The sequence below is a fragment of the Motacilla alba genome, chromosome 4 (assembly GCF_015832195.1).
Source record: "Motacilla alba alba isolate MOTALB_02 chromosome 4, Motacilla_alba_V1.0_pri, whole genome shotgun sequence".
Lineage (NCBI taxonomy): Eukaryota > Metazoa > Chordata > Aves > Passeriformes > Motacillidae > Motacilla > Motacilla alba.
The window spans coordinates 41,733,288-41,805,376 of NC_052019.1; the positions used below are offsets into that span (position 1 = coordinate 41,733,288).

Here is a 72,089-nt window from a genome sequence, read left to right on the forward strand (position 1 = left end):
ACAGGCTGGGAAAGCTGCTAACTGTATCCTAATTTCTAAGCTGCTAGTGTCTCCAGTAGAACTGAGACCAAAATTTCAAAGTTGACTTTTAGATCTCTGGGCTTTCAGATCTTTTTGCCTTGGAAGCCCCTCTTCTTATCCATCTGCCAACACATGGTACTGTGTTTTGATTATTTCTTTTTCTCTTTCACTCCCATTCCTGTGTCTGGAGTCTCCATGTATTGCAAAACTCTCCAAAGTTTTTTATTTTTAATTCCTGTTCAGAATACTGTTCTAAATTTCCCACAGAAGTGCCTTTCTACTCTACAGAGCAAATTTCAAATGGAGGCAATATGTGTAACTTTTGGATGTTTTCTTACTGCCAGCACTCTCAGCTTTACCATGGAAGTTACACAACCCAAAAATTCAACCTTTCATCCCAGGTACTTAGAAATACCAAATGCAGGTGCTAAGGACCAAATCAGTAGAACCCTCACCCTGATCCCAGCTATAACATGTTAATATGGATTGACTCCATTGTTATCTGGATTGTACAGATTTTCTCTATTAGCCTAAGTGAGACAGTATATTCACAGGAATTTTCTGTTCATATATTCATTCCCATTTCCATTCTTGGTCAGATGAAATGATAGCTCTGAAATCAGCCTGTCACTTATATAATTTGAAAACCTACTTACTATAGAGCTTGAAACCATACTCCACCTACATACACACACTCCTAGTCGAATTAACCTTCAAGTCAATGAATATTTAATTTTTACATTATTTTCAGCATCTCATCTCCCCACAGTAAGTGTTTACTGGATAACAACAAAGTTGATATGGTGCTAAATTCTTCAAGGCACAAGAGATACAGTAAAAAGGGCTACAGACCAACTAACTACTCCTGAATACAGAAAGCCTAAATCCAAAGATAAAAAGATTTTGTTAGGTGTTGAAATGTAGGCAGAAGGTAAGGACATAGAAACTCAGGAAAGATATAAAACATTCTTTCCTACCTTGACAACAGCCCTAAAAGTGGGCTTTTAAGGAAATTAAAGCACTGGAGGCCACAATGATACATTATAAACAGATCAATAGCCAAAATGCCACATGTATCTTCTTTCCAACATATTCAATAGCTAAACACTGACCTTTATCAAGAGGTACAAAGAAGCGAGAAATAATCTGATTCATTTTGTCTAATGCTATAAACCTAAGAACAACAAAAACAAAAGCCAAGCCAAGAGATACTACTTAGGTTTTAAATAAGCTGAAGACTTTCTTTAAAAACAGACAAATGAAACAAAGCAAAATCAAACCCAACCCAACCAAAACCAAACAAAAGAAAACAATGAACCTAAAAAATATCAGTGTTAAAATTCCTGTTCCAGCAATCTCAAAGCATTTTATAGAAACCTATTGGTCAGACAAAAAATTCACTTGCACAGTGAATCCACTTCCTCACATCCAGGTTCAAATTTTCGTAAGAGCGTATTGTATTCCTTAGACTTAGTTCATGTTCCTATGAACTTCTATGAAGTTCAATTTATTTATTTGTGTCAGGCAGAGGAGTGGTTTGATGGTGTGTCATTTCTCTGCTGACTGCCCTACTCATCTCTTGGCTACATGGCTTTGGGGCTCTCCCCTCTTCCTCCATGGCCTCCAAATGGAGTTCTGCACAAAATTTTAAAAACTAAGATTTTTTCCATTATCAAATTGATATTTTTTAAATGATCCAACTGCAGCTGTAAGTTATAGCAAGCTCCTAGATTAGATAAAAACTGGTGTTTCCACTAATTTGATGTGAAAATGTTTAAGGGAGAATAAAACCACCAATAACTATAACAGGGAGCAAGAGGATGTACCTGCATTGCTGGAATTAGTTGTGTCATGTTAATTTCCCTATTGAAAGTATTCGTTGTGTTTCTTTCAAATATTCATTGTGTATTCTTTAAAATATGAACTGCAGTATGCAAATAAGAAGAAAAAAAGGAGTACCTCAGTTTCCATCTGATACCAACAGCTGACTTACAAACTCATGAATCCCTAAGAAAAGCAAGTCTTGCAAATAACTGGTGTATTTAGAGGATTTCTAAAAGGATTTAGAAAAAAAGATTTTATTTAGGCATATTCCAGCTAGGGTTTGTGTTTATTTTTATGTCTGCTTAGGGAGAAGAGTTATTTATACTTTTTTTTGAATCTATTATTTATGTATTAGCTCTCTGTGACATGAATAGCATTTCAGGGAAGGGCTGATCCTGGGTCTAAAGAAGATATGCAAAGCTAAATATCCATTTGTGCAGAAATCTGATTGTTGGGATTTACAGTCAGAGCATCTTTTCTTACTAAATGTTTTTGGTGAGGCTGTAATTCCATGTTATTGCACAGGAGAGCAAGAGAAACGCTTTGAAGTACAGAAATCAACATAGAGCAACCATGAAAAGCAGGAGCAATTACACCAAAACTGGTGGTTGGATAGAGCCAGACCATTTTTCTGTGCCTTCACATGTAATCCAAGATTGAAATTCAGATCAATTATTTCAAGGTTTACAGAAACAAAGCAGAGGGCATGTGTTTTTTTAAAAAGACTACAGTTTGCTTTCTATTGAATGATTTTATTTTTCTCCAGAGATGTACACTGCCTACCCACGAGGCTATACTATATGTTGGAGAGGGTATTCCCTGATGTTACAGCTTACATAAAAGGAAAATGTTCTTGCCTTCCATTCTCCTTTTAGCTATCTAGGGCAGCCACATTTTGTATGGTACCAAGCAAGAATACTGAAAACATGATAGAAGCAGTGGCTTCTGACTTTCAAGAGAAAATTATTCCAGTCAGGAAAACCAGCTCCCAGATCTCTAAAAGATTGTAGTAAGAAAGTGCGACTCAACACAATCTCAAGACACAATATGTTTCTTTCAGTGGGAAAATGAAAAGCAATCATTTTTCATTGAATTCCCTAAATAATCCTGCTGATGGTATTTTTCAGGTTTTTTTTTCCTTTTTTTTAAGTGGTATTTCAGTTCGACATGCCAAAGGAGATGGGCTGCTGATTAAAGTTGTTTGATCATACACCAGCAGACTGAAGGCCTCCTACTGCCTGCTTAAACTGCTCCCTCACTTTCTCAAATGCATGTCTTCATTATTTTGACTTCATCTGTAGCTTTGTGTAATAAAAAACAAAGTCATTTGTCTGGTATGTATTTATATCACTCTGATACCAGTCCTCTGTTTTCATAAATGGGTGTTCGGTGTGTCATTTCCGTGTACGTTACCCTACTGCACATTCCCAAGTTACCCCAAAATAATTATGATGACATGCTCATCTTAATATAGAGCTGAAACTGCATTCCTAATGTGGAGCTGCATTTCAATATATTTTCTGTGGAACAACCTTCTTTGAGAACAGTAATACAGCAAAGTATTTGTCTGGTACTTTATTAATGCTACGTACAATGTCTGTCCACAAGAAAAATTCATGTCAGAATAATTAACAATATGTGTCGCGACTCATTAGAATCACCACACGAAACTATTGCTGCTGGCAACACAAGTGACACACACAAGTCAGCCAGTGGCAAAGACATGTCACTCCTTCTAATCACAGGAGGGAGGGACATGATATCTCTTCTGATCAAAAAGTACTTTCTCCATTTAAATTTAGTACTCATGTCAATTAAACGGTTTTCCACTTTAAACTGTTTTAATCAGACAAAAAGACTTTGTACCATGTACATAAGGCAGTACCTATAACTGATGCTTAACAGAATGCAGAATACAGGAAGAAATTATCTTTGAAAACCAGAAAACTTTGTAATAAACTACATAATGAAATAGTATCATACATGTATGATACATAATAAAAGCAGCACGTGATACCTTTTTATTAAATGGTCAGGGTGTTACTGAAGGCAGACAAAAACTACCCCTTTCTTGAGGAGGAAAAGTAAGATAGAAATAAGAAGGTAAATGTAGCTTCCTCCAGAAATGTCATAATATTATGTGCAAGAAAGCATGATTATACCTTTTCTAAGTAGATTATGGTTTCTGTACATACACAGTTCTTGGGATTGTATGAACAGTCAGATCACATCTAACTGGTTATTTAGTCTCACATGCCTGCACGGTTGCAGGAGAGATTTTTGCATGCATAGTTCTGTTGCACAAATATTAGCCTGTGTTTCTTGCTGTAAAGGACTGAGGTCATGTCTACAACAGAAAGTTCTTCTGGCAGAACTCTGAGCTGATTACAACTTGTACACATTGCACTGGAAGGACAGAGGCATACTTGCTGAACTGCCTTTGCCAGTACCAAATATCCTCTATTTAAAAGTCCATTTTGGGAAAAACCATGAGGTATATACACTTTCTATTGACCCTAACCACTCTGCCAAGCCCAATTCCTCAGGGACATCCTGAAGCATGTTCTGAGATGTCAACAAGGAGTCCAGGTTCAAATTCTCCTAATTCCCTTTTTTCTAGCCCACCATGTTTTTCCCATTCTTGGACATTCACATTTCTGTTGTAGATTTTTATGATACCTTTTCATGTTTCTGTTCAGTCACTCAACCAGAAATAGGGCCTCAGAGACATAAATTGCATAGCAGAGCCTGCTCACAACAAAACCTCCCACAGGCTCTACTCCCAAGGTAGCCAGTGGAGCTGTGCTGGACACAAGGTGGAGCAGCTGATGATGGCAGTGCATGAAAAGGGCAAAATGTCTTAGACATTTGATGCTCAGCATGGTACAATAGAGCAGCAGGAAGCTAGTGTTAAAGAATGTGCCATGTTATTATACTGCACTACAAACCTGGGAAAATCATCAGTGATCCCAAATTTCATGAAGGTTGAAATGTCCTCTGGCACAGAGACACTGGTGACAGCAGGAGCTCATTCATTTTGCAGCCCTCAGCCCAGATGTTGATTCACTTGGGGCAAGAAAGGCCAGGAAGTGAATATAATCCTCCTACAGCACTACTACACGGGCTCAATCTGCTCTGGCATAGCACAGTATCCTCACAGCCATATGGAGGCACAGCCTCCCTCTTCTTTCATACTGAAACTTTGGCTCCCTCTGTCCAAGAACTGTTACCAGAGGCTGAGATCAGGGTGGATAAGCCCAGCATGGGAACAGATCGTCAGTCAGGTGTGCCAGGACTGTGGCAGGAGGAACAACAGGGAGACTTGAAATAATTTTGGAAGAGGCAAAAGTGTGCTGCACAATCCAGCCCAGCTCACCACATTGTGCCTCTGAGCACATAGGGACAGAAGAACAGTTATGTTGGCCCAGATAAAAACTCTAATTAGACTCATACTTTTCTGACAGTGGTCAGCAACAGATGCTGAGAGAAGAGTAAAAAAAGGAGAGCAGGCAAGTGCTGGCACTTCTTCTGAACATCCTCCCAGCCTCAGGACTTCCTAAGTCAGAGGTTTTCACATTGTATTTCGTTGTCTTTGATTAATTGCTTTTCCAGTAATTTGTGCTGTTGTTTTTGAAACCCTGTAAAATTTTACTATCCACAACAAGTTTTTGGGAAGTTTCCAAGGAATTAAATTAATGAGTTTGCTTTGAAGAGTTAAATAATTCAATCTGATGCTCATTTTATGTTATACTGGAGGAAACAGCAAGAAATTGCTCAGTATTTCTTGTTTTGTGACCATATGGGTCCTCATTGTCTTACAATCATGGAATCATAGAATTGTTTAGGTTGTAAAAGACCTCTAAGATCATCGAGGCCAACCATTAATCCAGGACCACCATATTCACTTGTCCCCAAGTGCCCCATCCACAGGCCTTTTGAACACTTCCAGATGATGACTCCACCACTTCCTTGTGCAGTTGTTTGCATAACTGGCTTGGCTTTGGATTTTTCATAATTCTCTGTTATGAACAGAGTAGAGAGGAAGATAAGAGCCTGTAAATATGTATTTTGTCCCACAGGCCACTGTATGTTACTTCTAGTTATTTGTCTTATTCATGAAAGGCCTGTTACACACTTCCTAGACCTCCTAAGCTTTCATCATTCTTCTAATATTTGTCTTGTACTTTCTGCTTTTTTTCAGCCATGTTGTGCATTAACCCTTTGTGCTTTTTCTTGGACTCAAGAACTTTCAGACATCATTTTATGCCACCCCACTTCCTACTAATTACACTTGAGAAGCACAGGGGATGTAAGCTATCCTGCTTCATTCTGATTTTATAATCAAGGTCTATTAGTAGGGGACTCTGATTTTGAAAAATGCAAATATGCACATTGAATAAAATATCAAGTGAGGAAAAATAAAATTATCTTGGTAAAAATTTGAAAAGGGTTATATTTGCTTTGAGGCTGTTCCATAATTTGAGACATCACAAACATGAAAACACTCATGAGAGTCTCTGGAGAGGTGTTGGTGAGAAGGGAAAGGACTGTCAGAGTGGCACCAGCTACTGAAGGGAAGTAGGTGGAGATGAGCACTGGCTGCTAACTGTTGTTAGTCTGCACTGGCTGCTAACTGTTGTTAGTCTGCCCATCACTTGAATGTGTGTTCTTGCCACGGATTCTGTGCACCAACCCAGACAGCTATGATTTGAAGTCCTCCTGGTTATCTGAAGGGTCCCTTTTCCTCTCCTGAATGAGTTCATCATTACTGGGTGCTCCCAGCATCCTTCTTTTCAGTCTGAAATGGTGTCCTCTCTCACTTTTGGCAGTGGCAATCCAAACAAGGCTGGAACTTTTTTGGTAACCAGAACAGATAGGTTTTGGAGAGAAGCACTAGATTATCCTTCATTTTTCTTCATTTAATGTCTTTGGCTGAAAGTGTTGTTGTTTCTTGTCATTGTTGAATGAAGAATTTTGTCATTTGCACGGGTAGTTTTGCTTTGGAGACAGAAAGCTGGTTTAATCAACAAGAACTTTGGACAAAAACTTTACAGTGCAAGCTAAGTTTGAGAAATTGCTATAAAAATTACTGAAAAAAATCAAAGTCCAAAAGTAAAAGCAGAAAAAGGAATTGTTTACTGTGCTGCTGATCATGACTGATCCTCTAATGCTGTGTTTTGCATTTGAAAGACATTTTTGTTATAAAGACACGAATAATACAAATGTTTAGTTTTTAGAAAACTAGAAATAATAGAAAAACAATCACATCACACTGGTCTTCCACGCTTTGAAACTATGCCAGAAATACTAAACAATTAGGAAATCAACATTTTATTTGTTTTACATGATACTGCCCACAACAAAACGTGCCAGTTTGGGAATGTAGTTCAGAAAGTCACTTGAGGGAGGAATCTTGCCAATGATAGTTGTATCAACAAACAGAAACAATAATACATATGCTTGTACATAATTAGGATAATTTGCTTTATTTCTTAAAACACTGCTTCATTCTTATGGATTAACTGACAGGGCAAATATCCATTACATATAATTATTACTCGATCCTTATTAATCTGAATGTATCTTCTCAGTCTTCACCAAATATGTACATGTCTATCATAACCTCACTGAAGGAGCTGCTAAATTGAGCCTTTGATAATCTCAAAATAATGTTATTTTCAACTTCCATTCTATAGCTCCTCCATTCAGTTTTCTGGTGTACTCTATCACCATCTTCCCTCTTGGTAAAGCAACTGTCCTCTGCTTGACCTTCTGCTTCTATTTTGCTTCCTGCTTGCTGGTGCAGTGATTCACCACTCGGTCTAATCTCGGATTTACAACTATGTTGATAGCCCACAGTCAAGGAGATGATGCAGTAAAAAGGACTGCCAGGGGAAATTAAATAAACTTGGAATTTATCCATCTTTAGAAAGTGGTGCAAAGCCCCTTAATCTCTATCACCCCAAAGAGTTTTTATGGCAATAGTTCCTCCTTCTATGTGCCCTCCTACCTTTCTTTGAAAAAAACTAAAAAAAAAAACAACAAAAAAACAAAAAACAAAAAAAAACAAACAAAATAATGAGGTCAATAAACTTACCAGAACAAGGAGGATACCCCCTGACATGAAGTAGAAATGAACACTCCAAGAAATAAGGGAAACTCATTAAACCCATTAGGGACTTTTGCAATTAAGAATTTGTATTACACAAAAGGTGGCCCCACAATGTGATATAATGGGATGCAAAGAAAGGAGAGATAGAGAGAGAGAGATGCATGTACATGAGACCTTAAAACAGATCCAAGGCAACTGGCAGACAGGAGAAAAATTATCAAACCTCTCTGTAAATATTCTGGGCCTGCTAAAGGTATTAGTGCAAATCAGTCATATTCCCTTGAATTTAATGGCATATTATTGACAACAGCTTAGTGTGAGTCCATCTGCCCCTTTTGCTGTAATTGGATGGCTGAGAAAATAAGGAGTTGTTTACTGATAAAATTAAACAAGAGCCATATTTTCTAGGAAATGTTCTATGGGAAAACGCATGTGTTATTTCCCTGTGAGCCCTGTGTCCAATCTTTGTTTGGCCAGAAAGTGGCATCTCAGTCTTTATTTCTGCCAGTGCTTGATGATCTTGTGATATTTTACCACAGGAAAAAGAAAGACAAATTAGTGCCCTTTTGGAATTTCTGGTATGCACATACACACAAATCACTTTTGACAAAATTATGTACAGTCTGCTTTTGGAACATCTCTAGGCTTTGCTAATAAGCCTTTGACTTCAAAGGAACCTGCACAGAATTTTCTTTCCTACGACACACTTACGCTTTATATTTCTCTTGTTGTTAAGATGTGGCAAGAAGGTACAGCATCCACCAGAACTTTGTTTTGTTCCTCCCCCTTCTGGAATTCATATTTGGAACTTTATTAAGAAGAGGGACTTGGTTTTACTTGTAGCTTTCTAATTTTGACTGACTGGGCTGCCTTAATGATCCTCGGCACCTGTGTGTGTCTCCTGTTATGCTTCAGTGCACTTCAGTGATAGAAGTGCACATTAAAACTCAGTTATTCTGAGTTCCTGCGTCTTCTCTGAACACGAAATATTACCTGTATTTATGCTCTCCCCCCTCCCACAGAGAGATAAAGAGGCTTAATCTTCTCCTGGGCTCTGCATGATCTTCTTTTATCTCCTTAGCTGTGTTCCATATAATGAAAGCGACATCACAGGGTGGCTTTTTGCCTCTTCCCAAATTACTTTCAAATTAATTAATGTCCTAAGTTTAGAATGTTTAGAAGGATTTTAATTTTTACTTGACAATTTTAGATTGCATACACACTTTTTTATCTTTTTCTTGGGATGTGTATTTTTAGATCCCTGACCTTTTGGATGTATGATTCATGCTGATTTAATTTTTTCCAGCTGGTCCATTTTCACTTAAATTGATACAGGTGTTCTGAAACAGATACTTTTGCCATTAAACCAGTCATTACACACCTGGGCTCCCAATTTTTTATTGAAAATAAATTGATTTTCTTCTCAATTCTCTATATTTTTCCCCAAAATGTCTGTAGAAACCTTTCAGGACAAAAACCCAGTATAAAAAAAAGCCCAAGTACCTCTACACTAATACCACCTATCACAGGTGAAGCAATTCCAAATCAGATAATGCTATTTAATTTATCATGCAACTTTTAAGAATCAAGCACATAGTCTATTTATTAATGCAAGTAACTAAGATTTAAAATTGTGTCCATACATCAGACTTCAATGAGCTCTGCCAAAAGTGATTCTATGTTTCCTTGGGTTGTATTCTACACACATGGCTCTTAGATACACTCTCAAAAACAACAAGCATATCCATCAGTAGCTGAGCACTCAAAAAGTAAATATCACAGCATGTGATTTGTCCATTCAGGTGCTGATCTGAGCTTTCATTAGGTTCCTTTCATATCTAGAGCTGGGGAGCAAAGAGCATTTCCATGCTTTTACTACTGAGCATGTATTCTTTCTGCACTCTTATTTTGTCATGAGAAAAAAGTCCATCTCCAGCCCTGGTCCCCTCCCTGAAATTCTCCTCTTCCCCTCCAAAACCCACAAAAGCACATAGGCTTACTCACAGTTTATGAATTTGACTCACCTTTAACCTCTGGTGGAGCGATTCCATATTACTCAGAAATCCACCTCTTTACTCTTGTATTTTCTCGAGTAAAAGGAGAATCATAAATGATACCCTGGATTAAAAAAAAAAAAAAAATAGAACTGCAGCAGGGCTCTAAAAATAAGGGCCTTGAGAAAAAAAATATGGGGTCTCGGTTCAAGTACAAAGACAAGATCAAACTTCCCAATCATATTACATGCAAAATGTTAGGAGGAGACGAAAGCAGCTGAGGAAGATTTTCAACTTTGACACTCAGTGCCTTTTTAGTGTAATCTGTAGCAAGCAGCAAAATCTATAAAGAAGATTCAAGTGAAATACCAGACATAAAAAGGCACGGGTAATGTTGATATAAACAGATCTTGGAAACTGGCACTTAAATGTGCTTTAAACATTTCTGTTTGCAATTCTATTTACAGTATTCTATATACTAGATTTTTTTTTCTTTTATGATGTTCTCTCAAATGAGTGCAATGTTCTTAAAGGTTTTGTGCTTCTCATAAACTGTTCATGTCTGACATGCTTATATTTGTCTATTACTTATTCTATGTGAACCATAAACCCAACAAGAAGATTAAAGTACAGACACCCATTGCAGTCATGACATAAATTGTGTATCTTTCTTGAGGACAATGGTATTAAAGACTTTTACTGCAAAGAGCTGCAGATGTTGAGCTCATGGGGCTGAGCCTAAATATACAAAGAAGTGTTGACAATATTTTCTAGAAAATACTTTTAAGAATGTCTAAGGAGATGGCTAAACAGATCAAAAGTAACCAGTAACCTCAGTACAGAGAAAACAGAGATGCATTCTTCTGGGGAGCAGAATCTGCCCCCTCTTATTTGACTGACCACTCACATGCTATAAAGAGTGAGCATTCAATATGAATCTTTTGCTAACCATCTACAATCTGATTTTTTCTGATTAAAAAAATCACATACTTTCAAATAATGCCCACACATGTAGAAAACAGAGTTGGTTTGTACATATTATTTATCCCAAAAAAAAAAGAACTACAATTGAAAAAATTTGTCAGGCCACATTGCTCTGCCATCTTCGTTCATGTCAGTGTTCATTTCTTCCACAGATTTTCTGCTCACATTCATGGGGTAACCTTCAAAGTGAACAGATACTAGAAATCACCCTATTTTTTTAGCAGAACAAAAGATTTAGTGGAACAAAAGGGGTAATCTTTTGCTGTAGTAATAATACTTGCTTCTGTCTTCAACTTTGAGCTCAGACTACTCTGCATCACAAACAGGCTTAATGCAATTAATGCTATCATATTCATGCAAAATCAAAACGGGTACTATAATGCAATAATGAAGATTAGAAGGGACTCCCAGAAGCTATGTAGTCCAAACAGCTGCTCAAAAAAGGATCCAGCATCCAAGTTAGGCCAGGCTGATGTTAGATCAGATTGAAATAGAAAATGGACCACAATCACAATCATCCTTTGATACTTTAAAGTTATATCAACTACTAAACAGTCTTCCAAATACCTTTTAAAGCACACGAGAGTTTACTTGAACGATTCTTTCAGCTAGCTTTTATCACCTTTGTTAAGATCGATTAACCACCGTCCCTTCTCATAGAGGAGAGATTATATTTAATATTAGTCCCCCAACTGTTAACACTTAAAAACCCCAAAGTTTGACTGCTGAATGCGTTCAAGAGGGCTTTCAGTATGGACAAGGCCAAGCAGCTTAACAAAAGCATTGACTAATACAAGACAAGGCTTAAAAGCTTTGTGTAAACACAAGGGCAATGTCTAGGACTCTTAGCACTGAGCTTCCAGGCTCAGTTTCTTGAAAAATCCTAGACTTGCCAGAATTTCAGGAGTAAAATGAAACTGAAATCTGGGAGCAGGATGAAAATAAAAACAAATGGAGATATTCCCTGTGAAAATGCAGCATCACAATAGTAATAGCAGCCCGATACTGGTGTCAACTGGAACTGTATTTCATGTATAGCTCATAAGAAAGATGGAACTCTAGAAATTAGGGAATTACAGTAAAACACATAAGCTAATAAAGAAGTGGTGATATCATTAGCATAAATGACCCAGGATGATTGCTGGTGAAACAGCTAACATGAAAAACTTTCTAATACAGCATTTTAAAGATGATAATACAGAAACCACTTTATATTTGCACTGATATTCTCAGTTTATATGTATTTTATTAACTGAGAGAATTGAAGCTTTGTGAATCGTAAGAGAGATTATTCTGATTTCATCAATCAGAATATTTGCCATAAAATCTTAGCTGGAGACTGAATTCTGCTGTGCCAGATCACTCCCAATTAATTCCTCAGTAGCCCAACAACTAAAGATTCTAATTAACAGATTAGGCCACAAAGGGATTCCTGCCTTATCAGCCATTTATGCAATTCTTTACTGCACATCGAGGATAAGGGCTCTGCAGGTTTGCTGCAGGTCCTCAGCACAGGTGGACAGGAGGAGGCGACACAGTTTGACACTAAGTGCATTTTCCTCCCTGCAGTGCCTCCGAAGTAGAGTGATAACTCTTGGGAGAATTCCAGTGCAGGAGGTGGGCTTTCCTGAAGCAGCTGGAAGGCAGCAATAGTTTTCCCTAGCTGCTCTCAGGCTGGGGCAGCAACACCTTAATGATGGCTATTGCTTAATTGCAAATTGCAAATTGATGAACAGCAGTCTGGGCATCTGGTGTTAGTGAGTGATAGCATTTAGCTCTTAGAAGAGGAGGTAGGATAGGATGACAAGCTTCTCCATCACCTGAAGCTTCAAAGGTTGCTTCACCAGAATGAACAAGACAGCAAAGGTGAGTCATGCATTTTTAACTCTTTAGTGTTCAGAGTAGATAAAATGTTTGCATGTTTACAATGAGCAAAAAGAACCACCAACCAAACAAAAAACCCACAAAAAACCAAACCACCAAAAAAAAAAAATGTAAAACAAACCAAAACAAACCCCACAAACTAAAAGTACAAGAGTTTCCAGCGGCTGAAAATAAAATATCAGCATTTCTCACAAGCGTGGTTTAGTGACTCACAGCTGGGCAGGGATCAGAAATGCTCAGTTAAGGATCTCATTGCCATTACAGCTTTGTCTCACTGCATTCCATGTGAGAAGGTTTAGATGCTATAATTCTTGGATTAAAGCAAAATGTGTAAGGAGAGATCACAACAGAGGAAGATAAATATGGAATTGTCTATATTTGGAGTGCGTAGAGGAATTTATGTCTGGAAAAAAACTCATTTCTGTTTCTCATGCTCATTTATGTGTCTTCCATTTAAATTCTGTTTGGGGTCACATTGAAATAAATAGCTGTTGGCTTTTTTTTTCTTTTTTTTTTTTTTTTTTTTTCTTTATAGCAAAAACTTCAAAACTATTTGAAAAAGGAAGATATTGATTTTAGTGTCCTGAGTCTTTAGTCCTATTTGGGAACTTTTCTTTCTCTTTGCAACTACTTTGCTGTACAGCTGCTGAAATTCAACTATGCATTTTTAACTTTGAAATAGTAAAATGAACTTCCAGAGGCAGCAGAGAATCAATGGGAAATGTGCTTAAATCACAGTGTATTTAATAATAATTTTAAGGGCTAAACTTTCCCTAGTTTTCTGTGGGTAGTCAGCAAGAAGTGTTTCCATTTTCTTAAATTTCCACAGCGACTTGCTCCCTTCCTAGTCTAAGTGGACTCGGTGTGTACAGCAACATCCAAAAGATTGGTGTGGAGTTGCAGGCCAAGAGTCACTCCACACACAGATCAATAGCACAAGAATCCACTGAGGCCTATTAAATATAAATAGAAAGCTGTTACTCATAACTCAGGAACCTTCTCAGCAACACACAGCTACAGGGTGAGAAAACTGTCCACAGAAATACCACTATAGGCTTACTATGTTCTGACGTGGGATATTAAAGTAGACAGACCTTTGATAAAGAAATGGATAATCATAACATTTTCTTACCTCAACTGTAATAAATGACATGGACTGTGGTGAAAAGTGTCCAACTAGTGAAATACCAGTAAGGTAACAGTCAGCAGTGAAAATGTACTTGCTGAACATTCCTTTAATTACATGTTATTTGAGAAATTTATTAAATAACTCTTCCATTTTGTTTTATGTGCTAACCAGCTCCGAAATGTTTGGTCTTATAAGACAGTATTTTCTAAATCTCTCCAAAAACTTACTTAGAGGCTTCCTCTAGTTACCGGGATCTCTGCTGTCTGGGGGTAACTTGGGAGACACTCTGTTGCCATGGGTAATGAAACTGGAATGTTTGCTTAGCCCCTGGCTATGTTTTTATAGCAATTGTGTAAACCTAAGTGGTCCCTTTCATGTGCAGGACCAAGATTTTACAATTTAGTTCCTTTCTCAATCTGATTACCATCTCTAACCTAGAAAAGTATTATACTTTGTTCAAAGACTTTATCCCAGATTCTGACAGAATGTTTACCTAGGCATTTACTAAAAAAAATTAAGGACAGCCGGGTCCACATAATTTAGTCTTGATTATCCTCAGCCTAAGACAGCACTTGCATCTGCCAAAACCTGCAGCCTTTGAACTGCATGTATATTCCACCAGTCCTCCTTAACAGGCTGTACATTTCATCATTACCTCCTTATAACTTGGAGACCAAGACCAGTGAACATCCCAAGAACCTTTAGCACATCATTGTATCTTCTAACTCCATGAAAAGACAGGAGAAAGAACCTGATATCTGAAACTTGGTTTCTAAATATACATCTCTACGCTTCAAAACTATAGTCTACCTTGGCAAATCTTACTAAGTGAGAGATGCTAAGTAATAAAGAGTGTAGGAGAAAAACTAAATTAAAAGGGACTTAAGTACTAAATCTGACAAACTTGGATGATTTTCCAGGGAACATGTTATGTTTTTTATCCCATGTGAAAGGAAGCCAAAGTTAATTATAGAACATAGCACTGGGCAAGCAAATAAATCAAGCTTTGCACTGCTGAATTCTCACATCTGCAAATTAACAGCTATGGGTCTGTTAGTGTAGACTCTTCTGTTACAACAAAATTATATCAAATGTAATAGTTGTTGATCTTAGGATAAGAAGATGTAATAAAAAAAAGTCCATTTCACAAGAATTCATAGCCAAGGGACTAAATCACCACCCACAGAAGCGTGTATTAGAATGAGAGCATTAGCTCAATCTGTAATACTGCAAATGCCCACAGTATCTGTGCAAAACCAGTGCATACAGCATGATACAGCAGCACAGCAGTGCTGCAAGTATAATTTCTACCACAGAGGCTGGAGTATGCATGTATCCTGTATCTTATATCTGTAAATATAATGGGCATTTGGTAACCTATAGACATAGGAATCTTCCAAAAAAATGTACAACTATACACATGATTATGTATGTGTATGTGTTTATGAGACAGCGAAAGAAAGGCAGAGGGAAAAACATGCAAATAACCTTCTGAAGAGAAACTTCTCCATAAGGTAACACTAAAATTTCCATGAACAGAAGCTATGACAAAAGCCTATAGACCCAATGCACACCTAAGAACCTGTAGCATAGAAGTGGTTTGGTCACTTCCACATGTGCAAGCCAGGCTGATTGAACATTCACTTTGAAAGATTAGTTTCAACAATCAGAGTGATCAGTAGCTTGTATGGTTCATCCACTTGGAAAAATGGATGTCACACCAAAATTTTTTTCTCCCAGCCAGCAGTAATCATGTTCAGGCAGAAATGAAAAAAAAAAACCACTACAACAACAAAGAAACATCCAATCTCTGTGAAGAGTGTTTCTGAGGCTAAGTACTGTACTAGACAGTCTATATTTAATGTTCATCACAGGACTCGGGTGCAAGTTTCATTTTCCCTTATTTAAAAGGCAGGTACTAATTTACTTTCTGCTACATAACTTGGGGGTTTGTAAAAATCACTCAATAATGGCAACACTTTGAACAAGTGAAATCCTCTATAATGACACCAGCACTATTAGTATGGGGAGAGAAAGGCATCACCAGAAAATAAAATCAGGACCAGCTTTTCTTTCCCCACTTTGAAGATTGGGAGCTCACATCTAATTTGCACTCTGTTTTTTTGTTTAGCTTTGTTTCTCTCTTCTTGGCTGTTATCTCTTCAGAGTAAGTAGGGTGGCATCATAACTTTCAGGGACGATTCTCATTACAATGCATTGCAGGATTACTCCAGCTTTATTCACACTAATGCATTTAGCCCGAGTTCAAAAAAACAAAACACAACCACCCCATTCTCCCACTTGCAATCGTACTCAGGAGCTTTACTCCATTGATTTGGAGCTTTAAGTACCTTTCTGGATTTTTCTTTTTCCTATGTATTTCATTTGACTACAGCACAGAGTAGCTTTCTCTAGACAGCCAGCTTCTCCTTTCGCAGAGGTCAGCTGTAAATACATATGTAGTGTTATCAACAGGATTTGTACAACACGCAGGGAAGTCTCTGCAGCCCAGATTCCATCAGAGTTGTTTACCCGTATTAGGTAAGATTAAAGCCAGCTACGATAGCATGCAGAGGAGGTGCTGAATTGCGCAAGGGCACCGCTTGACTCCTTTGTGGAGGCTCACTTACCACCTTTCTGTTTTCACTTAACAGCTTTGCTGTGCTAAATCCAGACCTGGCTAAAGCCATTCATTACACAGCACTGAGGCACAGATAAAAGACAGCAGCTCAATGCCAGAAGAGTGTTCTCACTGAGATAATGCAGCAGTAAAGAATTAGAAAAACCCTCAGCACTGCTCCTTCACAAATCATTACAGTCCTGCTGCTAATACGAGTGGTGCAGAATTAGGCCACCAGTGAACATATCGAGTGAATAGCACACTGTGAATATCCACCGAATATCCTGAGTGCATGGATTAGCATACAGGAAAGCCACTGCCTGCTTTGGCACTGACTCCAGTTTGCTTAAGCATGTCTAATGGACACTGTACTGCTCGAGATTTTTCCTTTTTTTTTTTTCTTCTTCTCCGATGAGCTGAACTGGATTGGATCAAAAAGACTAAAAAAACCAGGATTTTTATATAAGGGCATTCTTTCAGTAGCAGGTCACACAAATTAGAAAAAGAAGACTGGAGACTGGTTTTGGTATATGCCCACCAATTTCCAAGGATCCCTTTGTGATTTTATGGAGAAAATGAGAAACAAAACTAAGAAGGTAATCCTAGAGAAAATCCCACTAGATCAATACTAGGTACTCCTGTGCAGCACGCCATTAGCATCTGTCAGTGCAAACTATGCTTCTTATTAGCAGTGGCTGAGCTGCATGCAGAATTCATCTGTTTCCCTAGATGATCTGGGTAAACAGATGATACATTTAATGTGAATTATGAGGTAAATAGCTGTCTGCTTGAAAAAAAAAAAAAAACCAAAAACACAGAAGAAGGGAAAAAGAGGCAACAATCACATCTAACAAAAGCACTGCACAATCCATTTATTAATTTGCTGCAATGTAAATGGGTCCCACATCATTAGCAAGGAGAGTTTTAAGGAAACATTTCAACTTTGAAACACTGCATAAAGAGATCAGCATGTGATCAGTCTCTTATCTGGTTTCCATTATTCATCTACACATTAAAAAATGTTTTGATACAAGACAAAATGCAGTTCCCAGCTGTATTTTGTCATGAAATGGCTTTCATAGCCCACAGCTCTATTATCAGGAAAAGATTCTCAGCAGCTGGGTAAATACATTTTGCTTTGTTGATGCTGACTGTTAATTTTGCATCTAAAGCTTGCCAATATTATAGAACTATAAAGCTTCAGAAAATGCCATTGATGGGAAGTGCAGTCGATGTGCTATGGATAATTCATAGGCAATAGATGAAAAGGACCATGCTGGTTCCTCTCATGAAGTATTCCTGTTTTCAACATAGGCAGTCAGTGACCAAAAAGACAGGTAGGCCCTCAGGTGCTCAGGTAGATTTTGTAGTATAAACATGTGTGCACATTTGCAAGGGCTTCTTGTGAGGCTGCAAGCAATTTTTAAACACCTTGATTTAAATAGTAAATTTTAACTTCAGGAAAGGATGGCCTGGAGAAGTTGTGGATGACCCATGCCCAGAAGTGTTCAAGGCTGGGTGGGATGGGGCTTTGAGTTGCCGGTCTAGCGAGAGATGTCCTTGCCCACAGACAGGGCATTGGAATGAGATGATCTTTCAGGTCCCTTCCAATCCAAATCATCCTGGGATTCTGTGATTCAGCATCAGCCACTGTCCCTTTTAAGTTTCAAGCACTGGTGCTAAGAAAAAAATTAAATTGGTGATCAAATTTCATGTTACAAATGATCTTCCAGAAACAGTTTTAAAATAAAAATTTTCCAGTTTTAATCTTTTTCTGCAGCGCTTCAGTGGCTGGGTTTGTACTTAGAAATGTCTGCATGCACCTCAGACATTTAGAACATATCTCAATGGCACAAGTTATTGGTGGCAAGGGATACCAGCCCAATGGCTGAGTTTAGTTCAGGAATGGAAACAGCACAGCTGTTAGTGTGATCCTACAGTCCTGAAGCAGAACAGCTCTCCTTCCCATTTCCCCAAACAGCCTGGGTGGACCTATGTAACTGAAAACACAATTTCACACTATGTGTGCACAAAATGTACTTAGAGGAGGCACCATTACTGCAGAACAGTCAAAAATGCTCTGACACAAAAGCTCAGTTATCCCTTTTCACCCCTCTGCATTGTCTCCTCCTCACCATGTCCAGCCCAGCTGCTTTCTGCACTAGGATGATGCCTCTTTCTCTCTGACTCCCTCCTGCACTACTCAAGAATCCCTCTTGACACACAGACCCTCTCTCACCCTTCACATGTTTCTAGCATGCCCATTAGCTTTTGTTTAGGATTTGACAAAATAGGCCGAAGAGCCCTGGCACAGAGAACCAGTCTTAGGGTAGCTTTAGATAATCCACTAAACTGGCAACTAATCAATTTGAAAAGAAATAGGAAATGGAAAGAAAGATCACACAAAACCCAGATTTGGGTTGATGACATTTGCTGTTAAACTGAAGCCAAGTCATCTCAGCAGCTGCAAAATTTCAAATCAGTTTCAGGGGCTATAAACTTAGTCACAAGACGGAAGGAAGGAAACATGGAGAACAAGAGAAGATGAACTGTTAAGCTTCCTTTGCAAATACAGAGTTTGCTTTATTGTTCCAGATTACTAACTCGGATTATTTGTTTCCAAGTGCTGGGATTAATCAACGCTTTCCATTCGCAAGTCTGAAAGGAATGTTCTTTCCATAGCCCTTGCAGAGATGACGTAAGAGTACACAGAAATATTAATAATGGGAAAGTCAATATAATCCTTAATCCACAATAAAAATATCCTAATGTATCATGGTCTCCATAGGAATTGCACAAAATCTGGAGTTTGTATTTTGCAGGTTTCTCTGGTGTTACCAGTGTGGAGCTCAATCTGCAGCCCTGGCCCTGAGCAGTGGATATGTTGGATGGCCTAGAAAAGGGAAAGGGTATGTAAGTGTGCTCCCTTCCCACCACTTTCTTTAAAGGAGCAGCTGAGTACAGTGAATCTGAAGCTAAGAAAACCAGGGCTCCAATCTAGGAGATAATAGTGACCTACCCATTTATAAGCTAAAGAAAAAATAGAAAATACCCACCTAGATGCTACACTTGTCTATATTTTTGTTCAGGTGTGGGTCTCATGTTGTAGCTTTTTCTGCTATGTTATCTTAGAATCTTGCCTTGTCTCTAGTGTAAGCTGAAAAGAAAATGCTCTCCAACAGCTCTTTTACTAAAAAGAAAAGAGAACCACAAAGGGCAGCTGTTAGCAAATGCCTAAACCTTTTATCAAGCACTGAAATATCACTGATGTTCCTGAGATTCTTCTTCCTCTTCTGCATCACTGCCTCTAATGGGTACAAGTCATCATGTGATGTCTGAATTTTCTTCACTGGTTAAGAGTATAAGTTAGCGCAAAACAGGCATGATAGAAATCCTCCACAGTTACACTACCATAGAATTTTTGCATGCCTTTTTTGTCACTAGCACAGCTTCTGAGTCTTCTCTCTGCATATAAAAAATGGGAATAATAATTCTGTCTCAGCAGTCTAGCAGGGAAAGCTGGTAACTCCCTTCAAGACTAGGAAGTGCTCAGATACAGAAAGACAAATCAATACATTCAAAAGATATAAAAAGATAGTATCTTATATGGTCAGTTATAAATCTAAAAAGATTAAGTGATACATTCAGTGTGTTTCCAATGGGCCTTTATTTTGCTACACTGGAGTAAGGTAATCATTCATCTTTACTTACTGAAGCTACTTGCACTGTAAAGCTCTATCTTCATTAGGATAATGGTAGAAAAATCAGACCTGGCAGCTTTATTCTCCTTTAAATCTTCCTGTCATAGTGCAACTAGAATAGCACCAAAAATTAAAAGGAGACAAGGGAGGAATATAGATGTAAAGAGCAGAAGAAACCGTTTTTGTTGTCAATGAGAATTAGCCAGCCAATCTTTCTAGCCACAAAGCAATTTAACTTGGCCTTTTACTGCATCCATTTTGTCTGATTAATTTTTATGATGTCAGACTTCTCATCCCTTGGGGCTGGAAGTTTGCAGGACATTATGCAAGTCTTTAACCCGAGGTCCTGTCTCTGGCTCTCTGGTGATCCTTCAGGTGCCAGCAGCTTGGAGCCCTTACACTTGTGAAATGTGCAGGTGATAATCTGACAAGCGTGGTTCCTCTCTCTGTGAAATGTGCCATAGCATTAAAGTGAGTTACTGCTCAGCACTTAACAGCTGTTGGCTTCTCCTGACAGCATTAATACAACATTAGACACAGAGATATTTCAAGAGTGAGAGATGTTTTTAAGCAATTGCAGGTCTGCGAGGTTTCTCTCAAAGGTGTTTATTTAACTGGAGCTCACAGCTGCAAGACTTAAAAAGAATGTATCCATATACAAGCAACAGCAGTTGCTTGAGTCATTTGCACACAAAATGACTCCACTTGATGTGAAAAGGTTTGCATTTTCTGATTCCCCTTACAGGAAGTCTAATCTGCTGCCACCAACACAAACAAGCTTTGTCTGTTTGAAAAGTTCATTGCCTTGTTACTATGACCAAGCACAGCACCGAGACAGCTGTTTCATTCCTCTGTGTTCCAATGCTTTTCCTAAAATCACATCAAGTACTATTTACAAAAAAAAAGACAGCTTAAAAAAATAAAGCCTAAAATAACTTTAAAAAGTCAAGGATACATTTTTTTTCTTTTGCGATATCTACCTCCATCTGCTACTTCTAAGTCTAATGCTCAGGAATAAATTAACCAGTCCAGAACACATGTATTCATAAACTGCCATGTAAGTGATGTAGTTGTGAAATTATTCATCCTAGTTTATTCCTTTTTTTGCTCCATTTTTGCACTCTATTCCTTCAAAGCCTATGTTTTTGTATGTATTAATTTCATCCAATTCAACTTTCCTGGCTGAATGCCTGAGAACAACAATCTATTAAGTCAAGCTTGCATACCTTCTTACCCTGACAGCATCTTTTCTATCTACTTGCAAGTCAGGTCAAGATGTAAAGTGAGAGGTTGAATTTGATGACAACGGGGATTTCCATGTGATGCTCAAAGTTGATTATACTTCTGATTTTACTTCAAGACAAGCATAAGAAGAACAGTATATTTTGGCAGGACAGGCATAGCCCTGCAAAACATGGCACATTGTAATAGACTATTTCATATGAACTGGGAGAAAAATGTGAGAATAATAATTTGTAATGTTTGTACTTAAGAATGCCTGTGATGGTGACCTCTCAATAGAAGAGCTCTTTGTTGTTTAGAATTGAAGCTACTTGTTACTCTGCTAAAAAAATACATGTGCAAGGGCCAAGAGCCAGATGCACTTGCAGATGACATCTAATTCCCCTTGATGTCAAGAACAAGAATAGTCATTTATGAGCTGAGACCCTAGCAACCAACAGAAAAATCATTTTCTACAGGAATGTACACCAACTCAAGAGATTTTGTCATGGCATTAAATTTCCTTTCATGTGTAAGTTTTGACTTTGGGAATGAAAAACCTAAGCAAGTAGAACAACATTTCCCTCCAGTAAGGGGTTTTATAAATTTTGACTCGATCAATGTGTCATGTGTTCAGAAGGAATCCCAAAACCTGTCTTAAAAACTCTAGACATATTGATAAAATAAACCACTTAAGGAAGTTGTTTACATGCATATGAGCTAGCCATCCAAAACTCTCATCATACTTGACTGCTTTCTGAATATAACATCATTCCTGCAGATGGTAATCACACTGCATTCGTGATGCTTGTTTTAAAAAGTGCTTTTTTTAAGTCTCTGGGCATGGCAGAGACTCACACACATTTGTTCAGCAGAATAAAATGTTACCTCTAAGTTTATTTTATCCAAATTAATATAATTGCTGGGATCATTTACAGTCTTATTCTCAATGCTCCATGTCTACTCAAGAGAAGAAGTTTTACAGTTTACATTTGTGATGTATTAGTCAGTTACTAATTAAAAAGCAGATGTTAATGCTCATTTTCATACCATAAAATCTTCTGGTTTTTGTCTTCAATAAACCTCCATGTTTGGGGTTTTGGTTTTTTGGTCAGTCAAGGCTTGTGTTTTGTTTGTTTGTGGGTTTTTATTGTTTTTGTTGTTGTGTGGGTTTTCTTTTAAGTAAGTCTCTTATACCCAGAGCACTAGATTCATATTTAGGCTTAAGGCCCATGCACCTCAGTGGGTCTCACTGGGATTTTTGCCTCAGGTAAGACTAGAAGATGCAGACCTGATGTTCATGTGTTCTGACAAAAACATCTTCACACATTTTGAGTTCTTCAGTGCTGACAGTATTGATATTTTTTTCCTGCATCCAACCAACTCAGTGCATTGAATATTTAATAATACAGGTGACACGAGGACTTGTTGTCTGACTCATGTAAATAACACAATAATTTAAACCAATCTTCCTTCTCTACAGTGTATGCAATACTAAATGAATATAGTCTCTCTCAAAAAAAAAAAACAAACATAAACTTTGCCAGTAATATAAAAGAAACTAGAATAAACTGGACGTTTGGGAAAAGAAAGAAGCAATTGTTCAATTTTAGAATATTTTGCTGCCACCTTTTGGAATTTAATAAAATGTGCATCTCAGTTGTTTGTAACAGGGATATATAATTTAGCCCTCAACAGCAATCACTAACATTATTAGAGAAAGAATATATGCACTTCTTCTTTCTTCCTTTTAAAATTATTAACAAGTACATTGAGTTTCACCTTCACAGAGAGATGGAACAGCAGAGATTCAAATTTAAAGTTTTCACATGTGAAGAAAATATAGCAAAAAATTGTGTGTATCAAGCACAACTCTCAAAAAAATGTCATGATTAGTCAGCAGATCAAGCATTATTCAGCCGCAAATAAATATAGGTAAACAAAGAAAGCAGCAGCTTACAGATGATACCTAAATATCAATTAATCACTGGCAAATAATTTTTAGTTTTAATCCAAGATTACTTGTTAGAACTCAGGGCCTCTTTCCCTGCAGGTGCATTGTGGCCTTTGCATAACTGCATTGCTTTTAAAATCTAACTCTACATAAATAAACAAGAGGAAAACAAGTCCTAAGGCTCTGGGCTCTGTCCCACATATCCTCTCCCTGTTTCTGTCAGAGAGATTTTCTTCTGCACAACTTACAAAAATGCAATGCATTTTGGGGAATGTTAATATAAATAAATATAACACCAGTATACAGAACATGTCAGAAGTTCTTTGTTATCACTAAGACAACTGGAGCACTAGCCTTATTTAGAAAGGCAAGATCAGAAGCATTTAAACTGGAGGAAGAATAGAAATATCTGTGCCTGTAAATGGTCCTGAAGTGGACAGCTTTCCTTTGATGCACGGGATTGGTATTCCCAGAGCACCCTGGGATTCGGGTGTCTTCGTCCAACAACCCCACACAGGGGACAGATGACCTCTAGGACACCAGATGACCTCTAGGACACATCTAGGTCCCTCTGAAGGGACATGTGCTGCTTGGCGAAGTGTCAGGTCACTGTGGAGCTGGTGCTTGCCTGGTGGATCGCACAACCACTCTTTGGGGAAATAAAAATTGGAGTATTAGGAGGTGTAAGCACCAGGTGATTTACTTCTATGCCACATGCCTAAAATCTGATTTAAACTAACACACAGGGGCTATCAGATCTGTGTTCCAGAAAGCACTAAAGTGACTATGTTTCATACGGAAAGCACTCACATGCCAAGTAGGAAGGTTTTGGACAAGTACCTGACTGCAAGAGTGGGGCTGACGAACGTGTGTCAGCCCTGGTGCGAGTGTCATGGAAGTACGGATGCGCTCCTTGTGGGAACGGGGTTATTTGCAGGATAGGGACATCGATAATAAATCCTGGCAGGGCATGGGCATCGATAATAAATCCTGGCAGCGCGGCTGCGGCCCGGCTGAGGAAGCGGCGCTGCCGCGACGCGAGGCGATTCCCGACTAAGGAAGGCGATCGGCGGCGCGGCCGTTGCCGGGCGACCGGGCGGGACCTGCCGGGCCCGGCCCGAGACTCCCGGGGCTCCTTCCTGGGGCTCTCCGCCGGGCATTTTTCCCGAGGCTCTTTGCCAGGGCTCTCGGAGGACTCGGCGGCGGCCGCGGGCACTGCGAGGCGGCAGCGAGACACCTCCGCCATGGCGGGGGGAGGCACGGCCGACTGCGGGCTGCAGGTGAGCGGCGGCGGCCGGGGCAAGGCAGGGACCGGCAGGGCAGGAGCAGAAAGCCGACGCTGGGGAACGGGGCCTGCGAGCAGGTTTCTGCCATTGGGAATATCGTAATTCGCTGTTAGAGGCAGCATAGGCACAAAAATCCGCGTTGCTTTGGAAATGGACGCGGGCAAGCGGGCTTCGGCCCATGCCTAGGCTGGGAGCAGCCCGGCTGCCCCGTCCCGGACAGCCGGGCTGGAGGAACAGCCCCGGCACCGGCAGGTGCCTCGGGAGGCGCCCAAGGCCCGTGCCGAGCCACTGCTCCTCGTGGTTTGTGGGTCAGGGTCCGGAATCTGGAGATACTGGTGCATTTCTTTATGTGTTTACAATCTGTGATTAAGGCCAGTGCCCTTGAGAATCATGTGAATGTATCGTGTCCGTGATGTCCTGTGGCAGAGAGTCCAAAATATGTGAAGTTCTTCCATTGGTTTGGACCTGCCACCTGCTTCGGGCTCCTGTCATGCGGCACCTGCTCTGGTAGACCCCTCTTCTTGTGTTCTTCCCGATCAAAACGTACAAAAGAGGAGCAGTGTCACATGATAATGCATCATAAGTGCCCAAAAATGGAAAAGGGATTTGCAAGATATATTTCTTACAAAGAAGAAATATAAGTAAACACATGGAGATTTGGGGACTTTTTTTGGATGCAGGTATGTTAGGGGAATGGAGGTAGAATGGATGCACTATGCTTCAGCATAATTGTCAATTAAATGGGCTTATCTCTGTTGCTCAGTTTTACTTATGTGTGGGAGGAGAGAATTAGTGCTGAACTTGAGCAAGTGAATCCTCCCTTTTTTGTAAAAGTTATTTGTGAAACTGTTTCAGGATGAGCTACAGGAAGCAATTTCTGATCATGCAACAAGCAAGGAAAAAGATGAATATCCAGATGACTTTGAAAGTGATGAAGATGGCATATTAAATGGTAAAACAAAATTAAATATTTTTCCTTGTGTTCTTCCTTTTTTAACTCATTACTAGATGCTAGACAATCTTTATGTGTCAAAGTAATTTAGTGTTCCAGTATTTAATATTTTAACAACTTCTAAAGCACTGTCCTCCTCTGCCGAGTTGGCACCAGAATTCCCAATGAAATCAGCAGAGGTGCCATCGTGCTAGACCACACACAATCTCTACTGGTCCTTACCATTGTTGTCCCCAGTTCTCCTCCCTAGTCATCTTGTTTGCTTGACACCTGGATCAGACAGTAGTGCACAGTATTGTAAATGAAAGTGGACATGGACAGAGAGAAAGGCAGTGGTTTTTTCTTACTGGTTTCCCAGTCTGGACAATCAGTGAATAAGGGCTGCAGGACAGACTTCCCTGGCAGACTACATAAACCAGAAATAAGTTTGATCTGGCTGTTTTTCTTGGAGCAGGATGCATTTGATGTTTGGTAATGTTTATGCTTAGTCTAACAAGATTGGCCAAATGACTCTTCTTCTGGCTGGTATGGCACTAAATGTTAAGGAAAGTAGGAATATTAAGTACGGTCATGTATTTTTATAAGGACTTCCTCTGCGGCCTGTTTTTCATTCTCACCTGAAACATCTTTTAACAGTTTGTGGGATGCTTTGATTTCCCTTTGCGGACAAGAATTAGGAAAAAAAGATCTCCAGTAGTAAATGCATTACTCTACTATTATGATATTCTTTTGTCACCTTGCTCAAGCATTTGAGCTCCAAAACTAGGTCAATTAGCGTTTACAGGCTAGAGGAAGATAAATATTTTTGGTAAACATGTGAACCTTGGCATTGTGGAAGATATTTTCTTTGAGTATCTTCTAGTAGACTTTAAATGGGGCAGAAGTGAAGAGAAGGGAAGGGAGGATGGTTCTAATACCAAACATGTCCAGCTTTGTTGTTGATTACTTGCTTCTACTTTCTATAGATACCATTGAGACATTTTTTTTGCAGAAGGACTTTAAATTACATAGCAGAAAATAATTAATGAGTGAATACTTTTTCTTTGGATTGGGTCCTTGAAAATAGATAACAGGAAAGGAAGCAGAATAATGCTGTAGTTTGGTGGCTTTGCAGAGATCAAAGGCTCAGAAAGAGAAATGCTCAGAAACTTAAGTCAGGAGGGTGTTACATGAAAAACAGTGTTAAGTTATAGAAGATACAGGTTCTGTGTTGCATTTTTTTCCACTTGCATCAAATACAAGTCAGTAATGTGCTCTTTGCAGATCTTGGGAAAGAACGTGCTGAAAGTAATTCAGGTTCTACAAGCACGGAGAGATCTCTTGCTGGGAGTCCTCTCTTGAATGATGATGCTTTACAAAAAGCAGTAGATTTGGAAAATGAACCTGCTGATGACTTGAATTTATCCTTTCACGAAAAGAAACTTCGTCAAATAATGGTTTTAGAAGATGAGCACCTGCAGAATGACAGAAAAGATGGTGAAGAAGAATGTTTGGAAGGTCAAAATGAGGATAATGACAGAAAAAATAATGAAGAAGTACTGCGTGATAATAGTGAAAGCGATGACTTGCCTATTAATGAACTACAAGAAAAAAGAAATCAAGAGGAAAACCAACCAAAAGCAAAGCCTCAGATGCACAAAAAAGGAAATGCTTCAGCACCAGGTGAAAAAAAAAAGTATTTTAATGTTGCTGCTGCTTAGCCATTTTACAGTATTTTAAAGTGTTTTAATTTGGGTTATTTTCTGTGTTAACGATCATCTGCTTTGGCTCGCATCCAAAGCTTCTAAAGATACACAAACTCTGTATGCCAGGGGGTAAACTGAACAGTTTGGATCAAAAGCAGGAGGTTCCTGTTTGTCTTTTCCTTTCAGAAGATGAAAACCAGCTGTTTAGGTCCCTGAAGTCCCGCTCTCCATCAGTGCATGTGCATGGAAGAAGTGAGGGGGCTGCCAAGATGCCTCCTCAGTGTGTGCATGGCGCAGAAAGCTGTATTCACATAGTGTCCACTGACACAGTTTGGATGTACAGTCAAACACATAAACCCCCCCAAACTTGAATGCTTCAGTATAAGAACAGCTAATTCATTTTTAATATGCAATGCAGAATTTGGAATTCTGCTAATCAACTATATGTGTAAAAAGACTTAATATTTTTTATGGAATTCTTAATATGAGAGGAATTTGTCCTGTTTGATGTTGAGATAAGTTTATGGCTGGTTTTTACCTGTCATGGAAGATTACAACTTTGAAATTGATAGAGCATGATTAAAGGTATCAGCTTCATTTTTCCTTTCCACATGGTGGCACCAAAGTGCTTTCAAAGGTATTTGAATGTGCAGACACCTCTCCTTCCTGGCTGGTGTGCCTGTGTAGTTTTAGACTACAGACTTTAGACTTTAGAAAAGAAGTTGAACTACTCAATTTCTTCATGTGAATCAAAGTAGTACAGTGACACACTGCAATATTGGTTAAAATTCAGTAAATTCAGAATTCTTGTCTCCTTGAACATACCTTCATCACTGTAAATTTAGGGTAAATTTATTTGATTATGGGCATTGATGTTCCTTTCTTCAGGTAATTGGAGTTAATTTGTCATCCAAAAATTCTATTTTTCTAAATAATTCCGTCAGAAATTTGTGAACTATTTCTAATTTGGTTTACTCAGACATTCTTTGGCTTCTGTCTGAATTGTTTTACAAATTTAGATCTCTGCATTACTGGCAGTTGAAATCTGACGAAAATGTTTTTTAAGTCTTACTAATAACGTGTTTCATAAATAACAGCTTTTCCATTTAGGCATACATTCAAATTGAGGTGATGTTTTCTTTAAATCCCCACTGTGGAATTTTTCATTTATTCCCTCATGTGTCTCACACTCCTGAAGAACACTACACAATGAAAGCAGTATTTGTTACCCAGAGTGTTAACTGGCATGCTTAATCAGAAGTTTGCTAGATGTCAGAAGAGCTCTTTCTGTGACTGCAATGACTTTTGCTTTTGGTTTCTGCACTAGAGGCATGTAAGGCATATGGAAGGTTTTCCCTTTGTCTTGCTCTTCTGTTCTCTAACATTAGTTCAAGCTTCAGTTGCTACTCCAGTCTTACATGAAAATACAAGTGAATACTGCTCTTATTCGTATATAGTTCTGAGAAGGAGGCATACAGAAAATACATTATACTATATGGAATTTAGTAACAACTGTCATAGATTGATGATTTTTCTAGAAATACATTTTGCACAGAAAAAAACAATACCCAAAACCAATGAAGTTCTTGTTAATGTGTCCTCTCAATCTTTTTTCTCCCTTTAGATCAAGATCAGAAGACTGTCAGCACAAGTGACTTGAAATTGGAGGACAATGGTAGAAAATCCCCTTCTGTTGACAGTTCAGATGAAATGATGAAAATAACAGAAGAGCAAAAAATAGCCGATACAATACAGGAGTTGTCAGTGAATGATCAATCTGAGCATGAGGAGGCAAAAAACACGTCCAAGAACTCTGTCAAGGTATTGCTCATACACAGTTTACCGTTGTTTGGAACAATGTCCTAGAGACACAATGGAGAGTTTTGTAACATTGCTGTTGGTAATTTAAGTGTGTAGAACACTGTGTGTAAAGCTGGCAATTTATATCTGGTTTCTAGAGCTGAGGCTCTTATAAATTCTGTATAGCTTTATGGAAGATGTAAGGAATACCTTTTCCACAAATTATTTAAGTCAGATAAAGGTACTGAAATGTGTTTTCCACACTTAAGAAAGTACTCTTTTCAAAGTGAAAATGTCAAATGTCTGTTGTGAGGATAGCTGAGTAGCAGTGAGCAGTGTGTGTTGGCAGAGGATGGAGTCCATGTGTGACCTGAATAATGGATAGGATGCAAGGCACTCTATGCTTTATCCTAAAAAGAAAATACATAGCTACATGTAGTTATTAAAGCTAAGTATTCAAAATACTTAAAAGAGTATTTATAGAATAAACCAGTTGTGTTCTTTTTAAGTTTTAATTATTTCTAAACTATTGACTGTATTTTTACGTAATACAAATGAACATTCCTAGCTGCCATTCCAAAGTGATACAGGCATTCTGAATGCTTGCTTGCTTGCTTGCTTGCTTGGTTTTGGGGCTTTCTTTGTTTGGTTTTGTTTGTTTGTTTGTTTGTTTTCTCTCCTTACTTCCTTACCCTGTACTATAACCTCTCTTTAATAGGGTGTCTTTCTTGCCTGTTTTTATAATATCATGAGACCATGGAATATCTCGACTTGGAATAGACTCATAAGGGCTGAGTCCAATTCTCAGTGCCCTTGTTATCTTGTAAAAACCCATTTCATCTGGTCTGTTGTTTAAGAGACTGTATAACTTTACTTTTCCTCTGTGTTTCTTAGAAACTAAGTGAAACAAAGGAGAGAGTTCTACAAAACCCAAAGGCTTCTCTATCTGACAGGTAAGAGGAGAATGCCAGGCATTATTCTGAGCCATTTAAAATGCCTGTAAGCCCCCCGACAATGCTGCTCCCCTCTCATTTTCTGTCAGCATTGTCTTTGCTGCTGACAACCTCTGACCATCTGTGGAAAACAGTTTAGTGCATGTGGCATGTTGTTATGACCCTTCTTCAGGTTTATGTCAGATCAAACTCCCAGATCTTTTGCCAGTGTCTATGATGAGTGTGTTACTGGAGTCTTTACAGGCTCTAAGCTGTTTCTTAGATGAAAGTGTAAGTAATTTGTAAATTAACAAGAGGTAAGTTCTTTCTCCTTTTCCTTTCTCCAGTCCCCAGTCAAGTGCATATAAAAAAAAATCACAGTAACTTTTGGTATGCACTGAAATAAGAGGAACAGTACTCATACACAGCTCATACTACTGTATGACCTACAGTAAAAGGAAAGGTCATTAATGTGTTTGTGTCCTGGTATTTTCCTAGGTCTACAGCTTTTGTGCATTTAAAGAGAAAGGGGAAAGCTGTTCCATCAACTTCACCTGTTTCATCTCAGTATCTGGGATCATTGAAGGTGTTGGAGGATAAATGCATTCAGAAGAAAAGTCCAGAATTCAACGAAGTAGATAATATAAGGGCAGCTGTTTATCAGGTAGATTTTAAAAATGAACAAATCAACAAACAAAATTTTGCATATAAAGGTCCTGATACAGGGTTCGAGACCTCATATTTTCTTGAAATCAATATTTTTTACTGTATTCCTTTCATTGACTTACAGGTATAGTAATCCTTTTATTCTCTTGGCTATGCCTTTTCCTCATATTATGAACAAAAAACTTGATGAAAGGGACATAATGTTTTTATGTGGTTTATACTTTATTGTTTCAGACTATTTTCAGGCACATATTTTCCATTATTTCTACTTTATCATTAACATAAGTAAGTAAGTGTCTATTTACAGTTATTTGGTTTTTTCCCTCGTATGTTCTATTCAAATAGCGTTCAGGAAAATTGATAACAAATCCTATACTATTTCCACAAGAATAATATGTGTAAATTCCTTTTAGAATTTCACAACAATTATTTTCTGGGTTTAAACAAATTTTTGCTAATCTGTTTGAGAACAACTCTCATTAACAGGCACCGTTTATATTGCTATGTGTTTTTAATACTTGTTATGGTCCTAAAACAAATTTTAGACCCTCAAATCCATATTTGTATTATCTCCATAGTTTTTGGATGTAGAATAGTCTTCATTTAGGACACTATTATCTTTGAACTACATATGAAATATACAGTTAATTCTAGAAAATTTAAGCCTGCATCTGCAGATGGTTCATAACCTTTTATGGCTGCCTGAAGTCTCACTTTTCCCAGCAGGATTTTATTCTCTTTAATTGTATGTATTTTCAAGAGAGACAACAAATGTAAATAATATTCCTATATACCAAGTAATAAGAACCTTTATTGCATTCTTCTATTTCATTTTGATTAATGCTGACATTTTTGTTGGTGTTTCTAGGAAGATGCTTTTTTTTTTTTAGAACTTGTTGCTGTGATTTTAGAACCTTAAATTTTTTGATCACAAGGTTTGTGTGATGACATCTTAGTTTTCCACATGGGATGCTTATTTAACTAGAACGTGGAAAAACTGAGAGTAATCTTGGTGGTCATTATATTGGTGCTGTTCTTTACTTACACCTTAAAAGGACTTTAAAAATATTTTAATGATTCTTACAGAACTGGTTGGAAAGGAAAAAGCTCCTTCTAGTGGAATTAAAGAGAAGTGAAAAGGAAAAAGCTGAAATTCTAAGGAACAATACTGAAAAGGTTTGTTTACATTGTTGCTTAAAAAGAAGTTGACAAACTATCACTCTTTGAAGTGTTCTTCCTGCCTAAGTGCATCCCTCTGCTGTTGTGAGGTATCTAGTTTTCTCCAAATAGCACGAGGTGATGTGAAACAATAAATGGCGTGTCCTACTTGTTAGGGTTGTGGTAAACAGTGTCTGTCCAATGCTTCCCTACACATTTACACAAGGTGTGTTAGAAATGTGCTTCCCAGATTAATTTTCAAGTTAATTTACAAAGACCTTGGGATGCTCAATTCTTAATGTGCCAAGTTTTGTTTTCTGCATGAGAACATGCATTCACTCCCTGCCTCAAGAGATGCTTACCTAGAGAGGGCTCTGGCTTGAGTAGTATCATGCACATTCTTTGATTTGGCTTTTAACTATTTAATATGTTTCACTTCTAAGCACTTAACATGCATTTCATATCCTTCTACACATACTTTGTGGGAGCAGTTAGTCTCATTCAAGTAAACTAAAAATGGGCATAGAAAATAACCCTATATATGCTTAAAATTTAATTGTAATACTTGCAATGTTGTAAGCAAATCAATGTCTGATTCTTTATTGCTCCATTTAGCAATAAGTTTAAAGCTTACTATTTCACTTAGAATTTTATACTGAAATTGATTTAAATGTAGACTTTTATTTCCAATCTAGAAAGAAGCACTTAAAAGAGAAGAATCAATTGCATGTTACGAAGCCTGGAAAAAAAAGAAAGAGAAAGAAGCAAGGAAGTTAAGTGAAAAAAAAAAGCTTGAGGAATTTGAGGAAAAGAAACCAGCAGAACAGAATAAGGAAAAAACAGAAGCAGCACAAGCGGTGATGTGAAATATGTACCTAAGTGTGTATTTGAATGTGGTTCAGGAGATGGTGAAAATAATTTTGATTAATCCAGAAAGAGAGGAAAATGAACTTGAATCTTAAATCTAGACATGCTTAGTTTTTGAAGAAAGCTTGTATTAGGTTTTGTTCTGTAGAAATATGTAATGTTTACAATTGCAGACAAACAGGCTTCTATATTTGGAGTCTATTTGAGCATAAAATAAATTTCATACAAATACACTAGCAATTAACTATTGCCTACTGAAAAATAAGATTCTTTTTAGGTCTAGTGATACCCACTTCTGAGAAATTCTACAAGCAAATATTCTAAAATTAGAATGTGTAGAAATTACAAAAAATAATAATGCAGATTAGACTAGTGGAGTATTGACAGAAATGGATCTATGGTTATTTTTAGGCATTCAAAAAATGGAAAGAAAGAAAAATGGAATATTTAAGAGAGCAAAGCAGGAAGGAAAAACAGTCTGAAAGAATGAGGAAGAAGATAGAAGAGGATCTAGTTGCAGAGAAGAGGAGAGTCAGTGTATCAGCAGTTGAAAAATGGTACTTCTCCACTGTGTTTGCTATATCATAGCTTCCAAAATCCTCGCTTATAGATGTAATAGTCTTCTGTGAATGCTTGATGTGCTTGTAATTGGAAGACAATGGAATGCTTTGGATCAGACTCTTCATTCCCAATGGAGACAAAGTCTAACAGTGCAAAGCAGCTATGTAGCTCCCTTCACTTTATTAATTTAGTTGCTTTCCTCCCCAAGAGGATATTAACTAAGCCCAGGCAGAGATACTGCACATGATAAAATTCATTGTGTAGTAGTATTGTGTCTTACATGGTTATTTTCATGCTTCATTACTAAGCCATAGGAAGAAAGGTAAATCTTTGGAGTTTCATGGAATACAATATAAGCATGCAGATGTAGGAAGAAGGAAATGAGATGTATCTGCTGGAGATATTCTATATTAGTTTTACAAGCCAAGAGTTTTCACAGAAAATGCACAACTTAAAGTTACCCACAAAAGTTCAGAATGTTTTGTTTTTTTATAATACTAAATAAAGGAGAACAAAGTACAGAAAAGGTGATGGCATATTAGATAGAGATTCATTTATACCTTGGTGATGTGTAAAAATGGACATGGACGATTTTAAATACATATTCTTAATCTTCTATTTAAAGTGTATAATACATATTTTGACTCAATTTACTTAATTGGTCACAGATGCAGCTTTTGGTCTGTACATGATGACCTCTTGCTCTTCCTTCTCACTGTGCAGGAATGAAAAGAAGGAAAAATATATAAAAAAGAAGAAAGTAGAGAAGTTCCTAGAAAAAAGAAAGCGAGAAATGCAACAAGCAAAGAAGGAAGAAAAAAGCGAAAAGGCTATGGAGGAATATGAAAGATGGCTGGTATGTTTGTTGGGTTTGGCTTTTTTTTTGCCTTTTGTCAAAGGCAAAAGGTTTGATGTAGTGTGAGCACTTGAATATTGTAATACTCGTGGGGTATTGTGCTGTTATGAGAGAGGCCAGAGGGTGGCAACATTACATCGCTTGTCCCCCTTGAATTTGTTTGCAAAATGTTGCTTTAAAACAGTGCACTTGATACCTGGCATACATGGAAAATAAATTCTCCCTACCTACATGCCATCAAGTTTTCAATTTCCATCAGGCTTAATTTTTTGCCATTCCATATCAGGACCAACCACCTCTGAAGGGCCAATTAGCCAGAGCACAAAACATGTGAAGTCAAACAGCATTGCCAGCTGCAACAGTCAGTGTGTGGTCATTCAAGGAAGCGTTTTCAATGGAGACTTGGAGACCTTAAAATTTATAAAAGCACTTGTAATAAGGTTCAAGATGATTTCCATTTGCGAGAAAGGGTGGAACTCTGATGCTCCCAATGTGTCCCTGTTGTAAAGCAGTAAATTAATCCAGTGCTCTAGTCCCAACAATAAGGCAAGTTATTTTTCCTTGCTGCAGAAAGACAAACTAGAAGAGAGATCACTATTATTCTTAGCATGTTGTTTTCTTAAAGGTATGTGACTTGCCAGTTAAAGTAGAACCTGTTTTAATTCCCCACCCTGTGACACAGTCTTCCTTCATACTGACTGTCAAGATTTTTTTAGTTAGAAAGTGTTTCTTCTGTTGTCTCTCTTCCATGTGATTTCTGGAATGCCTTGTACATATGGTCTCTGTTGCCATTTTTAAGGATGGGATCTTGCAACCCAGCTGTATTATGGTCCTTACAGGAATTCTTCTTTAATGTCAATTGCTTTATTTTTTTTTAATTTTTTTTTTTTTTTAAGGAGGGAGAGGCAGATAGGTGATAACTGAGTCAGGCAGATGTACAGGTGTGGGACAGGTTTAGAGGAGATTTAGAGAGGACAATCATCCTTTACTTGGCTAACCCAGAAATACAGAAATACGCAATTGCACAAAACACAATGACCTGCATGTTTTCCCTTTTCTCTGTTTCCAAACTTTTTAAATCTTTGGTTTATATCTTTTAAGATGTTTGACCCGGTCCCCTGTTAAAATACCTCTCATTTCTGTAATCATTGATAAGAAGGTTCTTTTTTTTTCCAGTCCCCATTGTCAAGAGATTTTCAGGTCAGTTTAGCAAATTATTAATGTCTGAACTTAGGTTATTTCTTGCTTGGTCAATATTCCTGATTGCCAAGGTAGGGAATGCTTTGAGCAGTAACTAATGCACTGCCCTGGTATGCTCTGCTCACTGAGACTATCCTAATCAACTTAATTGTACCAAAGCAAGAATGCTACTTCTCATTGTACATTTGACTTCCTTCCTGTCCTGGACTCTGTATGAAGGTAAAAAAATTATCCCTTTTTTTTGGGAGTGAAAGATGCTGCCTAGCATCTCTCCCATTCAAATTGTGTGTGAATTCCTGAGGTAATCACTTCAGTGGGATATTAATGAAAATTTTAGTAGTTGGAGGAATGACCAGATCTAATTAGATATACATGTGCCTACATGAGAAATTAGCAAGTATAGGATGGGATAAGTACTGAACTGGTTGGCAGAGGTACCTCTAAAATGATCAGTGTCTGTGTGCAAGTGTTGACTGATATATCTCGTGCCCAGTCTTCACATTTTTACTTTCAGAATTTGGGCTGTCTTTTTTGCAGCTTACATTCCTTTATTTGAGAAAGCATATTGGGAAATGGCTCTGTCATAATTTTTGGCCACAATATTGCCTCACTTTGTACATTTACAGAACAAATACAGGCCATTCGTGAACTGCAGGAGAGAAACACTGTAAAGTTGTCATTGCATTACCAGGGGAACTCAGGTGACATCTGCCTGCAGGTAGATAGGCATCAGATCTGAGGGCAGAATTTGGAAACCCTTTAAAAGTATTCTGTCAACTAAAATATTTTTTCTAAGGGAAATAAAATAGGAGTGATATAGTGGGAAGTATTCTAATGTTTTCATTAACAGTCAGCAGAAAGAAATAGGTACATTCATCCTCAGCTTTCCTGAAGCAGGTGTTGACCATAATGCATGGATAAAACAGACATAAAAATCTCATTGTAGTTCTTCTAAAATAGAAGAAACATTCTGCTTTTATGTTAATGGCAATTCTGTTACTTCTGCTTTTAGAGGTCATTGTGGGAATGTTTGATAGCATAAGAGCATAGAGAAGATTATTTTTTAAGGCTGGAAATAAATGCCCTGGAAAAGTCTATTAACACTTGTAAAATACTGGCATAAAAAGGATAATCTTGAGATGAGATGCTTTAGTATTGCCTGGAAATTCAAGCTTCTATTTATTTTGTTTCTTCTTATCATTTGCTTCTTGCTACTCACCAAGAACTCCTCAAGCCAATCTATCCTGATAAATGATCATTTTTTATTTACTGCCTAATACCAGTGTCTGGCACTTGTCATTGACATGCACCTATTCTGAGGAGTGGAATGCAGACAAGAATCACATAGAAAGTTGATAATAACTGTTTAGTTTAGTTTCCATTAATTCTGAAACACTAATCTTGATACCTGTTTACTGTGGATAGAAGTGAGTGTCATCCCTAGATAAATTAATGTTGTCCATTTTCTGTGATAAACATCAACCTACCATGAGCTTCTGAGAAGTAAGGCTGCTCTCACATAGTTCTCAAAGACCAGCATAGTAATGTAGAAAGCCTTAGAAGAAGTTTGACATTTTACCTTGAATTTTAGCATGTGCAATATCTATTTTTGGCATTCTAAAGCTGTTTAAAAACATCAAGAAAGGATATACTGGAAAAGTCCCATGGATTTGTTGCTTTTCGGGGTTAGAAATAGCTGAAGTGGGTTGTTAATTTCATGTATTCATTCATTTCATAAGATCTCTCTGAAAATAATTTCTAAATTGCAATTTTCATGGCCTGTCATTACAATAGGTTAGAAATAAGGCTGCTATTGTTACTCCTCTTAAATGTTGTCAGTCTTCTGTAATATCTAAAATTCAATTTCTATGTGGCAGTCATACTGCTAAGGAATGTGCTCTTCCCAGAATTTCCTAAGTGAAAAATATATTCATCTTACTAGGCTATCGTGTTGGAAACTTCCACAGAAATCAAGCCATACAGTTGACTTCATCTAGTGTTAAAGAAGCTACAGTTACTGATTTAACCTTTCACTGTTTCTGTTACTCTGCTTCAATTAGTGCAAATAACATCTTGTTTATTATTCTATGGAATATTTACATCAGCTATGTCTTCTGAGAATTTGCAGTGTAGTTCTGACAAGAACATAAAAACGTTGTGTGTGTTGAAGACAGGGAGGAGGCCAGTAGATCTTCACTTTGAATTTAATCTTTTAAAAAAGCAGTTAAAGTAACTTACGACTCTTTCCTTGCCACTGGGATTCAGTAATGCTATAATTGTATCTTCAAACCCAAACATTCAAAACTGAAGCACAGTTTAAAAATCCAAAGTAACTTTTGTTCCTTTCCTGGGTGGGTGTATGCTTTATTTTTGCTTGTGGTTTTCATACTTGAGTCTGTTGTGTAACATCTATTCAGTAGAGAGTGCTTGATAAACATAAAATATGCACATTTCTTTGTAGCATGCAATTTCTCTAATGCTTGCAATACTGCTGCAGGAAATGTTACTTTTAATGAGTTTTCACTTACCTGTTCTGATGGTATACATATCTTTGTGCAATGTAATTCTATGCTTATAGATACATGAGCATGTATCATATATGTATTCCATTAGAGCATATTCTTCCCAAGCTCATCTGTACTGCTTCACATATCTCGATGTCTCTTTTGAAAAATATCACTGATAATGCAGACTACTTTTCTCTTAGGGTACTAAACAGACCCCTTGAAGAATTTTAGAATCTCTTGAATTTGTTCTAAAGACCCAAACCCACTAGTTGTGTTCATCTGATGAAATCTCTGTGGAAGGAGAAAGAAGGCAAAAGTGAGGGATGATAAGAATCAGAATGCCACAGTGCTGCAAGCCTAGGTTGTCTCAATTACTCTGTGTGATCAGAAAGAGACAGTTTTTACAGACAGATAGTATTTTTTATTAGACTGTGATGAACTTTTGTATAGCTTATTTAAGAAAGGGCATTCCTTTTCCGTGCAAACCTTGCCTTGCTTTTAATCAGTCTTATTAGTAATGTCATTAAATTATTGTGTGTTTGTTTAGCCAGACCAGATGTTCCTAACTGAATTGGATCTTCAGGTTTATGTTGACAAAGAGCTGAAGGGCACAGATTAAAATCATATTGATAGGGTTCTTTTTTCATTGTGTTGCTTTGCTTTCTACAATTTTTGGACACATATATGTGTAAAACAGGAGAAAAACTTCACTCAAGCTCCCTTTTTTACAGTAATGCTTCCACACCCATTTTTCAGTCTACTCCCTCAGCCACAGTTACTTCACTATTTCCCTGCTCACATATGAGTAACAAACACTGCCAGCATTTTGGGAATTTGTGGCTATACAGTGTCCATCAGAGGAATAGGGTCATGGGTTATATGAGAGTACCAGCTGTCTTACAGCTCTCCTCAAGGAGCAGTACTTTCACTGCAGTGCAGTTCATACATGTGAAAACACAAAACTTCTATGGATGCTTCAAAATACTGGCTGTTGGGCTGCAAACAATGAAGGAACCAGGGTTGGATGTGGCACAGCTGATGATGGTTTCAAGTGGGCATATCCACATTGCATCTTTACTACCAGGGATGTGTTTGCCAGTTGTTGGTCTTGGGAATGAATGTTCATGTGTGAGAAAGGCAGCTGCTCAAGGACCTCTTATCCACCCTTCACAGGGGCACTTTAAATTGTTCTGTGGTCTATATGGCCAACCTTGGTTTCACCAAGAAAAAAGCTACTTTAAGTCAGTAAGAAATGTGCACCCATATGCACCGCAAACCTGCAAGGAAAACTTGAGAGGTTGCCAGTGTACTAAACTGCTAATGCAGATGCAGTTTTAGATGCTGGTCCTCTTGAGGGTGAAATGGCAGTCATCTTTGCAAAGAAGAATGCTTATGTAGAATGGAACTGATTAGAAATTCAAAAATAATTATAAATAATTGCAACTTAATTTTTGAATGACAGGTCTCTTGAAAATCATTAGTTAATGAGACACAAAAAGAATGTTGCAAGTATCTTGCAACCCTCATCATCCTAATTGCCCCACTGCTGTTTGAAACAACAGAAAATAGAATTAGCACCTTGCAGTGCTTAAAACATAAATTAGATAGATCTTTGTTTAAAATTAAATAGTTTAATTACCAGTTTGTTCTAATACATGGCAAGTGTGATTTCATATGTACAGAAGGTTACAATGATGCATTGATGTTCTCATTATATGACAGCAACATATTTTACATTGTGATGTAAAGACAAGAAGTAATTAATATGAGACTAATTACATACAAGACCAATACCTAATCCAGTAGGCCTTCTGTTGGGCTTTTCGTGTAGACAGTGCACAAACGCGACCTGTCCTTGAGACAGTCACCCTAATTGTAACTGACACCCAGTGTGCAGCCTCTTTTGTTGGTTGGATTGTGCAAAGTCCATGACTAAACCTCTAAAAGGGATGTGCTGAGCTCCAAAAGGCAAATTTCCATTGCATGTTTTCTTTTCATTTTACACAAGAAAGGCATAACAATAATACAACTTTTCTGTTAGTAGAATTGTTGTTGAAGGGTGGTGGGGTGGTTTTGGTTTGGGCTTTTTTTCACACATCTTTTTATTCTCAGGAGAACAAAATGAGGAGAGAACAGCTTGAGAAGAACCAAAGGAAGTTGCAGACTGTACATGGGAATGAAATGAGTCCTCCCTGGAGACCACCTGGCAAAGTCACATATTCTAGTAATTACTAAGCAGTTTATTGCTTTCCCGAAGAACAGATAGTTTACAAAGTTCCATCAATAGCCAGTAGGTCTTTTGTTATCAGCTGATTTTCACTGAATCCATTATGGATGTTAAATTATTTCTTTTTAGTTTATTTGATATCTGCAGTTTAAATAAACCTGTTACTCATTTGCGTGGATTTAGAAAATGTAATATTTTTTTCTAATTCCACATTTAAATTACTTCTGCTAAATTCCATGTTATGTTATACCTTTTTGGTGAAAATTTATATCCAGGATACATAAAGCTGGACTCTGGCATTTTTTTCACCCAATAAGTAGCAGAATGGTTATTTTTAGGTTATTAGACCACACTCTTAAGGAGTTAATTCTTGAAGAAATGATATGAGGAGGCTGTGGGGTAAGGATGATGGTAAGGAGATGTTGGCTCTCTTGTGGTGGTAGATGACAAAATGCTAGGAGTATGGAATCAGAATGTCATTTTCATACAGAAATATACAAGATACAGAGAACATATATATTGCAGATAGGTGAATACAGGGATTTTATAAGCTACAGGCCTGGCTCTAGCTGTTCCCTTATGGCAGGCCAGGCATTTTTTCCAGGTGTATTGAAGAAAAGAGAAAGAATCTACTGCTAGCAGAAACTTTCAAAAAGCTGAGAAGATGCCCAGCCAGAGCAGCTTCAGTGGCCCATGTAAGAGGCAGAGTAAAATTACAGACAGCAGCAGGAGAGATGAGGAATTGCAGCCCTGGCAGAATGCAAAAGAATTGCCAATTCAAAAGTGGCACACCTGGATATTATGAGAAAATACTAAATTACCTCAGGCCTTCAGATTGGGGAGGTGGTGTGCATCATTGGTGCTCTGGGCTTTTAGCACTTGGAGCCTTGAATTTGAGTTTAGTCTGTTAAGAAACTCCAACAGGAGTATCACGGGAGGATGAAATTTGTAGCAAGCAGCAGAGTTTATTGTACAACAGACCTGAAGAGTCTGAGACAAGGCAGTCTGTGAGAAAGGGATCATCTGGATCCTTTTTTTTTTTGCAGTGTCCACCTAGACGAAGCAAGGAAGGTCCCTCTGCTGACTTGAGGGGTGGAAATGAAAAGTGTAGTAGAATTAGTGGCAGAGATAAAGAGAGTTTGTTAGGTGCCTGTTCCTGAACTGAGTGCCGCAACCTCACTGACTTTAAGCCTTTCTATAACTGTATAAAAGGTTTTGACAGAAGACAGAAGTGAGAAGATGTGGGTGACATCTTTCAGAGCAATGAGGAGAAGCTCACAAATTCACAACTTCTCAATTAGGAAAAGATGCTGAAGTCTGTAGACAAGGGAAAACAGTTGATGTGTTTAACTTTTATAATAAAATTTGGGGAGCTTCATTTAATGTTATATTGTAAAAATTTGTACATGTTACAGCATAGCATGAATGCCATAGAAGATTTAGAGCTGAGAAATATAAACATATGTACATTAATGTATAAGAATATACAAATATCTGTATAGATCCTATCTATGTGTTTATTGATGACAGAGGGAAAATATTTTGTATTAATAAAGTATATTTTAGTACAATAACCTCAATGTTTTCATTGGATTTTAGGATAGAAATCTTTATTTAAAGCTTTAGTACATGGAGATTAACTAGGCAGTATCTAAGCCCAAGCTATCATTGTTAACATGACAAGTAGATAGGGAACTGTATTCCACTGAAGGCAAGATTCTACAGCATTCCAGTTGTCTCCTCCAGCTCTCTGACACTTGCTGATACAGCAATGCAAACATTCTTTTAAGGAACATAGTTTCTAAACAATAACCTAGTATATTTTAGTATCTCTATTTTTTTTCCAAATTATTTGATTTAGGCATAAAGTTGCTCCATTGGTGCACTAAATGCACAGGCTGATGATAAATGATTTTCTGCTTCAAGTCTCTCATTCTGTGTAAGAAAAAATTGTATGCTGCTTTCCATTGTATATTTTTCTTTTATGTTCACAAAATAGGAGATCATCTTACCTGGGCTATATATCATGGACTGCTGTGTTTCACTTGGTTAATTATGTATTTAACTGAGTTACTTGACTCAGACTAACGTGGATAAACTTTTCTGGGCTGTGAACACCGATGGCAGCCTTGGCTGCACATCAAAACCCGGATTTGCTCCAGTTTGTCTGTATCTTTCTTGCACTGGGGAGCCCAAAACTAAACATGATGATCCAGATGCTGTCTCGCTCCCAGCTGCAGTGTCACACATGCCAAACAGAGGGGAGCAATCCCTTCCATCAACCTGCTGAGCCCACTCTTACTAATACAGCCCGCAATGTCATTGGCATTCCCTGCTGTGAGAGCCCATGGCTGGATTATGCTCTGCTGCTTCTCCTCTGGCACCGCTGGGTACTTTCCTGCAAAGCTGCCTTTTGACAACTGAGGCTCAGGCTGTACTGTTGGCATGAGGTAACTTCACCCCAGATGCAGGACTTGCTTTGTCTTTGTTGACCTTAATGGTTCCCACCACCCCCTTCTTGTACTTCCTGGGAAACGCCCTGCTTGACACACTAAATCTGTGTACTTAGTTGTGTCCAAGTAACTGAAGTGCTCCCTGTTCCTGTCTTTCTCTTCAGTGCTTCAGTGTCTGAGGCTAGACCTCATCCATTAAAAAAAAAAAAAGGCAAAATAGGACATTAAGCACCTCAGCTTTTTCCATGTCATGTGACACTAAGTCATCTGGCCCCTGAGGAGCAGGATCCCATTTTTCTTTCTGCCCATGTACTTCCAGAAGAACCTTTGAGTCCCATATGAGCTTTAACTCTTGCTAAGCTTTGGCTTTAGTAAATTGCTTCCATGTTTTAGTCAATGTAGAGTAATGTCTCTGTTTTGCTCCATGGTGCAAGTACTCTCCACCATCTCTGTGCTTGCCTACTCTCTGAATTCCAGCAGGAGAGCCTGTGCCTGCATGCTGGCTGCCTGCCCCACTTGCCTGACTACAGTCGTGTCAGAGTGGACTTTTCTTGTTCTTTGATGGGGATGTCAATGAAGCTCAACTAGCATTCCTGAGTCCCTTTGCTTCCCAGGGCAGCCTCCAGTGAGATCCTGTCAAACAGATCCCTAAATAAGCCATCATCATCCCTCCTCAAACCAAGGTTGTGGTTCTATTTCCTTTACTTCTTCTTACATGATTAGCATTTTCACATTCTCAGGCCTAGGGCAATCAGGTCATCATCAGCTTTCATGGCCCAGACTAGTTCATCCCTGTAACCATCCATTAGCTAAGGTCAACTCCCAAGCACCTCTTAGAGCATCAGCACTTCCACCTTCAGATTTCTGACCTGTTGGCTTTTCAAGAACAATTTCTGAGATCTTAATAACATTTATTAGTTAGATTTTCTCCTAATGGGTAATAAAGTAATTGCAAAATTCCTACCCGATTATTTCAACCTGGGGCATGGAGAAGTCTGCTCTTATTAGCAGATTGCATTCAGGCAGTTGAGCTGTTTTCAACATAGAACATTATTTTAGCACCTACACTCAGAGGAAAAGTTCTATGAAAAGTCTTTAGTACTGCAAGGGATGTTTCTCTTTTACTACTATTTCCTAATTTTATGAATTCTCTTTCTCTGTGATGCTTTTATTTCTGGATAGCTTCAGACTAGAACAACTGAAAGTTTTTTTCATATAATTTTTCATTTAAGGAAGCAGCGAGAATTCTCATTATATGTTAATAATTTTTCATTAATAGGAATTCAAAAGTAATATATATTCATCTTCATTAATTATAAACTGGCTTGGCTGGTCCTTGATGACAGCAAATGATAGAAGGATAACATCAGTAACTTTCAGCATTTCACTGTTGTAGTGCCCAGGTGGAGCATCGTATTAACAATACTCTGGTTAATTTTTTTTTTCCTTTGCACCTTTTAACTTGCTGTAATACATTCAGCACCCATTCCCATATGCTGATTTCTAACCAAACCATGAAGGAAAAACAACAGGAAAAATAATATAGACAAAGGGGAAATATTTTAGCTGTCCTCTACCTATTTCACTTTCTTGAAGAAGCATCTGGAGAATCATTGCAAATAAATTACACTTTGTTAAAAAACATTCTTAGCTACCCTGAATTCTTCTTAGCTACCCTGAATTCCTCTATGCTTCTTAGCACCTCTAATACTGAAGTATAATGAGGCTATGCAGAGGTGATTTAGCACTGAGCCTAACTGCTGGACTATATTCTTTGTTGAAATGGGAGCCAGAAGGATTTTTTTGCAAGAGATCAGCAAGCAAAATGAATAGTAGTGCGAAAATAAAAGCAAACAGTACTGTCATTATTCAGCTTATCATTTGTAGAAGCATTAGTGGTTATGAACATGATGCTGGTTGCTGCACAAGCAAAATGTAAAGATGACTTTGCCACAGAAGGCTCCCCATCCCAGAAAACATGCAAAGAGATTTAGTCAAAAGCACAAGGAGAATGAGGAAGGCAGCATCCCTTGCTGCTCAGCAGCTGTTGTACAATGGTATCAACAGCTCCTGGCAGTTTGGTTTCACAGTCCACCAGCTACTGTCCTTGCTTGCTATCTTGTCTTCAGCAGGAAAGCCAATGTGCTGATTTTCCCCTTGACTCTTCTGCTGATTATGTGGTTAAGCAACCTCTCTCTGGCTACCTTTCTTCTCATGTACCCAATTTCCTGTCTTTCCTGCTTACGAGATCAAATAATTCTGTCCATTCTTGCTGTTATACAGCATCTCCAGAAGAGATCAATCTGCTCAAAGGATGAATCTGCCATCAGTATTGCTGTACAATTTGAAGAATTGTTATAGCATTAAACCCTAACATCAGCTTGATTCTTATTTTCCCTTAAACAGATGGTAGTGCATCGAGCTGTTAAATTTCACTGCAACAAAATTGACATTCTGCTTAAAGTTTCTATTCCTCACGTGAATCGATAAAATGTAGGAATGCTGCACTGGAGGAAAATTCTTTGCAAATGGCTATGCATTTGTAACCTATCCAAAGCAAGGGCTCTTGATAATGACCCCAAATTTTCAAGGGTTTGGATCATGAAGTATCACTAGAAAGAGAGGTTATGTGCAAATAAGTCAGGACAATTACAGGAGGAAACAAACAGGATTAGTTAACAGCAAGTGCACATTAAGTGTTTCACAAAGACTTTCTGCTGATTTGCAACTTAAATATCCTTTACACTCTCCTCTTTGTGATTCACTTTCACAATTTCTCACACAGATTTTTTTTAATAATCTTGTGCACAATTTAGAACACTCATAAGAGAAAGAGTGGGGAGAATTATTGTCTATATAAAATTCCTGCTGCCAGTCAGAGGTACCTGTAGAAGTACAACTATGAAATGGGAATGGATGCAAAACATAAGTTGCTTAATAAAATTGAACTAGCAAGACTGTACCACTCAAAAGTACTGCCATGAGGGAAGGAAGTGAAGCCTGCTAGCCTGCTGTCCAATCTCAGAGCCCCAGCACTGGATGCCACTGGATGCCAGCTGGGTTCCCAGCTGCCATTTTCTGCACATCTTTGCCATCAGGTTTGTGCCGAAAACCCAGCAGGTTTGTGGGGCCATGCCACAGGGCTGCAATGACATCCCAAGCTCTTGCACTATCTTGCCACTGATGGGTAAAACAGAGCAAGGACAAGACTGGCCCGTGGGGTTTTGTGCAGATTTCAGTCTTTCATAGAGGTTGAATGTCCCTGTTCTGACCTGACAATGTTTGGGAAGATGCCCTGAACAAGCTCCTGCCCACACATGCCAGAGCAGGATTTACTAGGACTAGAACGTATTATAGTCATAGCTGGCAAGACTCTGTTTTCATCAGTTTAAGTATGTAATTCCTTTTAAAAATGGATAAGCTGTTGCCACAATAAAATACTCAATGGGCAATAAGTGAGTCTTACTCATCTTTAGCAAATTTGGCAGCTAAGAATAAGCACACACATATTTGTGGCTTTTCTATGAGTCCTAGATTGCACTGGAATACGGAGATATTTAAGGGGAAAAGCAAGGGTTGCTGTTTTGGTCTCACTTAAAATCTTAGTAACTGAAGGACAGATCTATTTTGCCACATGAATACTGAACTCTAGCTCTGTACAACAAACTAAGATTTTCAGGTGCTAAGCATCTGAACTTCCCAGAGATTTCACTTGTGTTCAGGTCCAGCATACCTGGAATAAATTAGAGCACACAGGTAGCGTGGCAGGTTAATCATTAAAGACAGGCTCCCAATGTCCAATGGGAAGAGGTAAGACTTGATCCCCTACGTTAGACAAATGTGGCTGCTCAACCCTGAGTCATGACCAAATCAGGGGTCAGAACACACACTTTTAAACTCCTAGATCTGTATTGTCCCCTGAAGTTGTTGCTGCTTTTCCTACAAAATTATAGCTGTGCAAAGGTCCCCATAAAGGCTTCAGCTTCTGCCACATTAGACTGTGTCCCCCCCTACTCCACCCATCACATATACTCTTTGGTTGTTGAGGAGAATGGGGACTTATATTTTAGATAATTATAGTGCAATACAGTGAAGAGCTACATATAGGCATTGAACAAAGCTCAGCAATCGTCCCAGTGTGCCTTGATGAGGCTCTAAGCCCCAAATTCTGGTAATGTTGCCACTAGCCTCTCTCACCCATGTTTAGGAGAAAATTCAGTGCAGTGCCTGAACATCTGCACTCAGTGTGTTGCAGATCCACCAGGCTAGTTGAAGGTGACACAGTGTCATGCTCTACTCCGGCTCACAACACCAGCAACTCATGGGAGTTTTCATGGAAAAGAAGTGTGGAGACAAACCTCAAACAGGGCACGTACAGAAACCCCAAAACTGTTCATTCCGATGGACTTTTGCCAGTGTGACTGGCTAGACAGATCCATACTGAGACTTGAGGGAAAAGCTGAGAAATAGAAAGTACCTGGACATGAGTAGAGAAGACTGGAGAAGCACCATGAATACATTCTGTGTTGGAGTAATGTATTAAAGTGTTTGAGGGGAAGAGGCAGCAAGCTCTAGCCAGGAAGTCATAGCCTGAAGTTCCCCTCCACCTAATCACATGAAAGCACACTACCTTTTACAGACAGTGATTCATGAAGCCAACAAGCACAATCCCTTACCACAATTGTAGGATGGACATCAGGGTGCCTCCTGTGATCAGCACCTGACCTGCCCCTAGTCCTGCACATGGGCAAAAGCAAAAAACATTACCTCTTCACCTTTTCTATAGCCTTTAAGCTCCAGGTGAAGTAGGAACTTTTGTCTGCCTGCTTTTGGAGTTCAGGATGCTGGATGCCCTGCCACATCTGTGCCACCAGCTGTGTTCCTTCCTGGCCCTGCTCCCTTCATCTCCCCACTGCCACTCTCCATGGCCCTTTTGTCTCTACCACAGCCTACCAGCCACGTAAGATCACAGCACGGACTCACAAGCTGCACACCTGCTGGGGAGTCTTAAAAGCATTCATTACACATTTATAACTGCCCTGCTGCAGCTGCTTGGTGTGGCTGTGCCTCTGGGATGGATGGGGATAGAGCAAACAATATTGCAGCGGGGAGAGGTGGCACGGGGCTTCGTGGAGCCTGCTGCCAGCAGAGAGGCTTTCTGCTGATAAGCATTACTTCTGCTCAGTTACTTTTTTTTATGACTCCCATCAGACATGTTCGAGTATTTCTTGTGGCCACTGACCCCAGCAAACTGGGTTTTTTGTCTGGCTCCAAACTTTTTGAATGCAACTGGAAAACAGAAGCCCCAACTAACTACACGGTATGTTATTTCACTTCTGCTATGGTATTCAGACCTTCAGTCCCTCCTGGGAGCCAAGCCTCTTGTAAATATGATTATGATAAATATTTCAGTTGAATGGCATGCAGTCCATTACACAAAACCTTGCGTGACCAGGGACCAGGGCTGACAGGGCAGATAGGGCCAGCAGCTCTCCCAGGCGACTGCTCAGACAGGGCTAAGTGCTGCTGCCGGCTGGTGCTCAGACAGCAAGGAACAAAGCACTTTGGGCACTTCAGCAAACCCAAATCCCATATTAAATTATGGGTAGAGAATGTCTGTTTTGACTGAATCTCTCAAAATAGCTTAGTTTACTTTTCTAAGCGAGAAAGCTTTGGAAATGTGTTATTTTTGTTGCCTTACAACCTGGGATAAATGATGCTCTCCTCCCTTTCCTGCCCTTGGGAAGCTGATTTTCAGCTGAGATTCACTTTGCCAGCTAATGAAGGAGGCTGCATTAAATGGCAGTAGCAACAACAGGACACAGATGGTGCATTACCACGCCCCTGGAGAGCAGCCAGGAGGGATCCCATTCAGCCTCATCTGCACCCAGCGAGCAGAGAATCGCTCTTTGCCCTGAGGGTCTCCTTTTACCAGCATGATCCCGCAGGGACACCCTGCTCACTTAAATTCAGCTCTCTTCTTGACATCAGTAACACACAGAGAAGTTGGCATGAATGTTTTACCAAAGGAGCTTTGGCATGGGTAGACCTTGGAAACCTAATGTCCCTTGAGCACAAGTGCACACATATATTTGTCATTGAGTTTGTGTAGGGCATCAGGAACTGCTTATTTTTCTTCATTCATGCTTTATATTAATTTGTTGAAAATATAGGTGCTGCTGTAATCTTACAGCAAAGAAACTTGCTGAAAACAGTAGAGAAATTGGAGACAGATCTTTTATTACTGCACTGAAAATATTCTAGATGTGTGTCCAAAATGCTGACTCCTGCACCTAACTGGCTTGTGGTGTAGTATAACTCATCTCTTGTATTCCTGTGCCCTGTCTCCTTGCTAAAATGCTAGCGAGCACCAAGCAGGTTGAAAGTGGTTCTCTAGCAGGAGAGAGGGATTGTCAGCCAGGCCCATGTGTGATTTACAGCAGCAGCACTTGGGAGGTCTGGAGCTGCCTTCAGGGTGCTGCTGAGAAGGCCTGGTGAGGCAGTGGGCACGCTGATGCTCAGCATCACCCCGGTGAACCCCTCATGCCAAGCCCCCAGTGCTCTGCCAGCTGCTTCTCCCATGGGACCCTCACAGCCTGGCAGCAGCACAGGTAGGGGAGGTCACCCAGATGTGCTTTGTGGGGTCATGTGCCCTCAAATTTAGCTGGAGGATTCACATATGTAAAGGAGGAGCAGGAACTTGGGAAGGAGGGTGTCACTAGAAAGGAAATTCAGAAGATGGGGATCTTGTGGCAGCTTCCTGACCAGTATCCCTGCTGTGGGAACTGTGGAATAACAGGAGCTTTTCAAGTGTGTTTTCAGGTGCATTCTAACCCTGAGTTCCACTCTCCATGCTTGGAGTTTTGTGATGCAGATCCTGATCACTCCTGACTTGCCTCTGGGATGTTGCCTGATGTGGAAGGCACTGGGAGAGGAGGAAATCGGAATGGACAATGCCCAGGGGAGCATGGGTGGTGCATGGGTGCGCAGCACACAGGGAATGAGAAATGGAGGCCAACAGGAGAGGCTGCTAAGGAGTGGGATAGGCAGCATCAGTGGAAAAAGTGGAGTGGCAGTCACAAGTCCTTTCTATCCACTCCCATCTGTATTCTTTTCTCCTGGACACTTTTGCCAGCATTAGGGCTGTCTATTTGGCCATTGTAATTAACAACAGTCTTGTATTTTTACATAGGTTTTCCATGATGGGAAGTGATTCTTTATATATTATTGCAGAAAGGCTGTGAGACTCAGATTCCCCCTGAATAAATATAATCGTTATTATTACTGTTGTTGTTATTATTTATTATCTATTCAGTGCACTTTCAGTGTAATTCCTATATTTCAAAAAAGGAAGCACACAGATGGGAAAGGGACAGACAATCCATGTAAATACCTGGCAAATGCTAGGAAAGAAATATGGTGCAGTAACTCTTGCAGTAAGCCTTGCCAGAGGGAGTACTCGCCATAAAAACACAAAAGTTAGAAACAAATATGTAGCAACAAAGGAAGATTTAATTAAATGAAAATACAGAGCAAGTAAGAGAAAAGCTGAATTCTGGCACCTAAACAAAAGCATGAAGAAAAATTTAAGATAAAAACATAGGGACTAAACACAGCTAAGAAAAGATTGTTTGGAGTTATCTACTCAAGAACAAAATTCATGGGGAAAATTTGCCTTGCTTATGCTTTCTGGAGGAGCTGTAGATAATGGTTCTGAATGTTTATGTCTGCTCTCCAGAAACAGTATTATTGTAAGATTATTTTGCTAATCATATGACGTTCCATAATCTGTTTTTGCTAGACGTGGTACAGCAACTGTGATGATATCAGGCAGTCATGATTTGATTGTGATGTTTAAATGTTCTCAAATGGCTCTTCAACTGTGTAACAGCAAACTCAGAGCATCTGTGGTGGAAGAGTCTTGTGGAACATGCAGTTCAAACTGCTAAAAGCATGCTTTAAAATTCAAGCTAGTACTTGGCAGTGTTAAATTACAGCATGGCACCCTAGAAACTGGCACTGCCACTTGAAAATAGATTCTCACTGACTGAAATGTTGTTTAATAGAAAACTTTACTATCAGAAAGGTTAAAGAATTTTCACAGTCAGCAGAAGCTATGTGCATCTGTGTGAAATATTTTGTAAAACATGGCATGAAGTGGTTTTTGAAGTGATTTTTTTTTTTTTACTCCAGTGGGTACCTTACAAAACAGGGATATCCTGTGAGGAAATGGTAAGATCTTCACTGGAGATGTGCCCTGGACCTCAGTTCTAAAATGGACTTTCATTTGAAGGGTATGTTCCGGCTACATCAGTGAAAAGGCCTGAGAAGAGCCCTGTGGAAACAAGCATCCCTGCTCTCCTTTTTCCTTCAGCTCTTCAAAGCAACTTGGAAGCTGCACACTGATCTTTAAACGTGTAATCACATCAGCCATAATTGTATGGGCATCTCCTGCTGTGTGGCTCCTGATGTAAGCACACTTTGGTATGGAAGCAAGATTAGAAATGATGCTGTGTAGGCATGGGGATGCAAACTGAGAATCTGCACTTTTCAAGGTCCTCCTCTCCCTCCTGCCCTATATTCTTGGAGTTATTCAGTGCAGGATGAGCAGGATGGTTTTCAGGTGGAAATTGCTAAAGCTCAGTGTACCTAAGCACATTCCTTTCTGATGTTAAAGGTGTCAATTTAAGTCATGCTTTTCATTTAGAGCAGTTCAAGTAAAGTTTCTGCCAGTCTCTGCCAGCATCTTCAGTCAGCTATATTTGTGTTGTTCTTGACTTTGTTATCATCTTCCCTGCCCATCACCCTCCTGCTGAGCACAGTTACAGGCTGGTAAGGTCACTGGTCCTGATGCTTAGCATGAAATAGCATGTACCTCTCTGAATATCGCTGCACAACAACTTCTTGGTGCTTGCATTTTCTATGTTAAAGCAGCAGGAAGCGAAATTATTGCAAGTTTCAGTTCTCAGTGCAGCACAGGTAGGTATGTGATGTCACCCTCCAAAGGCACCAAGGCATGTTCTTCACACCTTCCTACTTGTTACACTGCTTCTTTCATATTAAAGGCACCAAGAGTGTGCAAGTAAAATACTAAAGGTTTTTTCAGTCTAGGTGAACTGGAGGCAATGCCAAGGGATGCTCCATCCCTAGAAATGTTCAAGATCAGGTTGGATGGGGCCCTGAGCAACCTGATCTAGTGGTTGGTGTCCCAGGTAAGGGTGTGGGGGTGGAACTAGATGACCTTCTTCAAGGTCCCTTCCAATGCAATTGCAAGCAATTCTGTGTTTCTGTGATTTTAAAAATGCAAGAGGGATAATTGTGTCCAGTTTCCTGATTGAAAAGATATTGCCCAAGTATATCTATACAGTGTAGCCAAATAATTGTATTCCTGCCTCAATTAAATGATTAAATGGTCCAGAACAGGAATTTTGTCCAAACATGTTTCTTCGCTCAGTTCTCTTTTAGGGAGGCTTAGAGGTAACTGGCTGACTGTCTGGAAGTTATTTATAAACCAGTAGGTTCATATTTGGGAGTTTGAGAGTAACTTGCCTTCTGTCAGCTGAAGAAGAAAAGTACTTTCTTTGTAGCTCATGCTCTATTTGCTTCTAATCAGTCAAAAAAGGACAAGATTAAAGGCTTGGAGTACAGTCATTAATTTTATGGAAAGCTGTTCAAACTGCAGTAGTAGATATTATAAAGAATGTGAGTCTAGAGAAAGGAGTAAGTATATGGGAAAATGGGGGAGCTCTTTCTACGGGGCAACTTTAAATTTTTTTTTACCCCTGAAAATAGTATCTGTATTATTAGGGTGAAGAGGAGAAGAATAAATCAGAAACAGAGATGCTTAAGATGCTGCTTAAGTATGTTTTGTTCAAATGCAAATGCCATTGTACCACAAAGCTGTCTGTTTCTGCAGGGTGTTTCAGGCTACCCCAGATCTTCTGACTGATAGAAGGTTACAGTGAGCTTGTGCTTACTGCAAGGAATATTCCCTAATTCCTCTGCCTTGATGTTTCTTACTAGTGAATGTCTGAAGCTGGAGAGATTCTTGAATCCCCTTTCAAGTCAGCAGGGAATTGGGGTCTTTAAATTTATCTACAGATTAGAGCCCATTGCTCTTAGGTTCAGGTCATTTCATATCCCTGGCACCTGCAGATAAGCACTCAGCAGTACTGATCAGCACTGACAAGCAATCCATAGAGCAGGCAGCTTCTCAGAGCTTTCACAGGCATTTCACATGGCACAGAAATATGCAGCTATGCAGATATTCAGGCTGCCCTCACAGTTGTTAGTGCTGTGGTTGGGAAGGGCCACAATGGCATCTGTCCTGGTTTTGGTGCTGCCATTTCAATTTTTATTCATCTTCATTGTCTCTTTTCCAAATACTTTTTTATTGTCAGGAGTTCATATTTCACCAATTTTTTTTTCAGTTATCAGCCACTGAAATTCCAGGAATCTGAATAGTTAAAGCTCACATTCATGTTTATCTTGAGCTTCAGAATATATATATATTTTAAACTAAACAAGGAAAATTTTAACCACACTCATTTTTCAACCTATTTGTAGAAAAGTAAAGATATAATAAGTTAAGCTCTAGCTACATCTATAATTCTGACTTTAGAAAGGCTTGCATTTGCACTAGTGTGTGTTCAGCAGGTCATAAATGTTTCCTGGGAGATGGGAAGACTTAAAACATGTTCCAAGCCAAAGAATCTTTGTCTGTGACAGCCTTTTAGAACAACACAGCTCTGAATTTGGCTGCTGAATGGACTGCAATCATTACTATTGCATCTTTTAGTTATAGAGAGAGACACATTAAGTGAGTCATGGCATTAAAATCAATGCCTACCAATTATACAAAGGAAGCCTTTGGGCAGACCTTGCACCTTGCACCTCTGTAAGGTGTAAGCTGTAGCAGAGTCTAATTTTCTCCTGGAGACCATGCTGGGGCATGCCATCTCTCCCCCTCTTCCTTCTCTGTCTGGCAGGGGGCTTCATATGTTCCCTGGGGCTTTGCAGAGCTGTAGCAGGGAAGTGAGAGGAGAAGGAGGGGGTGGTGGAGGGGCAGGATCTCAAGGGTTTCCCTGTGGCTGTGGTGCTGCTCCTCAGCTACCCTTACTGGGGTGACTGGATGCTCTGTGTCAACAGGCCCCAAGTCGTGGGGCTGCTCCACAGCAGAGTGTGAGAACACAGCTTTCCTTCCTGCGGGGCATGCCTGCATGCAGGGGCAAGGCAGAGAGCTCTACCTCGCTTCTCTCACTCATATGGGAACACCTCTATCCTTGTAAACAGTTCCATTCTAAATTTTCTGTAGTAAAATGCTGAAAATTAGATTCTCTTGACATTCAGGGTAATCACGTGAATCTTCATGAGTGTCCAAAATTTAATGTGGGTTGTTTTCCTTTCTCATGTTTAGGAGAAGGCACATTATGTACATTGTAATAAAATGTAGCTATACAAAAGTAATCAAATTCTGAGTGTCAGGACAGGTAAAAAATATTCTTATTCATGGTCCTAGGATGATTGCATAAAATGATGTTTGGTACTAGATTAAATATCAAAGAAAATACTAGATCACAGACCCTTTAAATGAGAATTTATTCTTTCTGTGGAAAAAAAAGCCCCTTATCAGAAAAATAATAAAACCTGATGCAAGTCTGAAAATTACTATGTATTGCTTTACTGTATGTAAAACTGACAGAGGAGCAATTTCTCAGCCTCTGATGAATAATCCTTTCTGACCTTCTGAAATGTTTCTCTTCTGAATGAACATTAGAAACTGTAGATAATTTATGAGAATTAGGATATATTGCCCAAGGTGCACTCATGGGTGATTAAATGATCTCTGTAAACTGATTTGCCATGCATCTGACTTGTGTGTGGGAGTAAGTAAATGGTTCGGTGCACTGATAATGGGACTACATTTTTATTAAAAATTCTGTTGAAATTGAAACAGGCTGCAGTCAGCCAGATACCAAAGGACTTTAAACAAATTCCAGACAGAAACCAGGTCTTACCCTAGTACGTGTCCCAACTACTAAGCATCAACATTTTTCTGTTATGCTGCCTAAAACTTTCTTTCTAGTTAATGAGTGTTTTGGCTCCTTTGGGGAGTTAAATTCTGTACTAAAGGCAGGCAGCTCCAGAAGGACCTCACAGGTCTAAGTGAGAGAATAAAAAAAAAGGCACACAGTCATCAATATAGATTACTCTGTTGAAGTGAAGTGCCTCTAGAGAAGAAAATCTGTGTGTGTGGGATGCTGAGCTCAAAACTGGCAGTTGCAACTCCAGGAGGTGATGCTGAAGTTGTTGTTTCTGTGGAGCCATGGGCAGCAAAGTGCCCTCAGAGTGCTGAGTATTGGGAGTATGGTAGGAGTAGGCTGAATACTGGCCAGGTTTTCCTTGACAGCATCCCATACTTCAGCTGTGTTTACTTATTGTTAAACAAGCAGACACAACCTTCCAGCACTGTAGTTGAACATTAGGATACACTGAGGTGGTTGCAAGATCTGCATTTCCTGTATTCTGTAGATTCCTGAATCCTGTAGATTTCCTTGCATCCAGATGACAATTTGCTCAGCATGATGTCCGTATAGAATCCCTGGGTGAGACACCAGCTTGCCATCATGTGTCGACCTCGGCTTCCAGTACAGCTTGCAAACCCCATTGTATTAACTGTGAGCCTGAACATTAGATCTTATAGTGACTAACCCCTAGGTGCCCCTATTCTTTCTGGCTATATTTCATGTTGGCAACATTCACTGGTCAGTTTTGTTTTCCTTAGTCTCGTGTCTTGCAGAGAGGTTTCCGGATGCTTATTGGGGTGTTTATTGTGGTGGCTGGATGGTTTAACTGTGTTTTTGGTAAAGGGCTGAAACCCTGACTGTGCACGGAGACTGAACTTTTCCCATGCAGACAAATTCTCTTCTGTACTACCATAGTTGGACATGAGTTACTAAAATTCTGTGTTCACATAAAACATAACGCTTCTGGGGTATAGATTGGAGTGAACAGGAGAAATGGTTTAAAATATATACTCATCTGTGTTTTCTGTAGCAATGTGAACAATTAGTTTGTCACATGCCACGTTTGGCATATTTCACAGTCACAAATATAAAAAGATTGAACTAGCCATTAATAAAAAATCAGATTCTTTGAAGTTTTTAGATAGAAATCTGGAAAGATAACATTTATTCCCAAGAAATTAGGATTGAAAATATATGCATCATTTAAAGCTACTGTCAAGTGATTTCTTGCTTAATTGGCTGTAAAACATTAACTGGGTATTCCACATTCAGCCTTCAGTAACAAAGCAGAACATGCATAGTCTATATTATGCATAATATGTCATAAATAGTTATGTATGATCTATATTATGCATAATTCATTATGCATAACATGCATAATCTATATTAAAACAATCCATTATAACTGCCTATCCAGATTATAGATATTTCTTCTTTCATTCAGTAGAAAACAGTTTTGTATACTTAACCATATCTTCTTATTTCAGCAGCAGAGCAACACATTCCCTAGGTTTACAGGAGGACAGAAAAACATCAGCGTGTCTAAATCTGTGTATATTTCATATAATTTCCGAGAAACATCTATCCATCTTTATCCAGATATATGGAGATCTGCACAACATTAGGCAACACTTCCATTCTGGTTAGAGCTTTATCTGATGAATCATAAAATTATGGAATATCCTGAATCAGAAGGGACCCACAAAGATCATCAGGTCCACCTTTTGGCCTTGCACAGGACAGCCTCAAGGATCACACTGTGTGCTGACTTTGACCAATGACTGTGTTGTCTTCCAGGTGTTTTTCAATAACTCCCAGAATAAATAATCTTCTCCATGATTTTACAAGACACTGAAGTGAGACTGATAGGCTGCAGTTACCAGGTTCAACTTTCTTGCCCTTCTTGAAAATTATGACAATGTTTGGCAGCTTCCAGTCAAAAGGACTTTTCCAGATTCCCAAAACTGTTCAAAAATCATTGAGAGAGGTCTTGCAGTGACTCAGACTGGTCTTTGAGTAGCCTGGAACAAAACCAATCAGGCCCCATAAACTCACAGAGATCCAGCTGGAGCAGCAAATCCAACAAGTTCAGGGTTGACTGTGTATTTATCAATCTTGCAGTCATGGTCCTGCTGCTTGAGGTTCCCCTGAGCCTGTAATCAGTGTTGATGACTGAGGCAGAGAAAGAATTTAGTATCTCTCTTCTGTGTCCCTGTTTGTGAGACAACCATCCTCATCAAGTAAAAGGCCAATGTTTTTTCTGTTCTGCCCTTTGCCATTAATATATTTTTAAAACACTAAGTTAGATATCCGACCTCTTAAACTCTTCTTTTTTCTTGCCTTTTTTTTTGTTCACCCCCTGGCCTGAATTCTCATCATTTAAACACCTGTGATTTTAACTCCTAACTCCAGAAACAGTGATTATAGAACTTTTAGGAAATACACTATTTGACATATGTAGACATAACCCTGTTCTTTCAAGATGGAAAACAGAGCTTTCTTATGCCTTGATACCTAATAGTTTATAAACACATAATTACCTTAATGTAAGGAAAATAATCTCCTTCAGATGGTTCAGTTGGCACTCAACCACCAATCCATTTTTTGTTTACACTAATTCTTTATACTTGCCTGACACGTTTGTTACATTTAAATACAAATCTAGCACCACACTTCCTAAATGCAGAAAGGATGATGCAGGGGAGGCATCAGTAGCTGTTGGTAAGCATATGTTCTGTGACAAGAATGCAGTTGTATTATGTGGTTGCTCGGCTCTGTTTTGAGGGATAATCCTAAACAAAGGCTCTTTCATGGTACATTGAGTCTAAGGACTTTTATTGCACTTGCCCTAGTGGCTAGTGCCTGATGTAACACAGAAAGATGAAAGGGGACAGATTGTGGCAGCTAAATGAAGTGTACCTTCCAAATTATTTGCTTGATTTGTAATAGCAATCAGGTTTATTGCAGCCTGAAGCATGATCTGAAAAAAGTTCTAGAGGGGTCTTACTAGAGAGGAATTTTAGGATTAAATAGTACACAAGTCTACTGTCAGATGTAGCTTTTTCACCTTTTAAAAAAGTTAAATCAGAACTATTTAGAAAACTACATATTGCATTTTTGTCATGTGTCCTCTTTTCCTGACGCTAATGCAGAGCTGCGCTCTGTGTTGCTGTAATATCCAACATATGTAGCAAGTTGAATCATTACCATTTATTACTGCTGAATTCTAACATGGTGGAGTGTTTTCATTGCTTGAGAAGTTATTTTGGTGGTATCATATCACACAGCTGTGTGATCATAGGAGGTATTAAATTAAATAGGATATATTCCTTCATTTATCCAGCAGAGCTTTTAAAGCTTTGATGGAGCAGATGACATAATGTTATCTTTTGATGTCTGGAACAACATTAAAATTCCAATTTTACATTCATTTCTAGAGACATACAGTGTCTGTTGCTCCATCAAATGGAGATTCAGCGTAACTGTCAGATGTTTGGAACAGTCCAGATTTGTTGTTTGACACTCAACTACAGTTAGGAAAGTAAGTCACAGATGATATACATTTCTGCCTCAGTCCCGTATTACACAATACACAAATAAAAATGCAAATAGCATGACAAGATCTCTGCAGTCTATAAGTAAGATTGAACTTCATGTGAAGTAAGGTATTTTGTTGGTTTTGAGACCAAAAAAACACAGTTGCTTCAAGCAGGAGGGTAACAGCAAGAATTTTTTAGTAAATACTAAAGTGAAGTTGATTCCATCTTTGTAGACTTGGAAAGACTGCAGGGTGTTGTGTAATTTGGATTTGGAGTTTCAAAAGGCTTGCTAAAGAAATAACAAAGTTGGAAGAGTCAGTGAAAGATGAGGTTTTTATCTGTAAAGTTTGCCTATGCATCTGTGGTAGAATCTTCTGCTGCAGCATCTTTCTAAGCTAAATTCTTACGTTTTTCTTTTGCAGGCAAAATATAGGTAAATCTGTTGTTGACAATATTAATAAATATGGATAGGGTAAATGTGGCTTCTAGGAAAGCAATAGTAAAATCTGTCTAAGAGGATGTTTGTGGTTACCTGCATACTAATTACTTTCTTACCACAGAAATTTATCTGCCTCAGAGAAAGGTGAAATGGAGAATTGATTATTTTCTTCAGATCTACTCCTTAATCACACCTCAATTGTTGCAATGCTGAATTCTATAAGTCTGAGAACCTTTCTGCTGGCTCTCACAAAGGGGGATGAAATATGAAAAGTTCTGCCCTCAAGACCAGGACCAACATCCATCAGGATTACCAGTTTTTAGGTGAGCTCTGCCAGAGCTGGGCTGTGCCTCACCGTGTCCAGTCCCTGCTTCCTTTCCCTCACCTCTCCCAAGAGCCTCTCACCTCAGCCCTGTTTTGGAGGCACCATTCCCTCACACACCAGCCTGCCCTGTGACTGTCATCGCTTCCACTCTGTGGTGACCCAAGGAGTCCAGGGCAGTGGTGGCCAGCACTGCTGTGGTGGTACCTGTGCTGAGACAGCAAAACAGAATAGCCAAACAATTACGCAGATGTCACCCCAACTCAGAGCCTGGTAAAAAGACCAGAATATACTCAAAAAAAGCAATTTGTAGGTGCCTGGAAGTGATAAGGAGATGAGTAAGAACTAGCATGGATATACCAGGAACAAGTCATGTCAAACTGATTTAATTTTCTTCTCTGACAGAGCGAATAAGGGAGAAGCAATAGAAGTCAAATAATTTCACTTTTACGGATTTTTATGCTCCTTCACTGTATCTAAGAACTAGGAAAATATGTAGTAGGTGACACTATCAGGAAATGCAGAATTGATAAGAAAAATCTACTCTAGAATAGAAAATTAGTTCTTTAATATGAAATCAAAAGGCAAAAAATATATGTCAAACATGATTCAAAGACCTTTCTCAAGTCTAGCATTATTCATTACTTTCATCAGTGATTTCAGTGAAGGAATAATATTTTACCTATGTAGTGGGTATTTATTCAAAAGGCTGTAAACCCATTGGAAGATATGATCAGGTTATCAGACTCTTGGGAAGTTATCTAACTGTTCATTTGAAATGAATGCCAACTTTAGAGGGACAAGACTGCCTGAACAGCAGAATTGCAGGAAAGGATTTAAGTATTATAGAGGATTGCAAACTAAATATGACTCAATATGTCAGGCTGCTGGAGTGACACACACCAGAGTGGATGCATCATCAGAAACAGAGTCTTGAAATAGGAGTATCCAACCCTGTTTAGCACAGAATTCTGCAGATCAGGAGGGATGTACATCAAATGTCAGGATCCAGAGTGGTGAGGGAACAGCAATTTCAAATTTAGTGATGAGAATACTGAGGAGATCAAAGTCGTTAGTTACATTAAACAGTGTAATAAACAGAATTAAATTCCCTGCCATGTGCTGCAGTTAGGGCAGGTAGTAATGGACTTAAATGATAGCAAGCAGACTTAAGTAAGTCACTAGAAAAAGTAAGAAAAGCACTCTAACACTAATATTGGATGGGCAATGGTGAGATTAGAGCATTTCAGTCTGGGAATTCTGTTTAAAACAGACTCAAGGAAAAGGCACATAGTGTGATTCTTGGGGCTCCCCTGTGCAGGGCCAGGAGTTGGGTTTTGATGATGCTAATGAGTCTCTTTCAACTCAGAATATTTTGTGATTCTATGACTAATTTGAGGGATGGCAATTCTCCCTCTGGGCCAGAAGATAGTTTAACTAATATCGTGGCGTCCCTTTCTACCATTACAATTTCTGTGAGGCTTTTTCCATAGTAAAATATGTAAAAAATGTTATCTAATTATGTGGACAAGTTGTGTGCTAGGTCCACTAATTGTTCCCTAGGAAAATGGAAACAAACCTGAAGCAAATTGAAAACAATGGACCTAAATATAGGTAAAACATTTCAAGAACCAAGTACAAAAAGGGAGTTAGTGCTGGAAAGGGATATAATTTTGACACAATATTTCTGACAATGCCTGCTTGAAAGCTTAAACTCCAACAGTTATACATGAATCACTTTAAATATTTAGGCAACTTCTTCTCCTTTCAAAATATACACGTATTGTATCAAGATCAAACACTTTGCTTAAGGTGATTGTGTTGTTCAGTCCTCACTATTACTAGATCTGTATGCTCTACTTTTGTAGAAAAACTGGGTCATTATGAAAAACTGAAGAAATCTCTGTAGGTTTCTAAAGGCCTTCTCATCCAGAGGTGCCACATTCCTGCATCCTACCCTGTGTCCAATGACTAAAGCAGTGAAGTAATAGCTCAGTCTTTAAGTAATAAATAGTTTTTCAAAACATATAATCTGCTGTTTTGGAGAGAGAGGGTCAGGGAGCTGGGGACTTACTAACATTTTTTCTGCAGTTGTCATTGTCTGTATCTAATACTAAGCCGTTCATTTTGGGGGAACTGAAAAAATTTTCTAAGGGGTTCAAGGAAGGCCTGAATCAGGCAGCCCAAAGTGGTAGGAGGATTTCTACTCAGTGAGGAGTGGCACCAGTAATATAATGTCATACATTCAAGTGCTATAGCATATATTCACTCAATAACTGACTCGTGTCGAAGAGGGTTAATAAAGTAGCTTGTTCAGTAGAATATCAGGAATATTATCTCTAAGTCTAAACTATATCAATATCACAAGCTGCTTAAATTGCTCTTTCCCTTAATGTGAGTAATAGAAAGAAACATATTGCTGCTCAGATTCATCTGATTTCAGTCTTTTGGGTATATATATTTGTTAAGTGTACTATTTTTTTACCCATGACTACAGACAAGCAGTAGCCATAAAGGCCAAGACAAAGCAATCATCCTAGCCTGAGATTTCTGTGGGTGAGTGAATAGAACAAAATTGTGAGGAATGCCTTTCCAGCAATCTGCAGTGTACTTGTTCTCAGGTAGTCTGAGAGTAACCACCAGTTTAAGGGGCATACATAGACGAGAATGTGCAGCTATTTTAGCCTTTTGGTGGGTTGATGAGTCTCTTTGTATTCTTACTGTGTTTATGTGAGTGCTAAGAGTCAGTGGTCTGTCTGATTCTGCTCTTCAAATGCTGGGTTTTGGCTACCCAGTGCCATTTGTCATCCTTTGCCGTGTATTTGTGCTGAATTCCTCCTGTAAAAGAGCAGAAAGCAAACCTTGGTTTTGTCATGAGCAAGTTTAGGTAGAAATGAGGCTTCCATAGAGAATGCTAATGAAAATATTTTCAGCAATGTACCAAAAATGGTAGGCAGAATGCGAAAACTATTTCTGAGGAATTCGCTTTCTTAAAGAAATCATCAGCAGTGAGTGATAGCAGAGCTCTTATTGCAAAGCCAGCACTGGATCATCAGATTCCTTTCCTTTTTAAGACTAGCAAACACTAAATCTTGACCTTTAATGAAGGCCCAATTACTATGGCATAACAATTCTAACTAGAAGTGTAGGTATTGCTAAAGCTGGTTAGATTCCCAGCTGGTGTAACCAAGTACAATGCTGTGCTGGACTTCATCTGAAGAGGTGATTCAAATATTTTTAATGGCACCACAGCTGGAAAATTTGGCCACAGACTGCTTTTAGGAAAGGTTATAGAATTACAGAATCAAAATGCACAGGCAGTTGAGCTATTGGCACTGTGGCAGTTGTTTAAATAACTGTGGGATCACTGTGCTATCTTCCAGAGCCACTAAGAGTGTGTAAGTAGCTGCTCTGAATTTAAATATCTTCATGGATTGCATTACAGTTGACAGGTTTATTGATTGTGCTTTGAAAATTAACAGAAGAATTTTTTTACTTCCCAGTAGAGATGCCTCTATAAAAATGCCTAGATATCTGGTTGCATTAATGAGTTACCCTAATATTAGAGTAATATTTCTAATATTATTAAAATATATATTCACAAACACTATAGCAACCTCTGAAGCTTTCAAAGCAAAAAGTTGCACAGCTTTCTCCTCTCCTCTTCTACAAAGTTTAACAAGAGCAATTAGAAGTTCCAAAAGAGAAACTTTTTTTTTTTCTAGTGGGGTAATGAATATTTCTAGTTGTTTTTTGGGGGCTTTATTGACAATGCTTTTCTTAAATGTTCTCTGGGAAATGTCTAAGTGATTATGAAGCAACTGAGTCAGTGTTCTATCATAATCACATTCTTTCCCCATGCCTAATTTCTAAGTTCATGTGGGGTAAAGTATTTCACTGAGAGAAGTTTCTTGCTTGCAAGTAGTGACTTCTGTAATTTTCATTATTCCTTCTACAGTCAGGATTTATGTTTGAGAAGAGAAGCCAGGGTCACCTGCTATTAGGTATTGCAGTAATTAGTTACTTGAAGCTAATATAAATCTTGTCTTTTTGAAGAGAGTAACTGGTCAAAACCTGGGATTAATGACTCAAGAAAATGAACTGTGCTTCTTCTCTCTTGAGAGAATATAATGTTTAATGTTGCAAGTATGGACATAAATTGGTGGATAAGGTGCATGAATACAACAGTAGCAGGGTAGTAAAATATGTTTCTTAAAATGGATGTAAGACAGCCCTTTTTACCATTGGAACACATTTTCATAAAAGAATAATGACATTAGTGAATTAACATATAATAATTAAATTTTATTTTTCTTAAAAAACAGGCTGAAGGCTGGAAGATTCAAAACAGCAAATTCCGGTGGGTCTTATCCTCCATGATGTCATGCTGTAGAAATACCTCTAGTATTTTTTAGGTTTTAGTTAAAAATTCAAGAACTTGTTCTCCTTGGCCCTTTATTTTAAAGGTAATTATTTCAATTCTGTATTTTTATCTTCCTATGGTTCTAAGTCTTAATATTTTGACTGAAATGGAAAATATTAAAACCCTTTATTGCAGATAAAACTGCTCAGACCTATTGATAATTAATCTGTCAGAGCTGACAGTTAGTGAGATTTTTATTAGATGGGCAAGTGTGGGTTGCTGTGTTACTGAGAAAAAGCTTGTGGTTTCAAATAACAGCTACTTGGCTGCCTTTACTCCCACAGGTACTGGGCATCTTTCCTGGTCTATTGCCAAGGAACAAAGTGGCATAATACAGATTTCAAGGGAAATTAATATGAAATGGGAACAAGCTTTCACCTAAATTATTTGTAAGCTGAATTTAGGCTGGATTGGTGCGCCAACAGTTCCTTGTTACCAGAAAGCTATGTTTTAAACCCACGAGCAAGTCAAAGTGGGCTAGCAAGGTGGGAGTGGAGCAAGAGAGCTCTGGGTCTGAAGTCAGAATAAGTTGCTTTGTGGCACCTGCATGCAGGGAGCGGAGCTGGAAAGGCAGGCAGTGGCAGAGCACAGAGGGATTTCTGGCCACCCAGAGGGGAGTGGGGCAGCCTATCAAAAGCTATTGTTCTGACTGGTCACATCAGGAGAACACCCAAAATCAGGAGAACTCCCCAAATGAGAGCAATGTGTTCTGCCCAGAGACGTGGTTTCTGTGATAAGTGCTTCTGGAGTCATTTGTGTGATGAGGTGAAGCTGGGCTTTTTTCTTGAAGCTGGGCTTTTTTTCTGGTTGTCCAAAGGCTCTGACAGGCAACCTTTTGGTTTGAGGAGCCCTATTCAGCCATGACTTTAAAGTGGAGTGAAATTCCTTACTGGACATCTAGTGAGTAACAGCCATCACGTTTTAACCTTGCCCATGTAGCAAATTCGCATGAATTCCACCAGTTCAGCGATCAGGGGTAGAGCACGACCATGTTAATGTGACTACAGGCTACTTATTATCTTGTCCTTAAATGGGGTTGGAGGCAAATAAAAAGAGAGCAGGAGTTATACACAGCCTAAGCTGTGTTGGCTGAAACTTTATCATAATGATTGTGCATCTGTACAAGCTCATCTTTTCCAGCGTGAAGAATCTGACTGTACAGAAAGTATTGTCAAGCGTACTGAGTAAATAAGCTGAAAAAAGAAACATTCTCTCTGATCACTTTCCCTCTCAGTCATCTTGGATTTCATTTGTAACAATAGCAGATAAAGCTCTTACGGTTTTATATCTTACGGTCTGATACCATGCTTTAAATAATACAAAACCTGCGTCAACTCTATTAACATCACAGGCTGGGTCAAACATGTTTGGCACCCTGTTTATAATACTTGAACTGGTGTGTATTTATTTCTAGCATCAGGTCAAATGTTTAGCAGTGGTAATATTTCAGAAGCATGTAATCTTTACTTAGCTTTTATATTTTTTGTTCTAATAGGCAAGAGAGCAGGAAACCATTTGTGTGGGAATGACAGAGGATAACAGAGGGTGGTTCTTGATCTTCAGTGAGATGCTTTTAATCTTTCCAAAAAATGTCTTGTATTGAGACTAAAATCAGACACTGTAGCAATGCTGAGGCAGTGTTTTCTGCTCAGTACATCTGCATAGTGAACTGCTGTGTGCTCTACTTCTGTCTAGACAGACACACACCTTGCACAAAAGTAGGTCCAATGCTGCTGCCAGAGCTCTGTCAGTACAATCTGCTTTGTACTTTCAGGCAAAGTCAGTGGCACAATGGTCTCAGGCACAAATTTGTAACTAGAATGACAAGGTACTTATTGTGAGCTAACCCATCTGGGGCTGTTTAAGAATAAGTTCACCAAGTTTTAGTAGCTTGTGTACACCCATGCACATTTTTTGGGGAATGTGAACTTCTACTTAGTGTTAACAGCTGTCTTTGACATCTTGTTCTGCCCAAGACTACTGATGGGTTGTAGATCATAATGAATTTTACTTTGGCCTTTATCAAGGCAAGTCAAAGAAATAATACCAAAAATGTTAAAGTCAAGGAAGGTGAGATCAATCACTGAAGTGATTCTAGAAAGTAAAAACGAAATGCATGGTTTCAGTTACTCACAGATACTCAATAGTACCGACAGACTCATTGGAGTGCTCACAGATCACATGTGTTCTGTGGAAGAAATGTGCTACAAATTCCTTTCAAGACAACATGAAGATAAAGGTCTTTCTACATAGCAAGACACCTACAATCTAAATCATTGCAGCCAAGTTTCAGTCAGAGCTACAGTTTTCATGCTGCTTCCTTTCACATAGGTTTCCATTCTTAAAATATAGAGGAAATGAACATTTCAGGTTCTTGACAATAAACTGCAGTGAAAGAACAACCATATTCCTCCATTTCAACAGTTTAAAATACAGATGTGGTATGTGATGACTCATTTGTGCCTATGGGTTTGAAAGGGGCACGGGAAGAAGTCTGAAATAATCCATGGTCCTGTGGATATAAAGTAATTCCTCCTGCACGCACTGGTGTGGAATTGGTGAGGCTGTTGGCACCCTCAGGGATGCGTCCTGTACATCATGGTCACATGTGGAATGGTCAGTGCAAGGCTCTAGTGACAATAGGGAGCAGGGAGATGGGAATGTGCCAATGTGTGCATTTATTCCCTGAGCACATAGGCACTCTGCTCATCAGTGATCTGTTTTTCACATCTGAAGATATATTCCTTTGTAACTGAAAAATAAATGTTTTCTTCTGCCTGAAAAGAACTGACAGTATAATCAGCTCAGTGCTTAGAGTCAGCCAGACTGCAAGTATCTTTAAATGGGATTTAACTGGAGCTGCATATTTCCACAAGAACACCATTTTTTTTTGTTGTACAGACGTTCTGGTCTCTTCTACAGCTTGACATTTTATCTAGTGAGAAGTTTTTCCAGCTCGTGACCTCCGGCTACCTTTTGGTTTTATGAAATACTTATTGTTTGGAAGAGTTTTCCTGCGTGTCTCAACATGGCTTATAAAGACAGGCTTATTCTAATCTTTATTTTTCCAGGAGAAATGTAGCTAAGAAGTTTGCAGAGTTTTGAGTGATAAGATATGTAGGTCACTGAAGGTGAGATGAAAATGAAATGGTTCTGATTTTTAAAGTAGAACATGAAACTGAAAATTTGCATTCCTCTATAGACACTTCAGAGATATCTAAACTTTTACTGAACAGCACTTAATCTGTGTTTTTTTTCAGAGCAGGAGTCACTCCACTGCTCTCAGCATGTCAGCTAACCTAGTGCTAGGGAACACAGTGTCATGGGAGAGAGTGGCAGCTTCAGAAAAAGTTTATTAGAGAAGCCCTCCCTTTGAATCACAAGGTGCAGAAAGGACCCCCTTGCTTTCTAAACTCCTCAGAGAGGAGCCTAGGAGGGGCTGTATCCAATCTTGATCTCAGACTGTCAAAAGTTCAAGTCTAAGAAATTATAGATTGTAATTTAACCTTTGTACAACTTCAGGATTAATGATGGCAAATCAGATATATTTATATAAAAATGAATGATTTATTATGGTCAATGATTAGACAAAAAGATCTTAATCAGAGTTATTTACTAGACAGTACAGAAGCTAAAACTACTAGTAAAGTATGGCAGTATAGTGCACATTATCAAAGCAATTATATTAAAGCAATTGCAATAGAGCTAGCAAAAAGAAACACTTACTACAGTAGGGATTGATGCAACTCATCCATGCCAACATCTAGGGCCAGCAAAAGACATCTCTTTTGCTCAGCCTTGAGGAGACATTTCGAGGGACATCCCCACCCAAAGGAGGAATCTTCATACATACTCCAAGATATGATAGAAGAACCTGACCATGTGTAAGTGGACTGGACTTCTATAGTGTAAAGTGATTGACTGCCACTCAGATGTTTCCAGATCAGCTTAGCAGTTTATTTGCCAAATCTTTGCCCAAATGTTAATTTGGGGTTGGTGTGCCAGAGTGCTTTTAGCATAATTCAACACCAAAGCCAGCATGATGCCCCTGTCAGTCCACCTCTGATAGCCTTGTAAATAGAGCATTGTCCAACTTGCTTGCCCACAATCCAGGGCAGAGCATCCTGCTACACATCCCTGACAATAAGGATCCTTGAATAAATTAGGATTATCACTGAAATGTTATTAATACCGGCCTTCATCTAAATTCATTTGAATACAGAAGTTAGAAGCCTCAAAAAATGTATGACTTATGAATATCAATTGGTTGTTCATGGTTGGAAATCCTACCTGTTTCTAGCATTTCCACACACATGAGCACAGTACTGTGAAAATCAAAATCTGAGTGTCCTTTTTCAGGGTTTTTCATTCAATATAAAATCCTAACAATATGCACTTATTTTTAATAGCCTGTTCTTTGTCACGGCCTTCCAAGTTAAAGATGAGAACAGTGTGTGGAATTTCAAATGTCTTCCTGTGCAATGAAATTCTGTGTTTCTGTTTCTGTTCTTTGTTGTTACTTGGTCAGTCTGTTCTGAACTGTTTTCTCACTAGGAAGTGAATGTCAATTGACTTTTCATTTGGTGTAGCAGAATGCTCTGTAATATCATAACGTCCTATTGTCTACAGTCCTAGAGTTTTGGAAGTAGACCTCCTTACCTTCTGACCCTGCCTCAGGAAGTGAAATAATCTTTCTGGACTATTTTAAGCAAGTAGCTGCAACGTTTGCTGCTAGCATTTATAATGTGAAACTTAAAACAGCAGTTTTGCATTCATTGCTTCTCCAGGGGATATTCTGCATTTCATATAGTAATCTATTTTTCTCAATTCTAAGTTTAATTCATCTCCAGGTTCACCAGATTACTTTTCTTTCAAACTGCTCTTCAGCTGTTCAAGAGCAAAAAGGGAATACAAGAACAATGAACAATTGTAGGTATTTTGTATTATGTTAATATCTCCCAAAACATACTACAGGTAAATTGCACATTCTTTGTGCAATTTCTTCACATGAGTGTGTTCTTGAAAATTTCTGATCCAGTCTCAGCCCCGAGCTCAGAGCATGAGCTCTGGATTTTTTGAATAAAATTCTATACTTAGAAAAGTAACTATTTCCTTATTAAAAGCAGCTGATACTGCTTATGAATAGGAGCCAAACAAAAAGAAAAATGTAGCTATGGACACCAATGTAGAATGGAAAGTTCAGTAGGGCTGAGAGGGTTGTTCAGATGAAGTCATGCAGCCTATATATCTGACCAGAACTGTGTGTAGAAGTGGAATTGTTTGACCAGCAGGGGAGGGCAGAAATGGAAACACACAGGTCACCCATGGCAGCTGTGACATGGTAGCACAGACCAACTGAAGTGGAGAGCAACTTTGAGGGACTGTTCAAGCAAGTGAGCAAGTCTTTTTTTGACCCACTAATCCTCTGTAAAAGCTCTCAACATACCATCTGAAATTATATTAACAAAAAATACCCTGTGCTAACCATTAATTCTGAGTAAATACCCAGTGTTGATCTTTCCTGCTAAAAAACTGTGTCTTTTTCATGTAGAGTAAATGTCAGTCACTACTCTTAGACCCTAGATATTCTGCTGAAGTGTTTTCTTGCTCTACTGTTGCCCATGTTCTCTTTATCTGCCCTGGATTGGTATTAAAAAACATGCTTACAGTTATGAGTGGATATTGAAACTTCTCCCATGGAGATCTTATGCAGAGAGACAATATTTCTCTAGGTATAGTACAACAAAGATGCTTCTTTCCCCTGGCAGATCTTAACAAAAAATGTTTGTTGATTTGAGATTCACTAAAGTGTTTTGTTATTGATCAAAAGAGCTGTAGTGGTATCTTCACTTAATGCTTCATCACATTCTCAGGCAGCTTCACAATCTGGCAAGGTTTTGGACACATTTTATCTCATTATCACTAGAAAAAGTTGGTAAAACTTAGTCTGTGCTTATGTACCACAGTTGTCCTCGTTCAAAAAGGAGAAAAGAAATTAAAAGCATAAAATAGTTGCAACTACCTGATAGTGGAAGTTAGGATGAATAAGTTCTCTACACTTCACTAAAAAGATGGCTTATAAAAGTCATCCTCATGCCAGCATTTGCAGGTATAGAAGGAATAGCTATTCCTGCAGCGGTTCCAATTTGTTTACAGATAAAACCCACAAATGTTGTCACGTGGGAAGACGCAGCCTCCATTATTGGAAAAGCTGCTGTTTGGAGCCTAGACACTGAAGAAAATGCTAGTAAAGATGAGATGGTCCTAATTTTTGCTCCTCTCTGATGCCTCAGGCAATTTTTGTCATTGGCAGCTAAACCACCTGGACTGCCTGTATAAGCATATAACAAATCAGGGGAAGGAAGGGGAGAAGCAGCCCATAAAGCTTTTTTCTCACTCCCTAAGGTCTGCTATGCAGTCCTCTTGACAGACCCTATGATTAAACCAGTAACCCAGTCTGGCAACTGGTGATAAGAGGAGAGAGTTTCATTTTGTATACTGCAGTAATAATTACAGTTAATACAACTCTCCCAAAGGTCCTCAGCTGATGTCAGTTCTTCCCACACTGCAGCAAGTGACTGGAAGCTGATATATGATCAAGACGACCAAGACAGCTGAAAGGTCATAGCAGCATTGCAAATATGCTCCTTTTCATGCTGCTGCTGTCAAATGTGGCCAAGCTTAAAGATTCAAGGCTATGATTTGCATTTTTAGTACATGTGCAGTACTTGTTCTTAATGCCTCACTACACATAAATAACTTTTTTCCCCTCAAAGATTCAGGGGCTCATCTGTGGGGAATGAATGAGACTTGCCAGTAGCAACCTTCAGGGAACTATTTTACACCTCATGCCAATCATTCATAGGTGCAGAACAAGCGGGTGGATAAAAGACAAGATTTATTGATCTGTTTTCCGGGTCTTATTGAAGTGAATTATAAAGCCACCCAGTTATTAATCCCTCTAAATTAACTAGTAGGGAACCTGTTTGTAGTTGGACTTTGAGATAGAGGTGGAAGCTTAAGAGCAGGTCTTTAGTCTTTAAAGGGACACTTGTATTTGGTTGCCTGGATTAATTGATGGATTAATCTCTTGTTCAGCTTCCTTTTTCAGTGGTTTTCAGTCTAGAAAGGAAACTCACAGTTCAGCAACACTGACAAGTGTCAGTGATGTAGATCATTGGACTGCAATGCTAGTAATTGTTTAGAGTTCTATGCAGTGAATACAATAAATATATCCATATGAAACAAATCTAGTCCTAGATTCTTCAGAAATTGTGGGATGTGTGTTATGGGTCCCACAATTCAGGAAAAGTTGGTTTTTCAGTTTGAAGAGACTCTTTGGTGTGAAGTGTGAATTGTTCCTTCAGCAAGAGACAAAAAACCTTGAGAGAATAACTTCAGAAGGCATTAAAACCACATATGAATTACAATGCCAGCAGATTTCAGAGTTATTTCTGTTCATCAAAGGCAAATTTCTTTAACTGTGGTATAAAGGCAGAGTTCAAGCAAAGTATTTCCCTTAAGGGTTAGAGACCTGCTAATTTAAGATAAGGCTTTAATGGTATATGTATAATGCAAAACAGTTATAAGGTAAAATTGCATATCTATAATTTTCAGTCCATGCAAATGATAGAGTTTGAGCAGAGACAAAACATATATGGACAAGCTAAGTATGCTTTGACCAGTAACTGATAGACATTGATTGGCACAGATCCACAATGTCATGAACTCTCCTGAGCTTATGCTGTCTAAAGCCTGAATCAAACACAACAACCCCAGAAAATTCCCCTTTTCTGCTCCAGTCACCTTAATGGTGTCTTTCACAGGCACATTTTGATGAGGTCCCTATAAACTGTTGTAAAGAGTGTGCAGCGGGTGCACTTGCACTCTACTTATCCTTTCTGTTTCTGCTGTCAGAAATCTGAGAAAAAAAAGGAAAGCAGAGGAGCATACTATGTAACACTTTCATCTTGTTCAAATCATCACTGGTGGGGTTGTTGAGATCATCTGTTCCCATACTGTTTGTTGCAAACAACTGACTGGGCAGCACTGTCTCTTGGGCCACCAGTGTTGCCATCTTGTACCAACAGTAGACCAGCAGTTTTCCAGAAAAATGGCTTATACCTTGGGGAACAGATGGAGAGGAAATAGTCATGGCCAAAATGAAAGAAAACAGGATTTATCACTACAGCTTCTGTAAGTACAGACACTGTCTCTTTATGCAATGGGCACTAATCCCAAGCATTCATTTTTCTGGTGTCTGTGGCATCCAGCAAGGTGAGCTTGAATGGGCATGCCATTTAGTGCTGCCTCCCACACACCCCAAGGGCCAACTCTGTTTTTCTGCAGGCAGTTCTGTCTGGTCTGCTGCCCTTGGCTGGCTGTGTCGCATACAGAGCTGTTGCCACTGACAGACCCAGTAAAGCTGCTGCCATGATAGCCTGTTCTTGGATGAAATTTCTTCTTCATCTGGAGCCTGCACATTGATGAGCCTGTTGCTGATGTTTGTTACTGCTTATCGCAGCCCCAACATTTCCAGTGGGATTCTCCTCTTTCAGTGACACTGGAGCTTCGTTCTGAAGTGGCTTTGTAGTGTAGAGATACCCAGCTGGGTTGCAGTGCTCCCTCAACTGACCTCTGCCAAAACAAGACAAATGCATGAGGAATGTAATTAGTTTTCTGCCCCGAAAAGTGAGTCTCAAAGCCAGAATCACCTCTGCAGGCTCACAAGGAAAGGCTGCCTTGT

General features: G+C 38.9%; 1 protein-coding gene across 1 annotated transcript; it reads left to right on the forward strand.

Annotated features, from left to right (window-relative positions):
* Window positions 1–24,411: 24,411 nt before the first annotated feature.
* On the forward strand, window positions 24,412–41,715 carry MAP9 (microtubule associated protein 9). The gene is made up of 11 exons (XM_038136537.1): window positions 24,412–24,724; window positions 25,586–25,682; window positions 26,946–27,344; window positions 28,992–29,188; window positions 30,062–30,120; window positions 30,598–30,763; window positions 31,852–31,941; window positions 32,619–32,780; window positions 33,202–33,347; window positions 34,075–34,207; window positions 40,027–41,715. Exons 1-11 carry the CDS (start codon window positions 24,689–24,691, stop codon window positions 40,147–40,149), a joined length of 1,608 nt encoding a protein of 535 aa, XP_037992465.1. The 5' UTR covers window positions 24,412–24,688; the 3' UTR covers window positions 40,150–41,715.
* Window positions 41,716–72,089: the final 30,374 nt, after the last annotated feature.

Bases quoted from the DNA above. Each gene is read 5' to 3' on its own strand.
- MAP9 (XM_038136537.1), top strand. From the start codon at position 24,689: ATGGCGGGGGGAGGCACGGCCGACTGCGGGCTGCAG. The intron at 24,725-25,585 runs GTGAGCGGCGGC...AAACTGTTTCAG, and splicing joins CGGCCGACTGCGGGCTGCAG to GATGAGCTACAGGAAGCAAT. The intron at 30,121-30,597 runs GTAAGAGGAGAA...GTATTTTCCTAG, and splicing joins AAGGCTTCTCTATCTGACAG to GTCTACAGCTTTTGTGCATT.